The following is a 72,089-nucleotide window of genomic DNA, read 5'->3' as shown; positions in this document are numbered from 1 at the left end:
TAATATTTTGGTTCTGTAAAACTGTAACTGACTGGTAATTATGCATTCGAATTTTTCCAAAAGATGTCATGTTTAACTGGGTGTCACATAGAGCTCAGATCAGCCCTTATTCACTTAACAGAAGCAAGTCTGCTCTCTGCTCACTTACTCATGGCTATGGGTGTAAAAACTATTGCACCAAATTGTTTATGCCTAAGAGGTTATTAAAAATTAATCGTCATATCAACACAGCATCAGAGGGGAGGGTATCACGTATCGAAATTTAATCCGATTCCTCCATTGACCGTAAAATATAAGACTGTTTTTTTTTTTTACAAAAACGAAAAAAGTACACTCACAGACAGCGATGACTGTCCCACTCTGTTCCACATGGCTCTCAGGGTGGCCTAAGAATAGCAGCGTGTTTGTTTATTTGTTTGACTACCTTTCAGCTGAGTGAACAGAGCAGGACTGGGAGACGCAGAGGAAGCCTGAGGCAGCCTGAACGAACACAGCGTTCTATCATCATTAGAGTCCTCATAAAGCAGCTTCTGGACATACACACTGGCCAGGGGACGGAGGGAAGGAAGAGAGAGAGAGAGCTGGCTCAGGATGGAAAGAGTGCTGTTGAAAGATGGTCAGAGAAAGGAGAGGTGCCACTGATTTGATCAAGAGTATTACTGGATGTTGACTGACCAGAACACAGGGCTACAGATGATGCTGCATATTGATAAGACATTAGGAGCATTTGCTGTGGATACAGGCAGTGAAAGATATTCGTGTCAGTATAACATAGGTTTATTTTTGGTACTTGATTTTTTATATGTTAAGTGTACGGGAACTTAAAAATGTTTTGAGTTGCTTTATTGATTTGTTTTCAATTAAGTGTGTGCGTGTGTGTGTCTGTGTGTGTGTGTGTGTGGAGTTAATGGAACAGAAGTTAGGAGTTAATCAGTCCTCTCTGAGAGCTTCTGGGTGGGTGATGTCACAGATGGGCATCTGTCATTTGGATTCAACTCATCACTTTCTCTTCCATCATTAAACCCATTACCCCTACCAACACACACGCGCACGCACACACACACACACACACACACACACACACACACACACACACACACACACACACACACACACACACACATCAATTCTTGAGTGTGTGTGTGTGTGTGTGTGTGTGTGTGTGTGTGTGTGTGTGTTCATGAGTGTGTGTGTGTTCATGAGTCCACAGACATTCACAGACTACATATGCCTCTTTCCTGCCTAACTCTGTGTATTTAACAGTTGGTCAATTACTAACAAGTTGCAGCCCTACAGAGCAACTGTCTCATTTAACGACCACTGATCTGTCCCAAGCAGCACAGTGTTCAAAGCCTGTGTTTATCATAGTTCACTCTAAGCAATTACCTGTGTGCATTTCAACCACTTACAGAACCGAATTCCTCTAAATTGTTTCAGGCAACAAGTCATTCATTACACTATTTCACCAGTGCTTCCCTTTCTCTTATGACACATCAGCTAATTTATATCTCTTCTCCTCTTAAGAGCCACCTGGTGGGTTTATGAGGGTGTAAATCATTTGACTTCTCTCCTCTGTGCGTATAACAGAATGTCAGGGTTTTAGGGTTTGTCATGGGTTTAAGGCAGGCATTGTGAGGTGATTATGAAAATAATTTTTATTTTATTTATGGCATGCTTGCTGATATTGTGACAAGACAACATCTTCTCTGACCAACAAATTGCTTTTCTTCTTTTTCTTCTTCTTGAGTAACTTCAAGAGTAAGTCACAACATATTTTTTTAATGATTGGAAATGATTGGCATGTATAACATCTCTGTATACTGTGTGTGGTTTGCCCAGATTAATGTACAGCAACATTGGCCAGGATAATGCCCTGAAAGCAAAACATGCTTACAGTTAAATTCACTCATTTCCTGTCCCTTTACCTCCCCTCCAAGTTCTCTCCTGACAGAGTCACATGTAGATAAGTCAGAGAAAGTCCTCCTAATTAGAGCTTATGGAAATTTTACCCCAAGCAAAAAGAACATCTTTTTCCCTCAGTTACATCGGAGAACTAGCAAAGCCATTTGCAGAGAGTAACGTGCATCCATTGCTCCTGAAGGGCTTCTTCCAGGCAAATAAAGATCTGTCTTAACAGCGTCAGAAGAGGTCAGAATCGTTAGACAAATTTCTGGAGAGGGCATACGGTTCAACTACCTCCAATTCCACCAATTCTACAACCACCAAACCATTTGTGGATGTGAAAACCCTGTATCGCTATTTTAAAAAAAAAAAGCATACTCAGTTGGCCAACATTTGACATATGACAGAAACATTGCGCAAATATACTGAATTGTGACTTTAAATAGCAGTTCCTTTTCAACAGAACTGAGAACTGAGCTCAGATATTCTGTGCCCTGCATACCAAAACTGCAATGAGACGCGTTTAATTACCAAATTCAGGAACAGGAATTAGCTTACTGCGAATTATTAGAGGTACAAATGATCTAAAGAGGAGGCATAAATATATTTCATGGACAGACCTTTACGGCCTTTAGCCTCTAGTGTTTGTGTGTGTGAAATATATAGTGTGTTCTCGTGCCGGTCCAGTCACCCATTAATTATAATCGCAAAGCTGCACTGACTCGCAGTTAAACAAAATTATGCCGAGGAAAGTCAGATAAGCACCCATCTCAGTGCATACACTTGTCTATCTTCAAAAGCAGCCTCTCTCTTAAAGGGCATGACATTTTTACTCTCTGCGCAGTACCAACCTGGGGAAATATTTATGCCGTCCTTCCCCAAAAGTCCTCGGAAAATGGGTTAGGAAAACGAACACGTAGATGGGGAGTCGTAAATCAGAGTTGAGCTGAAATGACAGAGAGGACAGGTAGATTGTGTGCACTCCCCGGGGGTTGAAAAGCTAGCTTGTATCTCACGTCGGTCCAGAACAATGTTGCTGTTTTCCCCATTAGCAACACGTTTTCCGCGCATAATTGCCATCAGAAATCACACAGATCAAGCAGAATTAAGCATCGCAGCCGCCTGAGCGTTGTTAGGGAGCATCAGGGGGTCGGATGGGTAATTGTTTAGAGTGGGCTATTATAAACACAGGCTATGAATTAGAACCGCATGCTGCCTGGAACAGCTCAGCGGTTGTTAAATGAGGAGGGGTGGGAGATCTATAGGACGGCAGCTTCTTGGTAATTGATCAGTTGCTAAATATACACACTCAGGCGGGACAGACATATGTAGACTGCGAAAATTTGTGGACTTAGAAGCACATGCGCACACGCGCGCGCTTATCGTGTCATGGTAGTATCGTGACACAAACGTGTGGCCTGTATTCAAGTCTAATCTCGCACTCTCATTATCACGCTATTGTTTCAGAACCTTTGCTAAAGATAGTATGTTTCAAATAACTGAATTAGAGCGTAGATTATTGTACTTATTGTACACATGTAGGCCATGCATGCTTGTGGCAGCGTGACATCAGCTTGTACAGTAAGATAAGGAGACGTGAGTCACATAGGATTGACGAGAGGGGGTTGGAAGCTAAAACTCACTCATGGCTGTTTGTTCCATCAGGAGGTATTGACCTAAGCACATTAAGAACAAGACTGAGTCATACAGAGGAGCTCTCTGACAAATTGCCGTCACTTTACACTCACTAGGGTCAATGGTATCCTCACATAAGCAAAATGATATTCTTAATTACTGTGTTCTGGGTTTGAGCTGTAATCAAATATATATCAGTAATTATATCTCAGGGAGCGTACTGTTCTCTAAGAAGAATTTAACAGACTTGTCTGTTCATAGCATAGCATGTGTGTTAAGCATTTAGTTTTGCCTTGTTTAATTAGCATATGAGACATTAGCATGCCATGACTACTGTGTTATGCTGTTAGGTTGTGCATGCATGTGTGTGTGTGTACGTATCTGTCTGGTTTAAACTTTAGGCTGTGTATTGACAAAGACTGTTCTTTATCTCTAGAGGGAGCAAACTCAAGGGGAGATGAGGCCAGAACAGGACTCCAGGGACTTTCTATTATTTATGCTCTGCCTTCCTGTGGACTCAATGCAAGATGACAGGAACCATAGGAAGCTCATGAATAAAACAGTGTGGGCTTAAAAGCAAGGCAAAAGGCACAGATTGCTATGCACATGTCGCATTGGCCGGGGGCTGGGGTGGGGAGGCTCTGTGTGCGTGTGCGTGTGTGTGCGTGTGTGTGTGTAATTGTGTATCTTACCTATTTCCTGCCCAGACAGAGGGGACGAACTGTTAATATGCTTGAGAAGTGACGATGACATCATCACCCTTTTGTAGAAGGTGATGCTGTCTGTCTCTGTGCACACACTTGTTTGTTGCCTGCTTCTGATTGGTCGGCTGACAAGAGGGCATATGCGCTGAGCTAAACGGCGACGAAGCCTTCATAGATACAGCCTCATCTCATATTAAACACATACACTGACTAAGCTTCAGGCACTCCTCTGCTTTATGAACCTCACAGATCTTTAGATCAAGTGTTAATCTCTGATCTCAGAATTATCATCCTTTAGCAGATTCAATCATTGTTGAGTCAGATGAAGAATACATGAACTGTATGATACTAAGAGTTTATAAGACAGTGAAATGTCCATTCATATTTGGTTTGAATAAGCTGAAAACAATATAAATAATATTACTACACATATGGCATACATATTTAAGTGATGAGAAAGGGATAAGATCACATACGGTAACTAAATCAGTAAGACTCTATTCCGAAAGCTCTCAAGGCTTCACTAGTAGCACATGGTTCAACAGGAGGTGCATATTAATAGCTGATGATGTCAGTCATTGAGTTTTCAGGATGGTGTGCCAAAAAAAAAAAAAAGAAAGACAGAAAAAAACAGGCTCTTAGTCCAGGCTGCGCACACCATAGAACCATAGCCCGGAGGCAGGAGTCTCAAACGGCAATGCCTTGACTTCGTGTTTTTTTATCAGTCATTTGGAGGTTGAAATGGATGGTTAAAAGCCTACTCCAGAAAGCAGGCATGGTCAGCTAATGTCAGTCAGCTTATATTACAGTCAGAGAGAGAGAGCGAGAGAGAGGGAGAGAGAGAGGAAGAGAGAGAGAGAGAGAGAAAGAGGAGAAGAAAGCTTTCTCTGTCTCTCATCAATGCCTTTCAGCCTTATTATTGATATTTCTGGACTGTAGAAGTTTAGGAGAAAGAGCATATGGCGATATCCTCTTCTGATTGGCTCTTTTAAAGCCCCTGTCAGTCAAACCACAAGAACCCCAGGCGGAACTGATAGAGACAGATCTTCTCTTTGCTTCCAAGATAGAGTCTCCTGAAAAGCTAATGCCTCTGTCTCAAACTGTCTTTATGCATGTGTATGTGTGTTCTTTATTGCTATTTGCTATCGATCTTCCATTAGAAATTAAATTAAGCTGCAACAAGATATTAATAGGATTTGCAAAAACACTTGCTGGTCTTTAAGAGACTTATGGTTTGGTTCAGTGACAGAATCACAGATATAGAGGTTTTCCAGCAGTACAACTGCATTAAATTACAAATACTCACTTTAGAGAGCCTCATGACTCTCTAAGTACCATGAGACAGTGGAAATACTTGTTAAACTAATTATGAATGAACCACGCAGTGTCTTCAAAGACACTGCATTATGAATGCATGATTCTTGCTTTGCTGTGACATACCCAGTGCCGGGAAAAAACCTTTAAGGATCTCAAAACATGTTAACGCCCACATCTTTCAAAATGACTGTCACTCTGTGAAATTCAAAGCTCCTGGCACTGCCACTGCTGTGCACACACACATCTGTAATTTAGTGTGACAGTGCTTAGTGTTGGATAGTATCTCAGAGAATGCTATGCAAATGAAGTGGTATTACACACACACACAGACACGTCTTGTTTTTTTTTTTCTTTTTCTTTTTCACAGCTTTCAAAAGAGAGGAAAACACACCTTTAAAACCATAAAAACAGCTCCATTCACAAGCCTGCTTTGTAGGTCATTATGCTGCCTTTTCGATCTTTTATGTTTGAGTAATAAAACTGCTGTTTCTCACAAATAACCTTAATGTATCCTTTGGACCTCGCTTGCAGTTGCACACACACTGTTCCTACTGTTTGTTCATTACGCTGGAATGTGCTACTTAATTACAGATTTAATCAAGGAGCTACATGCAGCCATGTGCCTCCCTTGCAGTCTGTTGACCAATTATCATCAATCCTGAGTTGGTGTCTGGCCAATCAGCTGTCAGGTGCTGTCCATAGCATTGGCTGAGCTTCTAAAGGCAGCTACAGACTTCAGGACTTCTGTTTTTGGATGCTCTCTGAAAAATCCACCTCAACAGGATGGTATTAACTATTGACTCAAGACTACGATGAGAGAATTGGATTTAGGGGATGCATGGACCCTCACTAACCTCATTAAACAGCATCTGAAGTGGTATGTATTCCTCTCTATGCACTGTATGGACTCAACCCAAGGATGGTTTTCAACAATGTACACTGGGGCCCTCTTTGGAAAATCCTAGAATTTTATGGAATACCACTGAAAATCGTTTGAGTCATTCTTTGGCCAATGAGTGGTTTTCAGGACTCTGAAGCGAAACAAGGCTACATCCTCTCTCATGTCCTGTTCCTCTTTAACACCAACCAATCATGACAAATCAAAACCACACCAAAACAACCAAGTGGCACACAATGGTTCCCATTCTTCAGCTTGACAATCTTGGCTTTGCCAAATTTGACCTCACTGCCCTTTCTATTGAGCTGACCGGTCTGGGGAAGAAAATCGATCAACTGTAAATGTAGATGAAACAAACAAGTCATGTAAATAGCACAAAAAAATCCAATCAGCTTCACTCCATGTACATCTCCTCTCATATTCAGGCAACTCTCTTGAGTTTGCTTTACAAAGTTAGGCAGTGTTATCAGTAAGGATAATGAAGTCCAGAAGAACATCAAAACAAGGCTAAGAAAAACACAGGCGACATTTGTCCAACTTCCCTCCATTTAGATTCTAATCAGTACAGCCTGAAGACAAAATCAAATATATGCAACCACAACACACAATCTGTCTTGCTGTACGCAAATGAACACTGTTCTGCTGAATGAGAGTCCAACAAGACAAAAGCAACATATTTCCACAGGGGAGGCCCTCACAGAATTTTGTGGAAAACTCTGGAACAAACAGGAATGATGCTAAGACTCGCAAGAGATGGAGAAAAAGAGAGAGATGAAGTGACACAGACACTCTAAAATGCGATGTTAATGACCATTACTCTCAATTAGTCAAAATCTCATTTACTTTAACTGTTGAAACCTTGCACATAATTCATTTAAAAAAAAAAACCCCATAAAACTTTAATGAAGCATCTGTGATAAGTACGATGTATGATAGAGACGCAAGGTTCGTGACACGCTGCAGTAGTTTCCAGGTCAAAGGAATCATCTCGGTTAATTATCTCCCTTGGAGGTCATTCCTCCTCTCACAAATTGCTCCATGCGCCCAACCATACCCCAATCTTTCATGCGTCACTACAACTTCCTATAGAATTGATAAATGTTTTATGAAACAGATCTGACAATGGTGTTCTGTCAGCTCTGTGTGTAAGGCAGTGTAATCTGCCTTACACACAGGGCTGAAGAGGTGCACCCCCAACCCCCCACCCCACCTCTTGGCAGTGGGGAGCCAGTCGCCCTAGGTGACCCACTAACACAGCCTCACAACCACATAACCATCTGCCCTGCTCAAAACCCCCCAGGGAAGCCCACGGAAGTGAAATGTAGCAAACCTAAACCGTGCGATTTCTGACACGTTTAGAGGCAGGAATGCACAAGAAGGATGTGACGCAGATAAAACTGTGAGGTTGCTTCTGAAACTGTGAGGGTGAAACTATAAGGAGGACAGAGGAAACATGAGGCACACTCTGCCAGTGCAGGCGTGATATGGTCCATCCGTCATCATATGTTAGGTTACAAGAGGGGGAGATGAGGAAGAGTGTTTCTGTAAAACTCTTCATAAGTCAAGTGGAGTGGAGATGAAATATGTAGCCAGTGAAGATGTGGGGTCTACAAGGACAGAGTTTGTCCACAGATGATAACTTAGCAACTGCAAGCTGGGAAAAAAGGGTGGTTTTCAACTCTCTGTGATTATAAACCCTCTAAAAAACAAAAAGATGTAGCAAACCTCATTCAAAATAAAGCATTGTTACTATTTAAAATTGTGTTGAACATCTCTGTGGATCATTGGTGATCATAATGATGAGCCATCTAATTTTTTGTTTACATTTGTTTTTTTTGTTTACGTACCAGATTGTTCACAGACAGTGACAAAAATGTTACGCTTTATGAGATTATCCAAAATCTGATGCATGATGATTTGTGTGATGAGAACTGGACTTTATGGAGAAACGATTTAGATTATCTTTTAATGTTATATTTGAGAATGGGACTGGGCAACTGCGCAAATTTATAACCGTAAATCATATTAAGTATTATTTGTAATTATATTTGTGTGTATGATCTTGGGAAAATATTACTTCATTCTTTAAGTCTGAGTAAATGTGTGAGACACGCCCACACGGAGAAGGCACAATTGGTTTTTGAGTTTTTGCTGGGTAGACTGTTAAAAGTTTCATTGGTTTTTCCTCTTACAAAAAATTTAAAATTCACCACACATTTATTTTTTAGGAGTTTTTCTCTTTTTTTTTTCCCCTGCCTGTGGACAGTTGCAGGTTTTTAATATTCGCTAGACAGCAATGTAGTTTTTTTTTTTTTTTGAAGTCTTTCACTGGCTTTTGCAACTCACTCAAGCCCAGTTCAAGTTACACGGTCATAAAGAGGATTCATATGCTGTGTGAGATGATAAGAGCTTTGTGGGTCATGGAGAGGAAGGGAGGGGCTAAATGAACAGGCTAAATTCATGTGCAATATGCTGTAGCCTCAGCTAAAAATATATACATATGCTGTAAGTAACATGTGAATTTATGCAGTGTTTTAACAAATGCACTGCAATATTACCATCCATAATGGCATCTGCACGCAATGTGAGCATGTTTGCAAGTGTTTGTGCATGTGTGTGTGTGTGTGTGTGTGTGTGTGTGTGTGTGTGTATGTGTGTGTGTGTGTGTGTGTGTGTGTGTGTGTGTGTGTGTGTGTGAGTTTCATACAGAGAGAAATGGGAGGCTTGGTATGGTATTTCTCTGTCAGGAATTGAGGTTTGTGAAGCAAAAGGCAGTGGTGTGTACGAATGTAAACAAGTTCCACTCTCACTATCTTTCTCACACACTCTCGGGAAGCTCCACACAGACTCTTAGCCTGCAATTCATCACATCTTCGACAGAATATTCAATACAGCAGAGCCAAGCAGCGGAGGACTGAAACAAAGCTTCACCTCTGGTTTCAATGCCTTGCATATTGCCCTCTCACACACACACACACACACACACACACACACACACACTATGTCAGAGAGGGACAGTAGAGGCCTTCTCAGCAGGTGTAGCTCCATTCAGTCCCAAACAGCCGGGCTGAGCGATTAGGCATACCCAGCCACGAGTCTCATTAGACTGAATCTGGCAGACAGCAGGCAGCCGCACTACAGCAGGAGGACAAAAGATGATCCCTCTCCTCCACAAATCATCCCCACGGCAGACACCGACTTCCAGCAGAGAGGCAAAATCACTCCGGAGGGATGCAGACACCACTACACTCCTCCAGTCAAGAGTACTCTAGACTGAAATATGACAGAAACAAAATGTTGATACAGAATCTTGGAACTGTCGCTTCTTTTCCCCTTTTGGGTTCGTGTTTATTAGTAATTCTCTGGATTATTTGCTTACTATAGTTAGAAATGAAGAATTATTTAAGCGATAATGTAAGTAATTTTAGTGGAAAAAATACACGAATACTTATATTAAACTAAGAATACACAAACATAGACACACTCGTTTATATATATATTGGTATATATCCTATATAACTGGTAGGGACGTGTTTCTAACACTTTCTTTTTAAATATGACTTAACACTTATCTGTTTCATGCTGAATAACATTGACCTAATCAGCTGTTAGAGAAACCACAAAACACATTCCAACAGGTCTGACCTGAGGCCACACAGTTAACATATTCCTGAACATGCAAAATATGTGGATATATGCCAAAATGTTTTGCGTTACACAACATGGTGAGTCTGTTCTGTGCCACGAAGCACGCTAGATAACAAATAAAAATGCAAAAAGAAAAGGAAATTAGCAGTTTTATTGGTGGAGATCACCCTTACTCCCTGCCTAAAACTAATCTAGCCATTATGAAAATGAAACTAAATCCCAAACACATCATTTTATTATAAACTAACTACAGTCAGTCATCAGGTAACATACTGCAGTTGTACTGTGAGGACAGTCAACTGAGTGAGGTCAACTGTCGATGAATGAGATCACACACTAGTTTTAGTCATAAGACTCTGCATTCGATAGAGTATGAAATATAGGCAAAAGGCATACTGTCATATATGATAATATAGAAGAATATTTTGCATGTATCCCAATGTTGGTCATGTATGCATACATACCTACATACATGCATACTCAATTATTAGGATATACCATAATATTAAGTACAGCTATCCAGTACAGCCATCTAGTCCTCATTGTGTCCATGGTGGGAGGCTGGTTCATGCTAATGTAATGGCATCATACAGACAGCATGGTGTTATATTCACACTGTGAACAGCCAGTTCCATCTCATCCCAATTACACTCTGCTGGGCTAAAGTGCAGGACTGCACAGGCAAGTAAACAGAACTCACTGTCATGTTCGTGGAACAACCCTCAGACGGCACATGCTTTGTGACACAGTGCATTATCCTGCTGGGAGTGTCTATGTGTTGAAGGGTAAACCGTAACCATGAAAAGATGCACGTAGTCAGCAGCAGCGTTCAAATGCACTGTGGTGTTTAAATATTACTCAGCTGGGTGTGCCAGGGAAACATTCCATCCAACATTGCACTGCTCCCACCAGTCGACACAACTGATGTTAGCCAGGATGGGTCAGTGGATTCATTCTTACACCAAATCCTGACTATGCCAGCCGCACAATGTAACAGGAACCAGGATTTGTCAAACCACCTCACGGTCATCCTGTGTTGGCAGTCATCTGCTCACTGGTACCACTTCTTCTCTGTCAACTCCAGGCACTGCTGTATATGAAAAGACCAGAGGCATAACTGTTTCAGACACTGGAACCAGCGCACCACAACACTGAAGATCGCACCACACTCAAACTCACTGAGGTCACTCACTTTGCCCATACAAACATTCATTTGAACTGTAACTGAAACCCTTGATGCTCATACGTATGCTTTATATGGTAACCAGCAGTCATGAGACTCACTGTCTGTAAGAGTGATCCATTTCTGTGGTGGCATACCTAACAAACTGGACATTCATGACATGATCTATACATACACTAAGTATCACAATCTGAGAACTCCTTGGCCATATGAATTCATTGTCATGGTAACAGTGTAAGAGAATGTTTACTGTTTATAGTGAACGTTGCTGTTTATAGAGAATATTACTGTTTAGTGTTTATAGTGAATATTGCTAAGCTCAGACCTGTGAGTCAGTGCTGTTGTCTGAGGAAACAGCAGAGGAAAGATGAGTTCCCCTGTAGCATGGAATCTGTCACACACACTGATCGGAGCGACTGAAGGATTACACCTTTTTTGGCCTTTTTAACTTTACAGCAGCTTCACTGTAGGCGCCACGCATGCTGCTGGTGCTTCCATAAACATCACACTCCATCATGTGAGATGACTATGGGTCGATCTCCAGGGAACTGGGATGGCTGTCATTCTGTTATCTCCCCCCTGCTGCCTTAGCATGTATATAGCTGAGACTGTGTGTGTGTGTGTGTGTGTGTGTGTGTGTGTGTGTGTGTGTGTAGGGAGGTTTTTCAAACGGAGGCGGGGGGTTGAGCACGGAGGAGAAAGATGGTCACGTTAGATCAGAGTAAGATTGGCAGACAGCGTGAAGAGAGCCCAGGCCTGATGGGTCGACACAGATCTGGACTGACAGCAGATGTCAGCAGGCTCTGATACACACACACACACACACACACACACACACACTGGGCATGAGTGCTGAAGCCCTAACACACGCCTTTAAAAGGATGTGAAACCAGCTCCAAAAGAGCAGTGTGGTATCCCATCCTCTCACCTCTGACCCCACCACAGAGAGAGGGAGGGTTTTTTTGGTTTGTTTTTGTTAATGTTTTCTTTTGGGGGGGGGGGATACTTTAAAAGAGACATACGGAGAATTCATAAATCTCATCAATCCTTCTTCACATCATCCTGGGCTCACCTTCAAAACCAATTCTGACATCACAACTGTCATTAAACCCCAACAATCCAACAGTCACGTTAATGAGAAAAATGTCATTGCTAGAAATGAAGTTTAAACTCTCTATTTTTCTGGAGTCTTGAATTTAATATTTGGAAGTCACAGATGTGGTGTTTTGGAATAATCATACGACCTTTTGTCCTATGACACACCGCTCAAAAGCATATAAAGAGTATACAGCTTGGTCATTCATTTTAATTTCATACGGTTTATTCCTAAGTATTTGCAAATGTGTGGAGGAGACACGGACCGTAAGTGAGCAGAGGTGGCTCCACAGCTCTCTGTTTCCCATGGCAACCTAAAATTCACATATTTGATTATTCATCAACACTGTGATACTAGATGGACGACAGAGAATGGGAACTTATGATGAACAGCTGTATCCCTGCTTCATGTTAAAGCTTCATTGTTTATAATCAGTATGAATTATCACTCATGTGCTAAGGGTAAAAGATAAACAAATTAACATAAAACTGTTTATGTTTGTTTTATGTGCAGGCGTCGACGTGTGAGTGCTCGCTACCACATACATATCATGAATATGGTTCAAATAGTTCACGGGAACTGTTTTCACAACTGCTCTGTTTTTCTTATCTGTCAATCAGCATCAAAGTAAATGAGATGTCAGTCAGCTTCAGAGTGAATGACAAGACAGAGAGACAGTCGTCTGACAATGGGAAACAAAGAACGCCACAGCAGAGGCACCGCCACATTCTATAATGCAGGGGGGGGGGGGGTTTGTCCATCTGCGTGCGTGCGTAGTCAGAGGAAAAATTCCATTTCTTTCTTTCTTTCTTTCTTTTATTTTTTATTCACAAGCTGAGCCATTGTTTCATCTAAGAGATATGAGAGACTCAGCCTTTCTATAGAATCACAATCTTGTAAACTGTGAAAAGTTCCAAACTTTTTTTATATATAGAACAGTAAATTGTGTGGGCAGAAGAGCATAAAAGGAAGGGTGAGGAGGCTGAATCAGCATCCAGCTCAATTCATCTGAAAGGACAGAGTCAGCACTGAGTCCCTGTAACTTCACTTCTGTGGCTAGGACTCAAATACCATCTCTGTTAACAAGCTACACAACAACATCTGTAATATAGGTAGAAACATGACAATTATTTTTTCACAGTCCAGTTAGGTTAGGTATTCCTATATATGATTTATGTCATTTGCTTGTCTGTCTCATGTATTAATAAATATTTATAAATATTTACTACTTTAGCTGTTGGAGTTCGTTTTTCTTATGACTGGCAGGAGAAAACACGTGCTGAGGCCTGGGGTGTGCTGCTGTTGGTTTTTAATCAGCCATTCGAGGATTTCATGTGGTGCGTGGCTTCTAATTGCAGCCAATCAGTTTGAAAGGCAGCTAACACAGTGCGACGTGACTAAGCATGGTCCACTGACATGTCACTTTAATGAAACTGCTAAATATTTGTGTTAGGCGGACTGAGACAGCATCCACAGTTTGATGCTGAAGCTAAATGTACATACATACATAAACATATACAAACACACACACACACATAGAGTGTGTTTGTATATGTTTATATATTTCTATACTGTGTGTGTGTGTGTGTGTTGTCACCATACGCTCTTTATAAACAGTAGTCCTCCGTTATCTTCCAACAGTATGTCCTCTAACGCTTAAAAGAAACGTCATTTCTAGATGATGTGGACTGACGTAAGGTCTACCATAACTGGAGCTTTTTACTTGTTATAGGGTAGCATGCCAGCTGAGTTCAAATGGCTCGAATTGATTTTCAAAATCTTTGCAAAAGACATAAAATTTCACCTGAAACTTTGATCTGGCACGTTTCATATGGTGAATATAGAGTTCGTGGGTATGTTCACTGAAATTTTGTTTATATATTCTGACTTAACCGCTGCACTGTAAAAGAAATGACGACACATACACTAACCGTCAATAGCAGATAGCACGGATCGAAACTGTGTGACACTCTGTACTCGCCTAGTCAGGTCTGCGCGCGAGCGGGCACGAGCAGGCAAAGGAGTGGGTCTGGGAGCAGCTGTAGCAAATGTTCCACCAGTCCACTAATCTCGAAAGAAATACAAGTAACGCAAGGAAAAACACATTGTAATATTTTTTTCCGAGCGGGCGTGGAACAGAAGAAAAGCACTGGATAGAAATACAAACTGTGGACTAGTTGTGATTGCAGCGCTGGCTATTTTGGAACTAACTGGAAACAAAATAACAACCACAAAAAGCCTGGCGCACACTGACAATAAAACCACACATTCCCGACAAGTGGACTGCTACCAAGAACTGACATTACTAGAAGAAACAAGAGACGGACCGCGCTTGCTAGTCCTCTTTTTATACTGTTCTTTCAGTCGAGTCGTTTAGAAATCATTTTTTCCCGTCAAAATTTCAAACTCACGAAACAATGAAGACCTAACTCCTTAAGTGTGCCGTCAGCTAGCCTGGCTAGCATTTTGTAGTGTGGGACTAGCCAGCTAGCTACGTAAGATAGGCACTAAGCCAGTAGGACGTGCTTGTTTTCCAAGAAACTTTTGGCGTTGATTTTCTCACCTCGAAAGACAGCGAAAGTGTTTGAGACTATAGAGAAGAAGGGCAGGCTCCCTTCCTCACCGTCTCCGCCACATACTTCTCTCTAAAGTGATGTCAACCGAGGTCAGCAGCAAAGACAGGGGCTCAGTATCCTCCGGGACAGGGGTCACAGACAGCGGAGGCCCTGAGACCACCCAGTTTCCCTCGTATACGAAGTCAAGTAGAGTGCGGGTAACTGATTTGTGCCAGGGATCTGCGCAAAACCTTCGCTACATGTCTAACATCTCTCCACCGGACAGTCTGTCCGACATGATGATATATCCAGGAGATGTTGCTGGATCCGCATTGTCCACTATAGGGAGTGGCAGCCATTCCCTAACGCACGGAGCAAGCTCAGGGACCGGTGCCGTGTTTTGTTCACCCGGCTCAGAGGGTCCCGATAGCCGGATGTCACCCATTTCGGCGGGTCCGGACGGGCCATCAGTCTTCCCACCACTGCCACCCCCTCCCCCGCCTCCGCCAGGTTATGGGGCACAAGGGAGCGTGGATGAAAGCGACCAGCAGGATGGACCGGAGTATGAGGAAGAGGAGGTTGTTTTCTCCTTGTCAGCACCACCCACTAATCAGTAAGAGAACTTCTGTTTTCCCACCATGTCAACATATATTCCGCTGGCCTTAAGTTGCAGAACACGGTGTAAAATAAACTTAAGGGTTAAGTCTCTTAGTTCTTTACTACTCTCTCCTGCAAAAAGTTGCACAGTTGCTGCCACAGCCTCAAACTTGTTAGTTGCAGCTGAGCTCATTTAGATGCAAAACGGCGCGCGATTTCAATTGAAGTTAGTTTTGAGTAATGCCGTGTCACCAGTGGCGTTCAGTTAGTCATTTTTGCGAATTGTATGACTTTTGTACCTCTCTTGTTCCACACACAAGACTGAGATAAATGGCTCATAAAATATCAAAGCCAGCGCCTTTACACGTTTGATTTGAAGTGTGTTGGAACTGCTGATAAACGTGTACTTGAGAAACTGAACCGTGTCTGTGGACGAGCCTAATTTCTTCACGCGCGTCTCTGGATGGCTTCAGTGTTTTGGTTTTAGAAAACCTTGAAATTTCCTTGTCAGTTCTCACTGATTGATAACCCCTAAGTGTGACCGTTGACGTAACGTCTCAGTCCTATAGCACATCCAGTAGTATCTGAGAGTTGATTTGTAATCACTGGCGTTTCAACAGAGATTAAACCCGGGGTTTTGTTTCTGAATCAAAATGAAGGCTAGTAAGGAAAGCATTCAAGGTTCACTGAATGGTTGACATGTTGTTCTTGCAGTTATTGCTGCACTTCCTTACACCCTGATTCAGTACTGATAAGCACAATGTGAATGTAGCTTGAATGTCTGTTTTATTTTATTGCCCAATAAAATGATCATCGTCATACTCTGGCAAAACACAGCTCTTGTTGAATTGGTAGAGCTTACTTGAAACTGATGTTGCTGCAGTGTGACTGAGCCAGTTTAGATTCATATACATGTCTAATATGCATAAGACCACAAAGAACCAGATTTTTTTTTTTTTTTTTTGCAAGTGTCAGTGCTGGTTTGCGTAAAGGAGAAGGATTTGTCTGGTTTAGGCAAATCAAGTTGAAAGAAATCCAAAGGGAGAATCAGTGCATTTGAGTTTTTTACCAAGTTGCGTAATCCACATTTCTCTTGTTTTTCACACTTCCCCTTAGGTTTGTGTGACTCATACTTGGTTGTGATGATGACACTGCTTAGATTTATAATGAGTGGTCCACTGTGATGTGACTTCAGTTACAGCACAGGTTAGAACCAAACCGCTACAGACAAGATTACCCGTTCGGCCCAGTCTTTCTGTTTCCTAAGGTTCATACAAAGGCCATGTAAATGAGTTTCATCTGTTTTTAGAAATCAGATTTATTTATTTGTTGTCTCACTAATAATCCCATTCCCCCTTTGTAGTCTCTGAAGGAAAACTTGTTCAGAGGTGAAGCAGATAGCATACTTGCTAATCTACTGCGTTTCTTCTTTTCACTGCATATTGGCAAGAAGCCTCTCTCGATCATGGTGCCTAAGTCGTAACAGTATCTGAATTCTCAAAACGCTCTTTTGAGGGATGAGTCCGGCGACTCTGTTCTTGACTTGTCGACCCGTAACCCAGTTTAGCGGATGGTCTCCTCAGCGTTGCTGCTTACAAGCAGTGACAGACAAGGCTGGATCCACGGAGACGCTCCGTTATCTTACATTTCAGCAGGCCTGTCAGCACAGCACGTACTGCAACCTCCAACCAACCCTTAACCAACCAACGCTCAACCAATCCAACCATCCTCATGTCCGTTTCACGAACACACACATCAGGACTTTCATTCTGAAGGGAACATTTTGTCATGTCTGCCTAAAGTAGATAAAGAGTCACATAAGCAAAGTAGACTGAGCTTCATTATGAACCATTTTAAGGTTTGGAGACGATGCATGAAGACATAGGATAAAAGCCTCGCGAACTGCCGACACGTGTGACCACTTGCCACTGTGCCTTTGCATGTATTAATGGATAAAAGTTCTCTTGTCCTACGTCAGCAGTAGGTTCTAAATGACATTGTTATTTGACAGGCCTCCACTGTCTCTTATCTGTTCTTCGCGGTGAAGACTTGCGTTTTTGATGCTGCTGCACTGTTAGTCGGTCTGGTTTTTGTCCAAGTCAACGTGCTGTGAGTGGACACCTTATGTTGTGGTGTATTATTACCATTATGTGGTACCACATTGATTCTCTCCTATAGACTGAAAACACAGACAAGCTTCCACCGTTTTATGTATGGTATTGTGTCTTGGTCGCTCTACAAAGAGGCTCCAGTGTTGTGTTGGGATGTGGAGGTCGTTTCCAGGGTTGGCAGGAGTCTCGTGCTCACACCTTGTGGATCTAAACTTAGTTCTGCAGAAAGCACCGATGAAAGATGCCGTCGTTCACGCCTTCACGTTGATGAGTTCATTCATAAACAATGCTGCCAACACCAGGGCACGCGTTTCACAGAAGCTAGCCGCCGCTTAACAACGACCAGACATGGGAGATGCCTATAGACTCTGAGAATACTCTCAAAACGTCCCGAAAACATACAGAATGCTGGAAAACGAGGTGTTGGGTTTTTTTTTCTGAGTTGCCACAAAGATTAGAGAGGATTTGGAGTCATAAATGGTTTCTCCTGAGGGAGAAAGAAAAAAAAAACAGTTGGATTTAGAGGTCAGTAGTGCTATTTGCCAGATAAGCAGTAGTTCATGAAAGGCTCTTGAGTGAAGTGCTAATTGAGAGACTGCTCCGCTCGACTAGTCGTTGAACCTGCAGAGCTGCCTGAATTCTGATTGGCTCTGGGACCAGCCTATGGAACTGACTTGTTGCCTCATTCACATACAGTCCATTCTGATGTGCTTCTAAGGGCATGTGTGTCTTCAGATCAAAAGGTTAGACTTTGAATTACTTTGTTTTCTGATGCCCCGTGGGCCACATTAGTGCAGCTGGAAGGTTCTACGATGAAAAGGCTTTGTGTGTGTGTGCACAAAGGCTGCTGAGAGCACTTTCTGTCTAACCTGTTTCTTCAAGAGTGTTTAACCCTGATCTTCAACGCTCACTCTATGAACAAGAAAATGCTGCACACTTACGTTTAAGTGATGGATTTGAGCATGGTCTGCTTCCTTGATTCTGGGACTTAAAATGCCGCTAGAAGTTTGGAGATCAGTTGTCTTCTGCCATCATCACTAAATTAGTCAGTGGACAGACACAGTCGGAAATAGGTCGTGTCATCCTGGACCTAAAGCTGACATTCTGCTCTTCTATCTTTCCCCATGTGTCCTGGGTTTATACCCTACCATGTGTCCTGTCACAGAAGACATTTTAGTGTTCTCCATCTGTGAGCAGCGAGGTTGCCCTTAAGTGTGTGTGTGCGTGCGTGCGTGTGTGTGTGTGTGTGTGCATGCGCATATGTGTGTGTGCATGCAGTCTAAATCTAACGCACTCTGACACACTGTCATGTGTGAACACAAACAAAGCTGTTCCGCAGCTGCTCCCTGGACCCCTTTTTCACCTTTTTTTTTTCCAGTGTGGAAAAACTTTCAAAAAATGTCCTTGTTAGGGCTGCTCATTTGCATAATGCTGGGTTGTTGAATAAACCAGCAAGGTGCTGAAATTCCAACCTGCCTGGTTTGTACATTTACAGAGTACGTGACTTTTGTTTCTGATGTGTTTTGGTACTTGGGGAAGGGTGAGCCACCCCCCCCCCCCTCCCCACGTCAGTTTTTTTTTTTTTTTTTCCTTGGTTCAGCTCATTCACAAAGCCACAGGTGCACCATTATCACACAGAGGTTTCAGATGCCTTATAGGACAGTAGGACAAATCGCACGACCACTCCCCCCCCCCCCCCCCCCCCCCCCCCCCCGAGATATTGGTCGCCTGACTGTCTCTCTCTCTCTGCCCTCCCTGCCCACTCTCCTCTCTAAAGCTCAGACACACTCACTCAGGGCTTTATCTGAGTGGTCGTTCTCCCCACAGAGAACAGGCTCCAGGAGGGCTGCTGCAGGGACCTTTCACGCACGGTTTCCCCAAGGAAGGAGTCCGTCGTCCCTTCCTCCCGCCGAACCCTTCTCCCGTCTCTCAACACCTAAGATAGGGGGTCAGAAAACTCGGGTCTTCGATGCTGGCTCCTCTCTCTTTTTTTTTTTTTCCTGTCGGAAACCTGCGCCGAGCATGTGTGAGGTGTAACTCTGAGTCCAGGGGGTGAGAGTTTGGGCTCAGCGACCTGAAGAACAGAGATGAGTTCAGAGAAACAGCAGGTGGAGGAGAGAATGGCCCATCCCAGACCGGACCTGATCCGCTTCTGCCTGCAGAGACGAAGGAGACAGCAGCAGCGTAGCGTTTCAACCCTGTAAGAAAGAGAAAGAGGGAGAGAGAGACGGAGAGATGCAGCAAAGGATGAACGCAGCGTAAGTGGGGCACGGAACCAGCATGGCTTGGTCATCTCACACACACACACGGGAAATGGGAGACCTATTTTTTTTTTTTTTTCTCCCTCCCTTTTTTTCTTTTAAATTCCAATTACTCTGTTTTTGTGCATACATTTTGCCACTTTTAAGTGCTGTCAGGTGAAATGAGAACTAAGGTAACGGTTTTACCTTTGGATGCAAACATCGCTGGCATGTGCTACTTATCTGATTAGATTTTTTTCTTATGAGGGGAAGCAGTTCGGAAACAGAAGTGAAAGCAGATGTAAAGATTTCGTTAATCATCTCAGTTAAATTTTAGCGGTTTTTGGATGAAAATAAATTTGTTATTACACATCTTCTGTCGGCTTCCCTCAGAAATATGTCCCATGACACCTGGGTCCTATGTTTCGGGCAATAATCTTCTCTGTTTTCCAATATTTAGTTTGTAAGTACAAGTGTGCATGTGCGTGTTTTTAACTGCAGTTTACTGACGGGTGAACGTGACAACGTATGTGAGAAGACGATGATGACTGGAGATGTGTCGACTTGCCTGGGCTCAGTTGTAAAACTCATGGCCGTCAAACACGTGACTTGAGCTGTGATCAGTTTTACTGAAGCAGTTTTAACCTCTGAGCCCGGGCGCTTTAGATAGAATTAACTGGATAAAGTCGTCAAGTTGAAGCAACGTGGGCGTTGGCGTATTGGAGAAGTATCTTGAGGAGGAGGTTCCAGATGCAGGGAGCGCAGAGTCAGAGGATACGCGGTGACTGGGACTGGGAATCGGGCGGAGAGAGGATGGTTCATCTGGGCTGATGGCACTGGGCAGTGCTGGAGAGAGAGAGCCATCCCTAATGTAAAGTGGTGCAGTTTCATTACACACTGATGCTGATGAGCACTGACTGCATGTCTTCAGAGAGGGTTTTTTTAGACAGAGGCACAATCCATCAGGGGGAGAGAGAGAGAGAGAGAGAGAGAGCGCTCTCAATCAAGTCAGTGCAGGCTGGGGCTGCCGATGTGTCCTCTGTGAATATAGAGATCTCCTTCTCCTCCCTAATGGCTGTCCTGCACTCTCCACTAAAGGTCATGTTTTTTGCAGTTTTCCACACACTGACATAGACTAGTCCAGGACTGAATTTTATATTTCTGAATTTTCCTTCTCTAAGCTTAACTAGGCGAAAACGAGGCCTTGTTAAATTTAAATCTTTTTTTGTTTTAATTAGATATAAATGGTACAGATTCATTATTTGTCAACAATACACGCTCTCTTGAAAATATAATGTAGCCAACTGCATAAAAAAGTATAAAAACATGTATCTTCACCACAGGAAATTCAAAGTGACCAGCTTGTGGCATCTGCTGTCCTACTTACTATGGGTTCATTAGTAGTCAGTTGTGTAGGTGTAGCCAATGACAGAAATATTACCAAATGTAGAGATATTTTACTGCATGCCTAAGTAGGCCTGTGTATTCTGCACCTTTCGTTTCAATATCTGGGTAACAGGAAGCTTGGGGAAACTCTTCTGTGATGGGATGCATTCAAACAGTCAAAACAAAATTAACTTATGCACCCCTTGTGAGTCTTCCTGGATGAAGGCGTATGGTAAACGAACAAAGTTATAAAAGTGCAGTCGCTTCAAAGAGCCACACACACAGTTTCCTTACAGTTTAGAGACGTCTCTGAGACATGGGGGGTGTAGAGGTGTGTGTTTCTGTGGCTTTTCAGCATCGCAAATACAACTTGAGAGCGCTGCCTGTCCAACCTTACCAGTTTCCTCTTCCTGTCCTTTACTGTTTGCCTATGTGTTTGTGTGTGTGTTTCGTGCCTCTGTGTGTGTGTGTGTGTGTGTGTGAGACAGAGAGAGACACACATGCACAAAGGCAGGTCTGTGACACTGACAGGTCTTTGCACCTTTTTCTCACTTTTATAAGTCCAGTGTCAACGCACATACACACACACATACGCATGCACACACAACACCAGCTACCGCTTCTTCGCAGTCCGACACACGTGTTGTGTTTGCTAACTACACGACTATACTGTGAAGATTTGAATGAGGGGCTGTTAACTTTTTCACTCTCTGTGACTCTTTTCAGCCCTTGATCCTGTCTGTCTGTCTGTCTCTCTCTCTCAATACTTTTTTTTTTATTAAAGGAGAGCAGTCAAACCAAACATTAGGCTACATCATCCGGGAGTTCCTTCTAAAAAACACTGTATGTCCTTTGTTTTTTTGTAATGCGGCAGATAAGACGTTTTGGCACTTTGAAATGTTCTGGAACTGTCTCTGGTAGTGGAGATAATGAGGTGGTAATAGTGTCTGCTGATTGGTTGTCCTTTAATTATGGTAGAATTGAGTAGCTATGACAACAGCAGCTGGAATGCTGGGTGCAACAGCAAAGCGACGCTAGTCAGTTTGGTCTTATCAGTCCTTTCAGAGTAAGGCTATATAAAGGAATATTCAGCCATACTTAGCACAGAGACCAGCAGATAAGGTCTATTATTTCAAGTCCTAGTTATTGCGGCGGTCAGATTAAAAATAATCATAAAAGTGCAATAATGGTGCAAAATAGGCCCGTTCAGTAATGCATCTTAAGATAACGATTGTAATTGACTTTTGTGATGCAACAGTCTAGCACCGTTGATTTCAGTTTAAACATTAGTTTGGCATGTTCTTTTTCTGACCATATACGTCTCAGTATTTGTGCATAGGCCATGTTCACACAGGAAGCAGCTGTCAGGGCTCTCTCTCTCTCTCTCTCTCCCCCTCTCTCTCTCTCTCTCCCTCTCATCTGCTGTCTCTCTCTCTCACTCTCTCTCCCTCTCTATCGCTCTCTCTCTCTCTAGTTGTTGAATAAAGCTGTAGTTGGCTGTGTATGGCAGGCCAGATCTGTGTGTCTCTCCAAACTCTGTTCATGCGCAGACATGAATCCACATTCCTTTCTCGTGCATACGAAAGTGAGGTGGTGTGTGTGGGTGGGTGTTTGTGTGTGTGTGTGTGTGTGTGTGTGTCTTATCTCAATCAGAGAGGGGCACGTTTTATGAGCCCCCCCCCCCCCCCCCCCCACAACACTGATAAACACCCAAAATCATATCTGAGAATAGCTGAAGGCAAAAGTGGTATCATGAAGGTTAAGACTTTAGCTGACGTCTAGCCTTGTTAGCTTTGTGGTCTTAATTGACTATTGAGTTCATCTTTTGACACTTTCAAGGGGTTTTTTATATCACACAGGCAAGTGTCAAAAGGCGACCTTTTGAATGCTGTTGAACTCAATAAAAAAGCGCAGACTGTGTGGGTGTGCTAACGTCCATCCGTGCACATGCGCGCGTGTCTAACTGCAGCTCACTGATGGGTGATGTTGAGAGCACATGTGCGGTAATTAAGAGCCTGTTTGTGATGGAGAAGACGGTGTTGACTTGAAATATCGACATGCATGGACATCGCACACATGCCCTGAGCTTTGAGAATGTGGAGTTTATTGAGCAAGTTCAAGAGACCACAAACACTATCAGCTTTACCATGCACCGTTTGTATGGTCGGACTGCATTTGTGCTCTTCTACATTAGGACCATGTCTTTCTGAATGTAAAGCAGTTCTCTTTCAGACCTTTGTGTGTTTGTCGTCTGAACTTGTGGACATGTGGAGCAGAATTTGAGAATGTGGATTGGTGAATGAACTGACAAAGCTCCATAACTGATGTTTGTGTGTCTTGGAGTGGGCGATATTTCGAATATACTCAATGTATCGCGGCTTGTTCTACGTGCAATGTAGTAAATGACTATATCATGAACATCGGGCACAAATTGTCATGCAATTTTTTTAAGCCGCCGGCATGAGACTCACTTTGGCGTTTCGCTTCTCTCACTCTCTCCTATGGCTCTCTCCCTCTCACAGACACAAAAAGAAAAAAACCTCACACACATATGTCTCACACACTTGCCCGCCCATCCAGACCACTCTCCTGGGCATATATAGGTGAAAGGTGTGTTTCTGTATCTGGAGGGAACAGGGAAGGAGCCTGGAGAAAGCAAAAGAAGCGAAGCGCCAAAGTGAGTTTATACATGTTGAGTTTTGAAACGGTATTAGAAGATGAGGGCGGACGAATTGGTTCTGAAAAGAAACCGGATCCATCATCTCGCAGTGGTTTTGGGTATCACAAGGAAGATGCTGAATAAATACTGTTTTGTTAAATTTAACTTTGTTGTGATTTCCCGGTTTTCGCACGCAAGTTTAAAATTCCTCCAACAGAGACCACTAATGAATATAAACAAGAATGTTTTAATGCAGATGTATGTTGCAGGGACTACTAGAATCATCATAATGGTGTGATTTTATGCATCACAGGGTTAAATTGAGCAGTTATGAAGTGCTTTAGTGGAGATTTCAAAATATTGAGAGATACATCATGTATCGCGATATAGCCTGAAATATTGTGGTATTATTTATAGATCATATTGCCCAGCCCTAGTGTGTGTGTTTTCTTTAAGAATAGCCATGAAGTTTAGGCCTAGTGAAGGCTCTAGAGCTGTAGTGTGGAAACACCCACTGCTGTAGCTCCTGCCTCTGCTGCACTGTTTCTACTTAAAACAGAGCTGAGTTCAGTCTGATCTGAGGAATGCTCCTCTGTATGCACGGAGAAATGACTGCATTATAAAGGACATTCATCAGTATTACAGCTGTGCAGTAGACCCACAGAATACACACACACACACACACAGGCCCAGATTTCTTTCAAAAACATACATACAGGATTTGTTCCATGTCTCATTTTAATCTTTTTATTTATTTATTTATTTTTACTTTTCCACACAACACAGCTGTTCCAGAATGCTCTCTGGTGGAGTTCTCATGAAGACCCTCCATATTCTGTCTAGCAGTCTCACTCACAGATGGAGTGGAGTAAAACAACACACATCAAATAACTTGCATTTACCATATCAGTGTTCTCACAGAGCACAGATAGAACACAGCATTATGTATTCACCTCTTTATCTGTGACAGAGTGTTTCCATGCTAAATGTGTGAATGTATCACTTTCATTTGTATGTGTGTGTATGTTTGTGTGTGAGAGAGAGCTTTCTTGGTGTTTCAGTGTTTTTGTTTGTGTATGTTTATTCTTAGAACAGAGTTGACAAGAGCTATGTCATGTGGATGTGTGTGTGTTTGTGTGTGTGTGCGAGAGAGAGAGACTGTGCTATTACTGCAGATACAGATACACAAATACAGTGTCGTTACCAGAGTACCACACACTTATCTCACCTTTTTCAATCATTTGTATGCCGCTCCTCCGTTAATTAGTCATTCAGCTCACCCACTGTCACCACATGCTCTTGTGTGTCATCTGAAACAAACAAACGGAAGTACTCTGTTTAACAAGAACCTGTCTGCACTGCTTTTGTTAAGACTAAGAATACATCATTAGAAACTTCTTAGGCCATATGTCTCTTCACAAACTACCAGATGAGCTTTACTTTTATCACTCTGCTCTCTCTCTCTCTCTCTCTCTCTCTCACTCATACACACACTTTCACAGTGTTGGAAGAGTACTAAAACTTGGCAGGCTGTTAATTTTTCTCTCTCTGTCTCTCTACAGGGACTTGAATCCTCTTAAAGTTTAACCAGAGTGTGTTTCAGAAAAGCTACTATTTAATTTAGAGAGCAGAAGGTTTTTAATGTGTTTCTGCTCTGGTGTAAGAACGCTTGGTTTAACTGGCTCTTTTCTAGGTTGAGGGTTCTCCTTTGGTGTTTTGGGGAGTTTTATCTAGAGATGTGTTTCGAGGGTGCGGGTTAGCTCTTGACTTGTTTTCTGTAACCTATCAAACCAAGAAAGAGCTTCCTGCTCGTGTTGACATTTGAGCCATTTAAATCAGAATGCCTGCCTCTTTTTCTGTGTCCTTTTTTTTTTTTCATATAGCTCAGACTATTTGTCAGACCAAGTCTTTATGACAATGATGCTCTCAAGACCAGCTGGCAATATGCTTAAGCCTCATTTAGTGTAAACTCAAACACAGTCCTCATGTTTAGATGAAAAATCCAGAAAGTTTTTCACCACAGTGCTGTTCCACATTAAGGCACATTTTGAAAAGTTGACTTGAGTTGAGGTGGAGAGTGAATGAAGGCAGGAGGAAGATGTGAAATGGCAAACTGAACTGGATGTCATGGATAACTTCTCGATGGTCTCTCTGTCAGGTGGTACCATGGGAAACTGGACCGCACCATAGCAGAGGAGCGTCTACGGCAGGTCCGAACACCGGGCAGTTACCTCATCAGGGAGAGCGACCGGCGGCCCGGTTCTTTCGTCCTGTCCTTCCTCAGCATGACGGGCGTGGTCAACCACTTCAGGTGAGCCTAACCTGCACACCTAACTACCCTACTCATGTTTAAAAAAAAAAAGAAAAAAGAAAAATTATCGCTTGAGGAGCAATTTCGTTAAAGGCACTAAAACATCGGTTCCTCAAGCAAATGTGACATTAATAGCATTAATGCCATGCACTTAACAGAGAATCAGATTAATGTTGTATCAAATGTAGTGACGTGGTTTCTTTTCACTCCACGTTGACAGACTGGAGGACCAGTCCTTGTCTGTCAGGGATTTTGAGTTTGTGGCTCTTGTGGCATTGACCTACTTTTCTTAACTTAATTCTTGTTTTATTGAGTTGCTTAGCAGGTGCACTGAAGAAGGAAGCCAGAAAGCTGCTTTATGATAAATTAATATTGAAAATTAATGTTTGTGGCAGAGTAGTATTAATCATAGACCATTTGACCAAGGCTATGGAACCGCGACTACCCACTCTTGTATTAATAATTGAGTGTAAGGGCATCCTAGGCTTAACGTTTCTAGATCTACCTGTGACGGTACTGTATGAAGGTGTCAAAGGTGATGGACACAGAGACTTGTCCACTTTCTGAAGTTTTATTTTCTTTAGTGTTTTGTATCATTGAAGTTCACATTAGAATCAAAGCATCACCAGAAGCCTTTATTTTTTTTTTCTTGGTGACTGAAAATTCTTTTCGCATGTCTAATGTAGGCACTGATTGACTAACTGTTACAGAGACACATGATTTGACGTTATTAACAAAACTGGGAAATTGAGTACTCTGATTATCAATAAACCAGGCACAAACAACATACAACGACACAAAACAAGACAGGACTCATCCGAGAGCCTTGCAGTACTCCACGCATAGTATCTCTGAAACATTGTTTTACTAACTGCCAGAATCATCTGTTGGATTTCACCCTAGTAATGTGTGAGGTAAACAAACAGAGCTTTCCAGATAATAAAGAATAATGTATTAATGTTTCGTCTGAGAGGTCAAGTCCAGGGGCACCATTAGCAGCAGTGCCGTGTGCTATGTCATTGATCCTGGTAACTCAAACAGTCACAGCACTGTGGTTGACACTGAAACCTGAGCGAAACTAGTCTAGGATGTGGTTTGTGCTTAGTAAGTCATTTTGTTATTTAAAGACCACTTTTTCCAGTGCTTGGTTTAAATGTGGGAGGTTTCTAGAAAGATTTGAAATGGCCCAAAATACCCCTTCAAGATAAGTGTGAGATGAGGAAGAACACCATAATTTGCTTGATCTTACAAACCCCATTTTAAGAAACACTGCTCTTTTGTATTTGTGAGAGGTGGTTTTGTTTACGGGTATGATGGTGAATCAAAGTGTAAGTGAGCATAGCTATAATTCTTTGAAGGTTGATTTAATAAAGCTCTACTGGTCACAGGACATGCTCTGGTTACACCATGTGACATGAGCCCAATGCGTGGATGGAGATCTTCGTGACTCCACCGCCCACTCATATTAACCCAAAGAGGCTTGTAATATCACGCAGGCCCTCTAACATTTCCATCTTAGATTTTCAGATTAGACAAAGCCCTTTCACATCTGTTCTGCTTTCAATAACCTGATTACGAATGGGCCTAAATGTCAGTATGTATTTGTGGTGTAACCCTGCACATTTTGTTGTAGATATTTAATTTGATATTAACAATAGGTGAAGCCCCTTTTTTGTCAGTATACCACAATCTCATCTTTCCATCTCTAACTGACATTTACCTTTATGTTGTTTTTCAGACGTATGTCTTTCACATGGACTGTTTAACATATGGATGCAATCCTGCATCTCCTGTCTGCTGCTACTGTGTTTTTAATCCATTAAGAAATGCCCAAAGGCCCTGTAATTGCATGCAGACAGATTTTTGTGATGTCCATAGCAGACATTTTCATTTTGAATACATCTCAGAGAAAAAAAAGAACATTTGCAAATGAATAGGTTTCATTCATTTCAATATGAACTGGGTCATGTCATTCAGATGCAAAATTATATTGCTATGTATTGAAGCCTAGAAGACACTGATTAATTTGCTGTGTGTATGTATTTTTCTGTGTGTGTGTGTGTGTGTGTGTGTGTCTGTCTGTCTGTCTGTCTGTCTGTCTGTCTGTCTGTCTGTCTGTCTGTCTGTGTTGCAGGATCATTGCTATGTGCGGGGATTATTACATTGGTGGGCGGCGTTTCTCATCTCTGTCAGATCTCATTGGCTATTACAGCTATGTGTCCTGTCTGCTCAAAGGAGAAAAGCTCCTGTCACCAGTGGCTCCTCCAGAGGTAAGACATCCTAAAACAGCCCTTCTTAAACACCCTCATTCACTCTTTAACAGGCAAGGACACTCAATACTCAACATGCCGCTCTGTTTATTGGACAGATTATGGGAGACCCATTTATCATCCTTTAGAAAATGGAATGAATTGTCTGAGCATGTTGCCTCTCTTACACCCTCACCAGTGTTTTTAACCCCTTAATGCCTGGAACTCTCTGGAGAAGTGTAGAATTTGAGACACTAGTGCTGTGAATACATTTCTACGGTGCTGTTATATGATGTGAAACTGAGCTGTCATTCTCCTGTTCAGCCTGTGGAAGACAGGAGAAGAGTGAGGGCCATCCTCCCATACACCAAAGTGCCAGACACAGATGAGATCAGGTATGTTCAGCCAGCTTTACGACTGTAAAGCAGAATAATACTCAACCACTTAGTCTGCAAAGAAGCATCCCACCACTGTCATTATATATCATCTGCTTATGTTTTTTTTATTTGCTTAGGTATGTTCTTGTCAAATCAGATCACGTCATTGCTGGCCCTTGGTAAACAACTTAATGGACTGTAAATAAATTGAGGCTCGAGAATGTAGATGCTAACACTAGCCCATGCTCTGTGTGTGTGTGTGTGTTTCAGTTTCCTGAAAGGAGACATGTTTATAGTTCATAATGAACTGGATGACGGGTGGATGTGGGTGACCAATGTGCGGACGGAGGAGCAGGGTCTAATTGTGGAGGATTTGGTGGAGGAGGTGGTAAGTGTGCTATCCTCTTTTAGAAAAGAAAGGTGGACAGTATTTCTGTCTGTCTTACAGGCTCAGATTGGTCAGTCACTCTTCATCTCTGTTCAGTACTCCATAGCATGTGAGCGTCTCAAGGTCTCAAACTGAGAAAATAATCAAACCCAAGTCATTGTCAGCATTACCGAGGTAACACGAAATGGGCAAGGGGCGGGAGATATGAATTCAAGTCCCCCTGTGCGATGACAATGTCCTCATTATCACTGACTGCAACTTAATTTTTCAGGGACGTGAAGAAGATCCCCATGAAGGAAAAATGTAAGTTGATGTTTACACGTACATCCACTGACTGCAAATGTCCACATCCAGTCAAATGCTCGTGTTATCTCGGAGTTCAGTTTTCCTCTGTGGGGTGACATCATGTTTACTGTTACTGTGTCGACACTGAGCTGAAGTTTTGACTCTGTTGTGGGGAACCACTGGTGAATTGTGAAGACAATAAATGTCAGAAGCAATGTGTGTGCATGTTTATTATAGAATTTGCCTCAGGCTAGAGATATGACAGCAAGCTGTTACTTGTTAAAATGCGTTCACCACAAAGTGTCATTGGTTGGGATTGGACTGACGGAAGGCTGTCACTGGGGGAGTCATATTCACCGAGTCATGAGCTGAGCGCTCTGCTGTGACTTGATGCTGAGTCACCCCGCTGACGCTGACCCTTTAGTCGTACTTAACCATTTATCTCCCTTAATTCTCCTTTTCGTTCCTGTAGCTGGTACCACGGGAAGATCAGCAAACAAGAGGCTTACAACCTACTCATGACAGGTACACGCATCCTTGCCTGGAACTTGTGTACGAGACACGCAGAAACAGCGCAGAGCAGAAGAACGCTGTGTTAGTCAGTCAGTACTGTGGAGAAAAACAAGGCCAGATCTCGGCGGGAATCATCATATGTTTGGGCTGCATGTCTGACTGCCTTGACCTTTTACCTGACCTATTCAGGCAGAGCGTTCAGTCCTGACTTTACACTTAGACGTACCGGTGTAACAGCAGGAATGCCACGTTAACTTTTAGCTTCTTTAGCCTCATGTTTACCGTGATATCTAGTACTTAAGTTGTGCTCATTTAATATGCTACTTGCTTCCACTTTATTTCATTATTCTAATGTGTCAAAATTGGCCGTTGAGGCCCTTTGTGATGTCACAGTAATAGCGTGTGGCAAACATAAGAGCGATTTACCCATTTTTCTTCTTTCCCTCTTTCTGTTTTCTTCTCTCTGTCTCTCTTTCTCCCTCTCACTCTGGTTCTGCTCGCAGTGGGCCAGGTTTGCAGTTTCCTGGTGCGCCCGTCAGACAACACCCCAGGAGACTACTCCCTGTTCTTCCGCACCAGTGAGAACATCCAGAGGTTTAAAATCAGCCCCACACCCAATAACCAGTACACCATGGGCGGCCGATATTATAACAGGTCTGTGTTTCTATTCAAAGCTTCTTTACTGTCTACATTACAATCACAGGCATGGTTCAGTCTTTACTCTTCTCCACCAGAAAACACGCCAGCATTTCAGCTCCGTCGGCAGTTCTGAAAACCCCCTCCAAGTCTTTTTTTTTTTCCGGAGTATTCCACACACGTACACGTGACAAATGAATGGACTCCCGTGGTGTTTTGAGTGGAGCTGTAGAGTGTGTCGTAAACTAATGTCCTTGACAGTCTTGTGGAATGAAAAAGAGTAATCTTAATGTAAGGGCACTCTGAGTGAACAGGCAGAGAGAAAAATGCTCTCTAGGCTATTTCGTGTTTCTACAATGTATTCACTTACTTATTTTATTTCATTTCATTTGCAGTGTGGATGAGATCATAGAGCATTATAGAAAAGAACAAATTGTGGAGGGATACAACCTGAAAGATCCTGTTTCAGTGCAGGTATGTGAAAATAACCTTGACGTTTTCAAAATATCAACAGGGACAATAACCTTAGATAACCTGTCTCTCTCTCTCTCACTCTCTCTCTCTCTCTGTCTCCCTCTGTTTTTCCTCTCTCTGCCTCCCACAGCAACAGGAACAAGTCTTATCTGAAATGGTTGAAGGCAAAGAAATTTATAACACTATACGACGGAAAACTAAAGACGCTTTCTACAAAAATATTGTAAAGAAAGGATACCTTCAGTTCAATAAAGGTAAATTTCCCCGCAACTCCGACAGCGGAGCAGAGAAGAGTTACCAGGAACCGGACGCTTGAACAAGAACATTCACAGTCTTGTCATGCTCGTACAACTTTTTAAAATTTACCACACATTTAATATTAGACATTGCCCGTCAGCGGAGCCTGCCGAGTTGTTGGCTGTTTTTGGAGCGTGCACATCCAAATAAACCTTTTTAATATGGGCTGAGCCCTAGAAGACATTTATGTCTAATAAACAGTTCCACAATAAATCAGTTTAATAAAGCAAACAGGATTTTAGCACCATCTGACATACACACACACACACACACACCACTTATTTTAATACAACCACGTATTCTTGCACCTAAAATGATTGAGGCATCCACAGTTGGCAAGGTTATCAGCCCAGACATGGTACAGATTGATACTTTCCCATTTACACTGGGAAAAAAAACAAAACAAAAAACAAAGCAAAAAACATTGCAGCATTGATTTGAACGAGTGTCTCCCTCTGAATGCCAAGTGTGTGGCCCCCAGGTAAAGGGAAGCGCTGGAAGAACCTCTACTTCATCCTGGAGGGAAACGACGCACAGCTCATTTACTTTGAGAGCGAGAAACGAGCCACGAAACCCAAAGGCCTGATCGACCTGAGCGTGTGTTCGGTGTACAGCGTGCACGACAGCTTGTTTGACAAGTACGTCCAACCAATCCCCTCTGCTTTTGGGTCGCAAACAGAGGCGCACATACCATGAAGTCAGTGAAACGTTAGCCCACAAAGAAACAGTTTGATCTGTATGTGGTGAACGAAGAGGAAATGAGAGTGCCACTACAGACAGTAGACTCTTCCTACCTGAAGAGCAAAACTGTCCTTTCTTTTCTTTTCACTGGTGAGATTAACCACTTCTCTCTCTGTCTTTTTTTTTTTTTTATTCTCACACCAGGGCAAACTGTTTCCAGATTGTGGTTCAGCACTTCAGTGAGGAGCAATACATTTTTTATTTTGCTGGTGAGACCCCCGAGCAGGCACTGGTGAGCGAGCTTCTCTCTGTCCCCATCTCACATTACGCCCCCCCCCCCCTCTCACGTCCTCAACCTCGCTCAAAACCCCCTCTCCCATTTCCACAGGACTGGATGAAATGCCTCCAGACCTTCTGCAGTAACCTAAGAAAACCAGTACAGGCCACTTCAAACAAACGCCTACGTCAGGTAACACACACACACATCCCAACCCCTCACACACGTTTACCTCCCTCTCCCTCGTTCTCTCTCTCTCTCTGGCCTTCTCGGCCAACGCTAATTGCCTACCGTTCTCCTGTTCTTCAGGTCAGCAGCTTAGTGCTGAATGTGGAAGAAGCCCACAAACTACCCATCAAGCATTTCACCAACCCATTCTGCAACATATACCTGAACAGTGTGCAGGTGGCCAAGACCCATCCCAGAGAGGGTCAAAACCCAGTCTTCACTGAGGAGTTCACCTTCGAGTGAGCATTTCCCACACTGGGCTTCATTTTGCCTAATGTTTTTTTTTTTTTGGGTGGGGGGGTGGTGGTGTTCGGAGTTGTGTGCGTGTTTCTGTGTGTGTATGCATGTCTGTGTGCGTGTGCATGTGTGTCTTTGTGTGCTCTGTGTCTGTCTGTGTGTGTGTGTGTCTGCATGTGTGTTTTTGTGTGCGTGTGCATTTCTTTATGTTCATGTCTGTCTGTGCGTGTGTGCGCTCTGTGTCTGCCTGTGTGTATGCATGTCTGTGTGCGTGTGCATGTGTGTCTTTGTGTGCTCTGTGTCTGTCTGTGTGTGTGTCTGCATGTGCGTTTTTGTGTGCGTGTGCATTTCTTTATGTTCATGTCTGTCTGTGTGTCTGTGCGTGTGTGCGCTCTGTGTCTGCCTGTGTGTGCGTGGGTATGTGTTAACCAGACTGGCTGACCTGTTTCTGTTGTTTTGTGGTTCCTCAGTGATCTATCCAGTGAGATTAACAGGTTTGAGATCAGCCTCAGTAATAAAACCAAGAAGAGCAAAGAAAGTGACATATGTAAGTACCTCTTATCCTGAATATCAACACAACATTAAGTATAAAACCATCAGAGCTTCACTCTCAACTTCACTGCTCTCAGGAACATAAGCATGTCAAATAAGCAGTAAAATAAGTTCTCCTGGCACAAGAGCGCCCCCTAGTGTCAAAGAGATGATTGGACGAGTTTTTATCACAGTCTAAGTTATAGATATGTGCTCATGCTTATGGCATTGTGTGTGACTGCCTGCGTGTCTGTGTGTGTGTGTGTGTGCGTGCAGTGTTCATGCGGTGCCAGTTGAGCAAGTTACAGAGGGGACAGGTGATGGATGAGTGGTTTCCTCTCAGCTCTCATGTGCCTCTTAAGGGCATTGACCCCGGCACCCTCAGAGTCCGTGCCCGCTACTCCATGGAGAAGATCATGCCCGAGGAAGAGTACAGCGAGTTCAAAGAGGTAATGCCAACACAGCACAGCTATGACCTGAACTTCAGGACAGAAAAGGGGACAGTTTTTTTTTTTTACATATATTCTGATCGTTGTTACCGTTTGGGTTTTCAGTATTTATACATTGCACCAACAACACTCTCTTTCTGTAAAGAAAGTATTTTACCCCAAACTACAGTGATTTACCATGCCTTTAACAGCAGTGGCTGAATCAACAGTGAGTTTCCACAAAAACGATTTCTTCAATATCACAGGGGAAATAAAGAACAAAGCCCTATTTCTTATCAACACAGGGTTTTCTGATAACTAATCCTGTTGATATAGCTCTCATAGGCTCCCAGGGAAGGCGGGACTCTTACTATTGGTCCTGAACACCATCTGTCAAAAACTTAATTACAAGGAGGCAGCTGTCACAATGGGCCCATATGGCAATACAACCGAACTAATAAACCATTACTGATAGTATTGACAATAGGCTTCATTTTATTGAAGCACTGACTAAAAGTTACATCATCAGTACCCATGGATACAGAGATTATAATTGAATTTTTCTCTTCGTGATAATTGTTTTAGATAGACGGACATGGTTGGAGTAAACTATCCAACTGTGGCATGTCCTTCAAATAATCTTAGCTTTACTGATATCTGTGATTATGAGCAGAGTCATCCTGTTCTCTCTCTAGCTGATCCTGCAGAAAGACTTCCACGTCATCTACTCTCTGGCCCACGTGTGTGGGCATGACCGCACGCTGCTGGCCAGCCTCCTGCTCCGCATCTTCAGACACGAACGGGCCGAGGCCTCCCTACTCAGGACGCTCAACGACCGCGAGATCAGCATGGAAGGTACAAGACTTTGAAACATGCCTCTTTCGCCGGCGTCGACTAACACCGAGCGTATGGAGAGTCACGTGCCTGATTTCTCTCTGTGTGAACAGCATCCAACATATGCAGAGAGCGATGTCTTTCTTTTGTGGATGTGTTCATTTGTTTTTCATTCGCTCACAGATTAAACTGTAACGGAGAGCGGTCTCTGTGCTTGTTTCAGATGAGGCTACGACTCTTTTCCGCGCCACCACCCTCGCCAGCACGTTGATGGAGCAGTACATGAAAGCCACAGCCACACCCTTCGTCCACCATGCCCTCAAAGACACCATCCTCAAGATCATGGAGAGCAAGCAGTCCTGTGAGGTAACGGGCCAATCACAGCCTTTGTCATATTCTCTAAGCCCCCCCCCCCCCCAACGGTTACTACACTATCCCACGGTGTGTCAGCCAGTCCTGGACCAGCTTTGCTATTGGAAACTTGAGTGAGGTGCCCTGTCAATAGCATGCCTTCTCAACACTAACGTAATTTGTGGGTTAGGTCTGCTTCAGCTACACGGAATCAAATGTTAATCTGGTTTAATACGACGTGGTTTTGCTGATATCAAGATAGTTATCAGTGATGACTGATTTGATTTCAATGAGAATGTAAATACATTCATTTTGTAGGAAAATTTCAGTTTTAACCGTAGCCTGTATAAAGGCTAGAAAGCTAAAGATGTTTTTGTAACAAGTTGACTACTCCCTTTGGCGCTTTGATACCATGTTTCTGTCAAGTTTAGTTCAGTTGCCAAGAGCAAAGTGTAATCTTGTGACATTTTGTCCTATGGTTCCGCTTACCTCTTTGTCTCAGTAAAGAGAGACATTCTGACTAGTAACGTGATGAGAAATGTTACAATTGAGTGTACCTCTCACAGCTGCATGTCATAGTAGAGAAATATCTCTTGTAGGTAGACCTTTCTCTTGTAGGTTACAGTGTCATTGTAAGGTGACTCTCAGCAGTAACCAGTTTCTGTGGCTGTGCTGCTGTAAATATGTAGTTGTTTGACGAGTTGAAATCACTGTAATTGTATATTTGTTTATGATTGGTTATAATGACTGTAAATGTGTAGTTGTTTATGATTGGTTATAATGACTGTAAATGTGTTGTTTATGATTGGTTGAATCTCTGTAGCTAAACCCATCTAAACTGGAGAAGAATGAGGATGTGAATATGAATCTTGCTCACCTACTCAACCTACTGTCTGAATTAGTGGAGAAAATCTTCATGGCTGCAGAGATTCTGCCACCGTGAGTTCACCACAGCACTGCATGTGACTGCAATTACACATACACACACCTTATGCCATATGCCATGACCACTGTACACAGAGCAGAGTTTTAATGCTCTCTCACACACACACACACACATACACACATACACAGGGACATATGCCATGCCTACTGCACATAGATGGACACCCATATGTTTCTAAACATGCAGCCATATTTATGTGGAAGTAAATGTCCTCTCTCTCTGTCTCTACACTTTCTCTCTGGTCAGAACTCTGAGGTTCATATACGGATGTTTGCAGAAGTCAGTCCAGCAGAAGTGGCCCACTAACACTACGATGAGGACCAGAGTTGTGAGGTAAACACCCTACCCCTCTCTCTCTGGTTTATTTAGACAGCTGAGTGTGTTGTAGGCTTGGTGTGTCTGGTGTGAGAAATGCTCTCAGTATGAACTCAGTGTGTCTGTGTTCTCTGTATGAACTGACTCGCTGTGTCTGTGTTCTCTGTATGAACTGACTCGCTGTGTCTGTGTTCTCTGTATGAACTGACTCACTGTGTCTGCGCTCTCAGTATAAACTGTCTCGCTGTGCCTGTGCTCTCATTATAAACTGACTCAGTGTGTCTGTGTTCTCTGCTCCTCAGTGGCTTCGTGTTCCTCAGACTGATCTGTCCTGCCATCCTCAACCCCCGAATGTTCAACATCATCGCAGGTTAGAATAACATGCCCAAACTTCTGTCCAACACTTTCCGTATCCCATGCTGACTCGACCCTCTCGTTTTGGCAAGAGAACGTGGCTTATTGACATTTGAAAATACTGTGAAAATCAGCACTAATCTTTGATTTCACACACTATCTCCCTCTCCTCTCCTCTCTTCTCCGTCTTTGTTGCCATGGTTTTTTCCTCGCAGATCCTCCGTCCTCCACTGCCATTCGGACTCTCACTCTGGTTGCTAAGTCAGTTCAGAACTTGGCCAACCTTGTGGAATTTGGTGCTAAGGTACAGCAGGAAACTCTGCTCTCAAACATCACACCAATACAAGACAAATAATCCATCCTTTTTCACGTCTGTGACACTGAGTCTCTTGTCATCCTGTGTGTGTGTGTGTGTCCCAGGAGCCCTACATGGAGGGGGTGAATCCTTTTATCAAGAACAACAAGCAGCGGATGATTATGTTTCTGGATGAGCTGGGGGTACGTCCCGTTCAAACGGGTTTATAGAAATAAGCTGTGCAGACTTTGACGGACTCTCACTGTATTTAAAGAAATTGCATTTGGGAAGGTTTTATTGATTGCCTGACCTTTTCCAGAACGTTCCTGACCTCCCCGACCCCACGGAGCACTTTAGGACCGACCTTTCCCGTGACCTTGCCGCCCTGCATGAGATGTGCGCCACTCACTCAGATGGACTCCGTACACTCAGCAACGAAAGAGGAGCACAGCAGGTGTGTGTGTGTGTGTGTGTGTGTGAGTGACAGATAAGGAGACATATCTTATGAGCTGAGATTTCTCGGTTTGCAAGCTAACTTCGGTAAATGGGCTGCAGAGGTCAGGAGTGTGCAGCGGGAGAAGTGATGTGTTTTTCCTGTTGGGCCTATGCAGGTTTTGACAGCATATTGTTTTAAATGAACTGCCTGACTGCATATTCTTGCTTTGAGAAAGACCTCACCACTGGCACTCATGTCTTGCAAATGCTCTCTAAAACTTCGGTCAGAAATTTTCCAAAGGATACAAACCTCTTTTCTAAATACCGCTGCCTGTAAAGAGCATGTAAAATGTAGCAAAATGGTTTATGTCCCCTGTTTCTCTCTCTCTGTAGCATGTGCTGAAAAAGCTGCTGGCTATAACAGAACTCCTCCAACAGAAGCAGGTGCAATACGCCATGTCCAACAGCAACAGGTAGCTCTCGTTCCCTCCACCCCCGTGTCTGTCTATCTGTCTCCGTCTCCATGGAGTAGCCAGTGGGACCTTAGCATGTTTCACCTTCCTCCCACCCATCATCACCATGGCAACCCTTCCCTCACCACCTCTGTCATCCCACCGTTCCATTCTGTGTCTACGGAACCCTATGCAAGAGCAACAGCCGAAGCAGCAGAAACCAAGTCAGGACTCTCCACATCCTCAGAGACTCTTTAAAGTCTGTTAACATGGGAGTCTTACCCTTTTAACTGTGCTCTACAACATGGGTACAACATTTTGTTTTTCCCTTCATTTTTCAATGGATCGAAAAAGATCCACCTCTATGCGCGTGCGTGCGTGTGTGTGTGTGAGTGAGAGTGAGAGTGAGAAACTGTTTGTGTCCAAACACAAGCTGCCAAAGTGTGTGTGTTTGTCTGCTTGAGACAAGCTGGTAATGACGAGACCACAGCCTCCGCTCTCTGTAACTGGACCTCTGAGCTCTTACTTTCTTTTTTTCAATATTGTAATTAGTCACTGATTTACACAGTGGTCTTGACAATACATGCAAATGTGCCCCCCCAGAAATGTGTGTTCTCTCATCTTATCTTATTATATTTTTGTTCAGTTCTAATTGCTGTAAACTGGATTTGTTTTTCTCTCTCTCCTTCTCTCTCAGAGAATGATATTTTATATCAGAACAATAAATTCTCTTGCTGGAAACATGAGTACATAATTGGAGGTAATCAGATAACAGATATACAGTGCAGATTGGACTGAACCAGTTATCTGTGTAGCGATTTCTAGGCCTGTAATGTACTCAGGGGAGACACACACGTTTACAGCAGAATGCTTTTGAGTCACGCTGTACCAAACGCATGAGCGCATTAAACTTGTTCTCTACAATTATAATTATGACTGGTTGATTCTAAAAACGAAAAATAATTTCATTTTCACAGCAGCCTTTAAATTATCTTGATGCCGTTTGAATCTGCATTAAAAACAATTATCTGGATGTCACTGAAGATGTGTTTACACTCCTGACCGAGAGTTAATTACATGTGGAAAGAGTGATTTTACCATACCTCACAGCAAGTGAAGTACTTAAGACATACAAAAGTACAAAAAAAAGATTTATTTTCACTAAAACAAACAAACAAAAAAAAACAACCAAAGAAAGGTCTTCAAGACTCGTGGAAAAAAATGTCAATATTCAGAAATATTTACAAAGAGTTTGCCTTTTCTGTCAGCAGGGCTTCCACTGTGCTGGAGCTCACGGGAAAAACGTATGGCCGTAACTGTTGTACCTGCACACTGTGCACAGCGGCAGAAAACTGTCTGTGGCTCCAAAGACTGTGTGTGTGTGTGCGTGTGTGTGTGTGTGTGTGCGTCTGTAAGAGAGGGGGTCTCTCACAAAAACTCCAGATCTTCATCTGTCCATTCAGCCTGTAAATATCAGTCACCAAATCAACCAGTTACTTATGATAAAAAAAAAACAACCAAAACTCACAATACACAAAAAAAGATTTTCAACAGGAGGAGATCCAAATGTGAACTGTTCTTTCTCACCTCTTCAGTCACAAGCGGCTTCTTCACAACATGGTCGTCATCCTCGTACCCCCGTTTTCTTTTCCTGGGAGACACAGATGGAAGAAAACCTCTTAGAAAACCGTTCTGTTTTATATAAAGCAGTATTAGCGTAACATGCAGCTGCTCTGGTAGTTTTCTAGCATAAATGCTCTCCACCCATCTTCCCTACACATCTCTTAGCATTAGCACCAAGACAACCCTGGTGAACCCATTTCACTTTGCATTCATGTTCATTCCTGTGTTCCAGTAGAATTTTAGAACATAAATGTCTAGATGTGTGTGTGTGTGTGTTATTGAACTGAAAGATTATATTGACTGAAAGGCTTGTACATGGATAATTCTAAGCAAACTAAATTGAGGAGCTGCCCTTTTCACTGGTGCCTAATTTATTAGCAGTCATAGCGTTAGAGGTTGTTCTTCTACCCGACGTGTTGAACTTGACAGCAGAGCTGTCTAGACAACAGGCAGTGTAATATTACAGTGAACAAAAGTCAAGTCAGTGTCTCAGTTCAGTTTTTTCAAGATCTCTTTCACCTCTTTAAAAAGAACCATGGATATGCACCTTGAATCTCAGCTGGCTAATACTGAAATAAAGCAAAATGTTTCCCAAGGTAATTTTAACACACATCTTTAAAATAAGATAGACTGAACGCATTGTCCTGGACTAACTTCATATGTTGTTTTCCAGAAATGAATGTACCATTGTAGCAATGGCCACCACTATCCAGGTGCTGTGATGGGATTGGCTCCTGAGAAAGACGGACAGGCTGCTCATCCAATCCAGGACCAGCAAACACAGGACTAGCTTTGAGCTGTGAACTGTTGGCTTTACAACTTTCCAATAAAGCTCGTTCTTCAGCTCTTTTTTCTGCTCAAAGTTTACAAAAATTCTCACATGGGAAAACTGAGGACCTACTGATGTACCTGAAGGACCTTGTATCAACCACGTTTCCCCTAAAACTTATCAACTCTTTATTTATTTATTTTTTTTCAGAAGATCTCCTGTCCTGCTTCTTAACCCAAACACAAGAGTGAGCCTTTCCCCACTGGTGGTTCTCTCCACCATCACCAAAGCCCATGTTAGACAACTCCAACACTACCGTTCCATATGAAAGCTGCAATTGTTCTTCTGAGTGTGGATGTTTCGTCAAAAGGAAAACCACTTTTTAGGGGGTAAAAAAAGTGGTTTTAAGATACTGTAGTACAGCGGGATAAGAGAAAGAACCTCGTGTGCACTCACAACTAGCAATGGAGATGGAGGAGAACTTAAGCATGGTAGCAATCGCTAATAGCAGGGAAACCAAGATGCACCTCTTCTCTGAAACACAAGCCTTAAAAACAACGACAACAACAACAAAAAAAACGACCTTCTACACTCAAACGTTTACCAAATCTCTTCTCTCTTCAACAGCGTAATCCAATTACAGAAAATCAAAATTGATTCTCTTCATAACTTCTATAAGCTGCTTGGCTGAAGAACATGCTGCACCTCTGATTGACTTTTGATCTCCAAACCTGGGTTTCTGTGTATGATACCTTTATGAGACTTTTTTGGAGGATTAGATAAAGAGTTTGTAGCCACCCCTGTGCTTTCTGCATGTGTTTACATACAATAAACTGGCTCAGGCGTGTATTCTTAGCCTGTTGCAAATCTGATAAACTTCTCTCAGACAGAGGGTATTAAAACATGATACAGTGCCCTTTCTTACAAAGCTGATCGTTGATCAATATTGTATCTAATCCTCAGTTTGTCATTGAGTTTTGTTTTATCACGTGAAACCGGTTACGTTGGCAGCTCTAGAGTAGGACTATGTGATTTGTTTTGGTTATCGCTCGTGCAAAGATGAAATTCTTTCCTTTGGCTTTCCGACATGTTAATCAGTCATGTGGTGACTGCTTTGTGACAACAGATTGAAACCGTTTCCTCCTTTAAGTCTTTTGATTTTTTCTTTTTTTTTAAGAGTTGTATCACAGTATGAATCTATAACTGCTCCTTATAGATGCACTGATTCTACCCTAAACTTGAAAAAAATATCTCCCTTGACCAAATCCGCCTGGCGGTTGTGTGTGGATGCAGTCAGAGGACTCTCTGGACAGGAACCGATCCGACCCGTTTATTCCCACAGATGCTGATATATGTACTCCTCTGTATTCCAGACTGCTGATGTATTTTTATTTTTCTATAAGCATAGCCACGACTTTTTTGCATCTTAGGTATAAAATGCCAAGTGATCAACCGAGCTGAATAAAAACTGTTAGTAAACACTGATGAAATCCTGCCTTATTTCTTCAAGTAACACCCACCCCCATTACCAAACTATATTTTACATAAAAAAGTTAGTTTGTTATTCTCTCCTCAGCTGAACCATGAAACATATCAGTACAAAATCACACTCCAAATTTTCTGTAAACATTTAAGGTTGTGTTTGCTTACCACACTACATACTTACAGGTTTGTGTTGGTCACAAATTCAGCATGAATCCTGTCCAGTTTCTGTTTACACACATTGACCTCCTCTTGTTTGGGCATCTCATACTCTTTAATAAGGCTGGTTATTCCTACAATGTAAAACAGCAACACTCACACACCTCTGTGTCCACCATGGATAACAGGACTTTTCAGCTACTGTATGGAGATATCTTAATTATACATTGAATCATTCATATGTATAATAGTCATTAGTTTAGCAGAAGTTTAATGTTACATATATCGTAAGGTTCAAAGTATCTGGTTGCAGCAACATCAAAAGTCAATGTTGGCATATTAAACTTGGGGTTCAATTGTGTGTACAGCGTGTTGATAATAATAATGCTGGAACACATATCGTGGGGAAAATGTTTTATAAGGTTTCTGGTGTACTTACTTCTCATAGAGTCATACATCTTTGATAGAGTCTCTTTGTCATCCTTTAGTCCCATGCATTCTGTTAAATAGCTATAAAAACACAAGGAAATCCAGCCATTTAGCCTTAAATCTCCATCAAACACAGTATCCTGCCCCTTCGGTCAATATGACTGGAATTTCTACTCACAGGAGACTTAGTAACCTTTGACGAAGTACCAGTTAGAAGTTGGTTTAGCATTGGCTCACGCTAATTCAATCAAGAAACTGCTGTCATTTAAGCAATTATCTCTTGAGAACTCCAAGTAGCACTCTCAACTCTTTCTTTAAAGGTCAGGGCTTAAATTTTTATTTAAGGCTTCATTCTCTGAAATTCGTTGACACATGTTAGCTCTCTGGCCTTCTTAGTAAAGAGTTATCTGTGCACAATTCTGAGTGAAGAGTTAGCCGTCTGTGATTCTTTGTGAGGACATGGCTGTCTGTAATTCATAGTGAAGAGTTACCTAGCCGAAATTCTTAATGAATAGTTAGCTGTCTGTAATTCTTAGTCAAGAATTAGCTGTCTGTAATACATAGTGAGGAGTTAAGTAGCTGTAATTCTTAATAAATGGTTAGCTGACTGTAATTCATAGAGAAGAGTTAACTAGCTGTAATTCTTAATAATTAGTTCGCTGTCTGCAATTCATAGTGAAGAGTTAACTAGCTATAATTCTTAACAAATAGTTAGCTGTCTGCAATGAAGAGTTAAAAAGCTGTAAAAGGTTATCTCTGTAATTTTGGGTGAAGTGTTGGTTAAAAGTTGACTCACGTCTCCATGTTGAGTCCAGCTCGAGCAGCACTGTTAAGCACAGCGGTCAGAGCGATCTGGGACGGCGAGAACAACAGCCCAGCATCCGTCATGGCGGCTCTGTTCAGGAAATCGTCCGCGCTCTTCCGTAGCATCTCTGGGTTCTCCAGCAGAGGGTAACGAGTCTGAGGAGAGACCACAGTTTCCATCCATCTCCATTCCAAGCCCACTGCCTCAACAGGAAACATCGTCTATACTGACAGTAATGCTTCAACTGAGTGTAGAACAAACTGTGAAAGTCCTGACGTCCTGATAATATTTAACAGACGTTACAATTACCTTTATAGCCTTTGCAGTTGACAATTTATTCAGATCTGGAAGAGCACGTAAACCCTGAACACTGCATTACTCTATATTCTAAACTACTGTCTTTCTAACTCTGTTGGAGTGTATTGTATTTCTGATGAGAGGATTCATAATGAGTCATGATGAGGAGGTTTTTTTGAGAGACGGTAACCCAATCTGCCCAGTCAAAGTCTCTTCTACCTTCAGGTCGATGAGAAAGCCCTCCATGGGTCGGTAGGGGGTGTGCACCACGAGGTGGAAGTTGAGCTGTTGAATGAGAAGTAACTCGTACTCCAGGATCTGCTCCAGGACTCGCTCCTGCCCTGCTGAACTCTCCTGAAGGTTCCCCACGAACTGACCGCTTGACACGTTGAACTCATCCGTCTTACAGGCCAGGTATGCACAGGTCAACCTACACAAAAGTGAAGCAAATTCAGTGACCCATAGCACAGCCAGCAGCAAGACAACACATTTAATATAATCCCAATACACATAATAACAGTGCATGTTTATGGAAAAATTACTGTGTGACAGTCTCAGAATTATACCAAGATCCCACTCTTAACTTTGAATTATGAAGAGTTAACAGTTCAGATCGTCCAAAATGAACTTAAAACTGTCAGTAATCATAAGCTGTCGGTTAAGTTCTGTAATGCGGTTTGTAATCATTGCACAGATGTACACTGTTACGATCCACTTACATAATTATCCTCGGGTGATACTCCATCAGTGAATTATTCATGTAAAACCTTCTAAAATACATGCAGGCTGTACCCTATATGGACAAAACCGCAAGTTAAAAGTGTCCTTATGAAGTCTAACATCCAATGTATAGTTTCAATGTATAATTTTAGAACTAACTTTACACATGTGAGTTAAACATGCATTTGATTTAAAAGCCTTAATTTAAAAGCCTTCCGTGCATCTCGAACATTCTTGTCAAATCATCTGAGAAAACTGAATTAACTTGAACACAAAGACATTATCTGTTTTTATAAGGGCCACAAAATCTCTCTAAACATAGTTAGGGACTGGAAAAACTTCACTAACAATACAGCATGTCATTTACACAGGCCCATCTAAACACATGAATGCCTTTTATCATGTCTCTCCTTGATCATAAAGGGGAATCAGTATTTACCACGACAGACTTAGGCATGGCAGGTTTGAAAATAGTGCAGAAATCCAATAGTCTCTTTTCATAGTGTCTGAAGAGGACTTTCTCTTCGCGAGGGTCCAGAAAGATGGACTCGTTCACCCCAGGCTGCATATACAAAGAGAAATTGTAAAGGAAGGAGCAGTTACTCATTCTTATCTACAGTAACGCTAACAGGTAAACATTAGATAACCATGAACGTAAGAAAGCACATATTTGGGGACAGTGCTAGTATTACAAGCGTAACGGCACCGATTACTAGTCTCAGAGTGAAATGGAGTGCTTTTTTTTAACATTAACGTCATTTAGAAAATCTGTGAGTGGTATTTAGCCTTACTTTTCCACTTGTTAAGATCTTGGAGCGAAACGTCGTGTTTGCCTCATATCTCATCTGTTCTAGAGTTGCTTCTTTATCGAAGGTCCAGAATTTTTTCTGGGAGCTATTGTGGTACATGCTTATTCGTTGCTATTTATGGGGAAACCATAAAACACGAAGTTAGATCTGTGCACATCAAGTACCGGTGTTCTGAGCTTTAACAACTAAAGTACGGCTACAACACGAATCAAGTCGTATTCTATCAATAAAACGTGGCCAAGAAATGCCAGTCTCATTAGCTTCAAAAACTACTGAGACGATTAAATGTGTTTGTGTAATATTCTATCAAAATGTAAACTACACACTGATATATATCTTATTAAGCGAAATTACTAACTACAGACCGATCCAGTTAAAAAAGAAATATACTATTTGCCAGGCAAGTTTTATCGCCCACTCAAAGGTCTTCGTGCAAACGTCTGTGGTCTTGCACCTCTTGATGACGTTATTGACGTAGGGTAAGCGGGAGTTGTGCTGTTGTCAATGGAAGCGCGTTGTCACGTTGCCATACAGCGACCATAACCAATGCTTTTACCGAGAAAATGACATTATGTTGTATGGTAATACTACGACAACATTAAAATTATCATAGTATTTTGCCATTTTGATAAAGACACAATGCATGTCGACCAGTTGGACTTTTGTAAAAACAAACAACAGCATTCTGATATTCTCAAGCACATATGGACTCAAATAGAAATCATCCCATACCATTCCCATTACACCAAATACAACAACGATGTTGTTCTTCTCTTTTTGAAAATACTTCTTTTGAATTTTCCAGGTAAACACAATTCTAATAATTCCATATTCAGAGGAGTGAGTTACAGCAATTTGTTGAAGAGGTCATTTGTTTTTATTAAAGTAGTATAGGCTGTATGAATTCAAGGTATTGGGCAGTGGTGGAATCTGTTGAGCATAACCGTACTCTGATACAGACGGAAGACTTTGAAAAGGCTGCAGGGATTGTGAGAAATGTGGATGGTTCTACATTATGAGTCATTTCACAGAGCCAGCCCAAACGGAGCTGCGACAATAGCCACACATGCAATAATTTATTTATGTATGTATTTATTTATTTATTAAATAAAACTATACAAAACGTTTTTTTCTTGGAAAGAGTTCTCAAAAATAAAATAAATAAATAAAGAACATAAACATCCGTTCAGTCAAATCTATTTAGCAGAGTATGCAGAAAAGCCTGGTTTTCCATGATCTCAAGTTTAATGGATAATATCGTTCAATACAGTATTCAGTTATGACATTATACTATTAGACACGAAGTGGCAGCACGCTAGGTCTGTTTTACATGTGTATATGAAAACTCCTGTTCCATCAGTCTCTCCATCTTGGAGTTAACTTAACATAATGTCTGGGTTGCACTTCAACAGGAAATATTCTCATAGCCATCAAATTTCAGACCGACGATATCATTTTTTTTTTTTTTTTTTTTGAGGGAAACTGTACTGTCTCAACTGACCACAAGAGGTCGCTTAGTGCCATTCGGCGTCATGTCACAGTCTGAGGGTGATTAGTGAGTGAAAAAAAAAATCATTTGTCTTACTGTCAATACGGACAGTGTGGGGTCTGGTTCATCAGTAATTTTCACTTATGTTCAATGTCAGTGACATTCTTAGCAGATTTATTTATTTATGGTATTCCACAAGGTATTACCTAGCATTCAGCTTTCATGTTCATTACCCCCTTATTGAGAGAATGCTGTTTTTCTGTTATGAATTGTATTATATGTAATTCATGTCACTGCTGGCGCATGATATCAAATTAAAGGAAAACCGGGGAACAATTTCACACTGTGGACCACTGTAATGATCTTAAATAGAGAGAGAGGGAGAAAAACACAGCAAGTACTATTCTATATAACCCCATTACAACAGAGGAAAACACATGTTTTTACATGCATGGTGCAGATTAACACATTTACTTTTGAGAATAGATTCTGTTTTTCAATATGATTTGTGGAAATGTTATTTGATATAATAGACACCAATATCAGAACAGTTATTCTTTCTTTCTTTCTTTCTTTCTCTCTTTCTTTCTTTCTTTCAGAGGTTGAGTAGTGCCATTTTTCACAGGTGTATGTTGTGAGAGATGAAGAGCTGATAGCTGTTGAAGCCAGTGTTGACTGTATCAGCAAGACACAGGGATGAATTACCAACCCCCATCTGAGTGGCTCTACTGAGTCTCATTTGCATAAACATGAGTAATTTATGAATAATAAATGTCCTTGTATTTGGCGTGATCCATTCATTTGCATATCACTGTGGCACTACAGTTATTTTTTTTCTCTGTGTGCCGGCTATCATGAAGCGCTAAGAACCTGAATAAAGCAGAATCAAAAGAAGTGATAAAAAAGAGGTAAGTATTTCTTTCTTTTTTTTCCCTCTGTTTTCATGCCTCTCTTCTCTTTTCTCTAAAACAATGATGCGTATTTCAGTTACAGCATGGCCGTTTTATTATTTCATTTTTCACCCCCTCAAACTGAGATTCAGGGATATGGTTTGAGGATAGACTGCTGTGTGTGTGTGCGTGTGTGTGTGTGTGTGCGTGTGTGTGTGTTGAGGTCCTGTCAGTATTTACAATGCCGATCGTGCGTTTGTGCCCGTCTTTGTGTAAATTGCATAAACATGAAGATGCACTGCATTATTGATGAGACTCTAGCTCTGCTCTATAGATAGCCGAGTAGACACACACACACACATGGACAGACAGATAGTTATGGAGGTAAAATGGTTCACTGTATGAGTGTGTCTTGACTAGAGACAATGTCAAATGTTTTTTTTTTTTTCTTCTTCTTTCTTTTCCCCTATTTTCTTTCCTTTTGCTGTTTATGGCATAAATCAGCTCAATGTGGTCATGGGTGTCTGGGTGTCCAAGTGCTAAGTTTGCAATCATTAAAGCAGGGAATAGGAACAGGGCAAGATCACACATACACACACACACAAACAGACACGCCGGCTGAATGCTATTCTAGAACAGATCTCTGTGCATTGATGCTGTTTACCGTGTATAATGTCTCTCTCTCTCTCTCTCTCTCTCTCTCTCTCTCTCTCTCTCTCTCTCTCTCGTCTCCTCCAGAGAGAGAATTTGCATTATCTGTCTGTCATGTTGTCAGTGCTGTCCTCCAGTCAGCAATCTCTTCAGTCCAGTCATACTGGTTTTGTTACCTTGGAGTTTTGGACTTTGATTTAAAACTGTGTTTGTGTTGAGACCAGATGAAAAGGTACTGCCTGTTTATGGATTTTAAGAGAATCTCTTTTTTATGAGATGTTAGTGATCACTTCTGTGTGATCAGAATCTGTCTGAATGAATTAGATTTGATTTAGCTGTGGATTTTTGTGAAAAGTCTGTATTCAGGTTCTTTTTGGGATCTTTTGTTTGTCACAGCAAATTTATACAAATCCATATCGGTCCAGCAAGGATTATAATATCATTTATCAAAGCCCATTTCTTCTGTCTTTAAACTGTGAGTAGTTAATACACTCACATCAACACTTCACCAGCAGGTTAGGCGCATACGTCACGCTAATTTTGATTGATCATAAAAATGAAAGATTTAGATTTGCTTTATGTATGGGAGAGTCTTATTGTGTGAGTGAGAGTGAGTGTGTATGGGTTTTTTATCAGAATGCTGTAGGGGAATGAGAAAGAGAGAGAGAGAGAGAGAGAGAGAGAGAGAGAAAGCTCCATAGATAGATTACTGTCAGAGTGATGAAGAGCTGTGAGTATACGCTTTGACATACTGCAGTCAAACCAAACCCAGTCACTCTACATCTCTGGCATGTCTAACAAATCTACCCTGATCACATCAGCATTCCCTCTCTAATAAACATAATCTCATTGCGGGGTGTGTGTGTGTGTGTGTGTGTGTAAAATGTGTGGTAGTGAGAACGAGCAACGTCTGCAGGGTGGGTTCGATATCCAGACGCATGTGCAGACCTGTGTCTGACTGATGTATTTCGACTGGCTCTTGATTTTTCAGATTGTCTGATTCAAACGAAGCTTTTTAGGTGCGACATATTCCCATTTGGCTTAGCTGTCTGTGCTCTTCAAAAATCAGCATTGTGCCTCCTCAGACCTGAGGAAAAAAATGATTTCAACAATGTCTTACTGTTCTATACTAGGGATTGGGCCACAAACTGCTTTCTGCCTGTTGACATCTAGTTTTCTATCAGAAGAGGAGAGAGAGAGAGAAGGGAAAAACAGAATGACCCATAGAGATGGTCACATAAAATGACTATATCAATCAATATATAAAGACATAAAACAATATAAAAGACATAAAAATAAATAAGGTCAGAAAAGACCAGCCATGATGGGATGTATGTTTGGATACAGTCCATTGTTGGGAATGAGAAGCACTAGTTTTGTTGTAATGGTTATGAGCTCAGCGTACGTTAAACCTGGGTGACCCCGGGAAACTCCTGCTGTCCAAATGGCAGTCACACACACACACACACACACACACAACTGGTGCGTACACACATGTTAGCCCGTACCAAAATCAGGAAGGGTAACTGAAGATAATGTCAGACCTGCCAACTTGCTTGCTGCTGAAAGACTGAGTGATTTTCTTTCTCTTAATATTAACATATATCAGGAACATTTGTGGAACGCACATGTGTGGGTTGCAGAGGAGAAGGTAAAGGGGTACAGCCCTCTGTCCAAAAGGAACTGCCTAGCGGTTCCCAGTATGACAAACATGATATGATGCATATGCTGGCACAGGATGTGACAATGGTGAAATATGGTACCTGTAAAAGAGATGTATGCCTACTGGGTGGGTGTGGCTAAGCACCAAAGAGGACAACCCAAAGTCTCTATAGTCATTTCAGTTCCAGTATACTGTTCTATTCCCTCAACAGGGTTGAGGGATTTAAGGTCTCAGCGAACATGGTCCTGGGATCCAGTCAAAGTGAACATGTTTACCATGTTATGGAGCTATAGCCCAACCCCCCCCCCCCCCCCCCCCCCCCCCATTACCACCAACAACCACTACCCACAACATCTAAAGCCCCTGCGTTTCCGAGGTAGGCCTTAACTGTTTTGGGTCATGTTTATTCAGCCATGATGCCGAGGAAACCACAGCGTGTTGCTCATTGAAAGCTTAAGCAGCCACACTACATGAATTTCACAGCAAATGCTGTCCTCTCAGGAACCCATCTTCAAACCTTCACCAGCCACGAGAGACATAGCTTCTCCTGGTACCAGACACTGAGCTTCAAACAGATTGTGAATCTTTCTAAAGAGGTGGATGGAGATTTTAGAGAATCCTTAAGAGGTCCCTAAACACTGTGCTTCTTTACTCTCCTGGAGCTAGTGTCAAACGCAGTGCTTCTTTTGGCAAGTACCGAGGTTTGGACCAAAAACGACAACAGCGAGTTTCCTTAAACGTGATCGGGTGATTACTGAGCGTGTCTCGTTAATATGTTAGTGTCAAAACTTTTGATTATTAAAAAAAACCGAACATTTTATACTGAAACATTTTGTTAAACGTATCATTTTTCCAAAATATATAAATAAATGAATAAAAATAAAACTGTAGCTCTCATAATCACAAGCTCGCGCTGGAATATATGCACTGGCACTATTGTTCACAACAAAGCCACGTGCATGTGCCTGTTACAGCTTCTCTTTATGCAAATTACTAATGCATGCCTGCTATCTCTGTGTGATTTAATTTGCCCCTTTCATTTTCTGTCGGGGTTGCCTTGGAAACCAAAGGGAGTCTCTCTCTCTCTCTCTCTCTCTCTTTCTTTTTTACAATTTTGTGACTCCACACAAGGACAAGTGCAGCTCACTGAGTCATGTGATTACATGAAATACCCACACAAATACACCATGGTTCAAAATAACAATAACATTTTTAAAAAGCCAATTTTCTTAACAATGAATGTCACATATATCATATTAAATATATTGTATATAACAGTATGAAAACACAAACATTAACACACACACACACACACACACAGAAACTAGTGACAGAAAAGCAATAGGATGGAGGTGCTTGCCACAGATTGCGATTGGTTTGACGTTTCTGTTGCTACTAAAGGGGATTGTCTGAAATAGAGACGGCGTCACAGTCAAGGCACTGCACCAGTCATGTTGCCACCCAGATCCTCCTTGTTCTGCGTGCGTGCGTGCGTGCGTGTGTGTGTGTGGCTGGCTGTTTTTGTCTGGGAGGGAGATGTTTGTCTTTGAAAGGAGGTGAGGTGACTGTAACGTATCAAGCTGGCACAGGTTCAACCCCCCTCTTTTCCCTATCTCTCTCTCTCTCTCTCTGTCTCTCTCCGTCTCTCTGTCTCTCTCTCTCACTCTCACTCTCACTCTCTCTCTCTCTCTCTCTCTCTCTCTCTCTCCTTTCCTCTCTCTGTGTGTCTGTAGGCACATGCCCAGTGTTAGACCGCTCTCTAATTGCGCTTTGTGTCTGTATCTGAATAGTTCATTTGCATAGCAGGGTGGTTGGCAGGATCCCCAGCTGTAGCGTGTGGCTCTAAATGAGGAACATAGACCCATTTTACGTGCCATGCATTCTAAACACCCACACTACCAGCTCCCTCTGCTTTTTCAATCCCTCTCACATATTTATGTCAAGGAAATTAACATACTAGAGGTCTCATGGAGCCAGAGCCCAGGTTAAAGTACTTCCTGTATCAAATACTTCCTTATCCTCCTTTAAATAAAATGAAGTGAAGGGGAGTGATTATCAAGTTTTTACCCCTCCAGTTTTCTCCACATCGTCCCTTAGCCTTCTGTGGGGTGACTTTTGTAAGTGGATTTGAAAAATAGTGATGATAAAAAAAACATTTACTGTTTGTTTGACAAATTCAAAATGCAGTATAAAGATGCTGTGCATCGTCCATCTATAGCCACTGTGTTGATGTGCTTGTGTGTGTGCGTGTGTGTGTGTGTGTGTGTCTGTTATTAGACTACCATCAGAAAGTGATCTGTGCCATTCAAAGTGTGTGTGTGTGTGTGTGTGTGTGTGTGCATGCGTGCATTATTAGACTCCCGGTATGTGAGTTAAAATGTATGTGCGTATATGTGTGTGTGTGTAAGGGATGGATGGTAGGCTAGTGTGGGAGAGGTTGTGCAGGCGTTCATGTGAGAATCCAATCCTTCACAGTACACAGCCTTCGTCCCTGCTCCACAATGACCCCTTATATCAATGTCCCATGGCCACATCTCTCAAGACATTCACTGCCTATTTTACAGCACCACATCCTCACATTCACTGTGACTGATGTGTAACCTGCCTGCCCCATGATGCAGGCCTCTAATCATCTCTCTCCCTCTCTCTCTCTCTGTGAAGTGGTCACAATGTCTGTGGTCATTCCAAAAAAAAAAAAACTTTTTTATGACTGCATTTTGCTAATGCGGTGTCATTCAGTCAAATCAACTTTTAGATATCAAACCGGATATGAAAGTTTGAAGGCAATGTTACTTTAGTTCGCAAAGCTGCCAGACCGTTTCATAGACCCGTTAAATGACCGACGATGGTCAGACCGGAGAAGAAGACTGATGCTATGTGGTGGGAAATGTGATATTTCTTGGAGTCCTCTGAGCAGTAATTAGACTACAACACCATTAATCGGCAGATACTTCATGGAGCACGACAGTGACAACACCGTTTTATTCGATCTTCATTGACGTAGTGTTGCGTTTGATAACGTTCGATTTACAAATTCAGCTATTTAGTTGTAGAACTGAACTATTCGTAAATCGAGATTTCACGGTACAAATTACTCACTTAATCCGTATTCCTATTAGCAAGGAAATTAGAAGCTACAACAGTTAAAAGACAGAGGCCTTCCGTTACATCTAGCGTAGTTTAGTCTACCTACAACATTCACTAACTTCATATTTGTAACAGCCTAGCTCTAAACAGGCTTAAAGAGTGTCAACACAAAGCTTAACTATTGATTGGAGACTACCAGGCCAAGTGACAGTGGTTAAGATGAAGCAGGTCTTGGACAAAAAGCTTTGATCAAAGCTGATGCAGAAAGTAATTAGCGCATCCATGGTCGCTCTTTCACTGTCTACCTTGTTTTGGGCCTACGACGTTTTTCCAGCTCAGCAAAATTTCACAAATATAGCAAATCCTCTATAATTCTCTCTGATTTTAAATAACCAGATTTTTATATCTTTGCATATTCGGGTGTATTCATTTGATTTTCTTCCATTAAAATATCGGTACGCCCACCTTGATAAAATGAAATATATTTATTTTTCCCTTAGACGTGTTTGCTTCCAAGAATAAATTATGTGGAGCAAAATGATTAATCTCTGTGCAGATGGTTATTTTTAAAACATATCAGGATAAGTTCGATATATGTCCATCGCTCTTCCTGTATATTTACTTCTAAAGATCCGAGCAATTTGTTCTTGAACATGTAACTTCCAAAAGCTTCGTTCCTCCGAGTCCACTTTTCCGTATCATTCATGCATGGACATTTGAAAATAACGAAGATCTGATGTTTATATTACACACAATCTTGTCCAACTTACAAGACAGAAAAAAAGGTGTTGTTGCTTTTAGCTGGTCTGATTAAACCGCGTTCCATATTTTTCTTTTCGTAGCGCATCTGAACCACCTATACGAAACAAGATACAAAACTTATTGAAGTATTAATTGAAGTATTTCACATGATGAAATTGTAAATGATAATTGATAAAATCCTAGGTATTTCAGAGAATTAACTTTGAAAATGCGATCGAGGGTTAATTTGGTTCACTAGTTAATCGAGCGATAAAGCACAACCTTGCCTTTATTTGAGTCATATAAACCTGAGAAGAAACAAGCAGGTGGTTTGGTTCACACAGAAAACTGGTCAATTATTTAAAAGCAATCCAAGTCTAGCAATAAAATATCCAGGTTGCATTATTTCCTAGGAAAGGAGAATAATGTTACAATACACTCTATTGTAGTTCCATTATGTTTTATTTAAATCCTTTTAAAGTAATTGCGCGCTCTCTCTCTCTCGCTCTCTCTCTCTCACACACACACACACACACACACACACACACACGCACACACACACACACAGCGTGATCATACAGCAAAAATTTCAGCATAATTCTTTGTTCATTCAGCCAACAATAACAACAAAGAACAGAGGGAATTAAACTATGGATTTTGATTGTGAGTGATTTTCACCCTCTATATAGACCTATATTCCTGACGGAATAATATCGTTATGTATTGTGTTGCTGCTTCTTACTCTTGAAGTAATGATGCTGTATTAATTTCCCGCCCCCCTGATGTTTAATTAAATAATCAGACAGCAGTTTGCCCCCGTGTGGTTGGAAAGAAGAAATGTGATATTGTATTACTGATTCTAAGTACAATAATTTAGGGATAATACAGTGACCAAAATAATATGATGGTCTATCTGTTTCCTTTTTTCTTTTGATTTACTGATGTTTATGATGAAAAGTAGCTAACTCAAAACAACAAATATTTTATTTTTGGATTGAATCATTCAAATAACGAAAGATGGTCTTTGAATTAAGGTATAATTTTGTGTGTATGTATGTATCTGTATGTGCGCGCTATCACACATGTTGTAAAAAGGAGGTAAGAGAAATACATGGCTTTGTCAAGCCGTCCACGCTTGTGTCCATTAGATGGCGCCATTATCTCACTGATCGTATAAAGAGGTGACCCTTACTGCATAGGTATGTCTACAAACAACAAAATAAATTTGTCAGCACGCCTGAATCTTATGTTTGACTGGTGCACACTGACATATGGAAAAAAGACAAAAGGAAAAAAAACAACGAACTATTAGATAAGTAAACTAAGATATTAATTCACAGTCGATAGCGTTGTGTGGCTCGTGAATGAGACGCTGGACTGCCGCGGCACAGAGAGGAAGCTTTAATTGTGTTTCACACCGCAGGCAGCGCGAGGCACTCGGGTGATTAAAAGTGTGTGCTGATGAGGCTGTCGGTTTGTACAGGCTACTCTAGTGTCTGTGTCTTTTTATTCATTTTCCCTGCTCCTTTTCTCTCTGAAAGAGACCAAATGGATCCCAGCAGGTGAAAGTAAAGAGATGTGAGAGAACGGCCCCTCGGCTTGCCTTTCAGTTCGGCACAAAGCCCCCCGGCCTTCCTCTTTTAGTTCCCTCCATCCTGTCTGATTAAAACTCTCCTGTCAGGTATTGATGGAGGGTGCAAAACCAAAACCAACAAAGACTGCATGAAAACCCCTTCAAATTACAAGCCTTTTAAAGGCAGAATGCCAATAGCAAAGTGGGGGCTTTTGTTTTGAGTGTGTGTGTGTGTGTGTGTGTGTGTTCGTGTGTGCGCGCGCGTGTTTGTGTGTGTGTGTGTGTGTGTGTGCGCTTGCGCGCGCGCGCGTGTGAAAGAGAGGGAGAGAGACAGACAGAGAGTTTGAGATTTTGTGCTAATTTTAAATATACTGGGGGGGGGTGGGGGATTAATTTTCAGCTTCTCATGAAATGTTTTTGTCTGATTTTTTAATTCTTGGTTTAAGACACAAGAATGACATAAATGTTGTTTCATTTATGAACGTAAAATATGTCATATGGGCAGCCGTAATGTTTCTCTCTGAAAATTAGACTTGGGGGAAAAAAACATATGTCGAATCTTTTGATATTTGTATCTCTAAGACATAACATGTGATATTGATTTGTTTAAACAACTTTCAGTATATCTCAATATATTTACAAAGCATGTAGGTTATTTTAATGTTTAGAAAATAACATTTTAGTGGAATAACTATAAAAACTAAAAAATATATGTTTCTCGTACAGACAGGAAAATAATGTAAACAACAACAAAAAAAATGAGTGTATCTGTGAGTGTTTATTAGCAAATATAATGCATTCCCTTTATTATGTAGTTTTGCTCAGAGAAGAATGCATTTTATTTTTATTTACATTCCTTTTTTCAATCCCACCACTTCAGGTAAACAAAATATAGAAGCACATCCAAGCACATACAGTTATTTAAGTGCTGACGTTTTTGTCAGTTATCTGCCAGGAACCACATCCCTTTATACTGACCCTCTCATTCAAGTTTGTCTGAAAGACTGTATTATGGGAGTACAGAACTGACGTTACACAAAAGATGATAATTCAGAATTTAGTGAAGTAGCTTCGTGCGTTTATAGTTATGAAAACTTTAAGTATTTGATCAAATGCAGGTGGTCTATTCACACACATTTCTATACCATATCTCTATGGTCATGTCTACTTCTCAGACTGCAGCTGCTAGTCTTACTTTAGTTCAAATCAAAGCACAGAGTGGACTAAAGAGGGGAATATTGGACTGAAGAATATGCAGATAGTGGACAACATGCTATGTGTACAGAACAGACCTAGATGTGCAAGTGTGGGGTCAGGAGCAGGTTATTACTGGACTGAATAAGATTTGAGTCTTGAGCAAGAAACACAATGATGAAATCTATCAAGGGTTTTTTATTTATATATATATATATATATATATATATATATATATATATATATGTTACCGTGTGTGTGTGTGTGTGTGCGCTTACATAAGTGAGTGAATAAGTGAATTTATCTGGGTGAGTGAATGAATGAGTATGTGTATTTAAGTCTTTGTATGAGTGGATGAGTGTATGTCTGTGCCAGCGTGTGCAGGTGTGTATGTGAGTGTGTGAGTGATACTGTATGCGTGTATGGTAGAGTGTTTGTAGGACTGAATGCATCAGTGAGTGAGTGTGTTTATGTGCATGTTTATGTGTGTATGAGTGTTTGGCTGTGTGTGTACGTGTGCGTACAGATGTGTATGTGTACGTGTATGTGTATGTGTATACATATGTGTGTGTATGTGTGAGTACGAGTATGAACATGTATGTGTGTATGTATGGGTGTGTGAGTGTGTATATGTGTGTGTGTATGAGTGCGCGTGTATGTGTATATGTATGTATGCAGTTATGTGAGTGTGTGTGTGTGATTGAGCAGTGAAGGCAGAGGCGGTCTCAGTGTTGGCCTGCAGTCACCCTGAGGCCACAGGTACCATCCAGTGACAGACAGGCAGGACATGACAGACTGGAACAGCACCCTGACCCCCCTGACAGTCAAGAGATGGGTTTCTGTACCCCACCCACCCCCCACCCCCCGACACACACACACCTCACAGCTTCCTCCACAGCCCCCTCACCAAAACACAGACCACAACACAGACCTGCACGCTCCACTGGACGTGGTTCTGTGCATGTCTGCAGCACCAGATTGCTGGTGGCATGCTAAAGCATTTCTGTACGACTGTGTATGGTATGAAGGGCAATATTAAAAGGGCAGATGACAGTAAAGAGAGTCTAACCTAATTATCCAGAGTAGATTTAGCTGGAGCTGCTGTTTGCAGAGGAATGGAGATGGCTGTTGGCCAGGTTAGCATCTCATACCATCATCGTACATTAACATAGAGACCTCATTGCCAGTGATGAGACAGTAACACATTAACTGTCAAATACATAATACGTAAAGACTCCTTTTTCTTGTTTGCTTTATTTTACCCCCATCGTGACAACCTTGCAGAATAAATGAAAAATAATTATAGAGTTAGATTAATAGTCTCTACAACAAGTTGAAATCTCTGACTATAACCAAAACTGGTAGTCGCTCTCTTAATGAACATATTGTTTAGATAAGTAAAAGGTGAAACTGAGCCTTGTTTGCGTAGATAAATGTATGTAACAGATACAAACTCTAATAGAGGCTAAGGGGACAGACATGCCTGACACAGTGATGGAGTGACAACCTTCCCCCTGAAGAGGGATTTTTTTTATATCTATGAATTTGAAATGTCAGGCTGTTTGTTTTATGTCTCGTATTTTGGTATAAGTGGGAAGAAATTACTTTGTCTCTATACAGTATACGGAAAGACAGAGAGAAGGAAAGAGAGACAGAGAAAGAGAGAAGGAGAGAAAGAGAAAGGATGCGCTCAACAATTCTGCTTGAAGTTCAGAGAGACGATCAGAAAGACGGAGCTCTCTGATGTAGGTAAGGTGCTTGTGTGTGAGTATGTGTGTGTGTGTGTGTGTGTGTGTATGTGTGTGTGTGTGTGTGTGTCATATGACAGGCCTGGGAGACAGAGTGTGATTTCTGAGACGTGAAGATGAAGTGAACATTGTGGAGGAGATCCCTTTCATTACACAATATCCTCGTAGTTCTGTTTTAATGAATCCCCACACAGACATACACACAGAACTTGCCTCTGGAAGACAGATCTTAAAAAAAAAAACTCAAAGAAAGAATGGTAGGACCTGGCAGTGAATTATTAAATTATTATTATTATTATTATTATTATTATTATTGTTGTTATTATTATTATTATTATTAAGCCCAATATGTCAGTTAAAATGAAAGCTTATTGCACTTTATTGATTTAGAGAAGGGAGGAGGAGAAAAGAGGATGAAGATGAGAAAAAAAGTAGAAGAGACAGAGAGTGCAGTGAGGTTGGTCTGGTTAGTTCTGCCATCTATGTCCTCTGTTGGTGATCTAAGGTTGTTGTGTGGCCTCCCACTGGCTCATAAGCTGATCTTAAGCTCCAGGAGGCTGGTCGTGGTCTTGCCTTTGGGCATTCTCTGTGTGGGGTCCGGATTACTCGGGCACGCTCAGTCCATCTCTGATCACATGGAAGAGGTGACCTTGTAGACCTCACATTGACACGCGGAGAATCCTAGAGAAGATCTACCTTATTTAGGCACCAGAGACGGCATCAGAGCCTCCGTATGCATCAAAGCGGAGCCTGTTGACAGACACTAGGTAAGGGAAAAGGTCGCCGGGGTCACGGATCCTTGCTGACAGAGATGAAAGGGGATGGAGGATCACCTGTCACTCTCCGTCTCACATGAAAGTCGTCAGGAAGGCTTTAACCCTTGTGAGGACTCCACTCATGAATACTCCGGCTGGGTGACCGCGCCACCCTCCTCACACCCTCCTCCTTCTCTCTCCTTACAAACTGCCCCTCCTCCAAAACCCCACATCTCAACAGCCCCAGATCTTAATACCACATCAGAGTCCATTGGTGGGGATAATCAGAGTCATTATTAGAGTCCAGGTCTCCTAAGAGCTTTCCTGTGGATACACACTCTCATGTGGACTCATCGAAAACACAAGAAAGATCACGGTACATACTGAGATCACAGACGACCTGCTCTCTGCTCTACTGCCCGAACCAAGACCAAATGAATACTTATGATCCACAAGTCTCAATTTTGTAATGGCTATATATATAAATATATACATATATATATATATATATATATATGTATAATACTGATTGTTGTTAGGCGAGTTCTGGGTATTAGTGAATGCAAACGTGCTATGGCAAACCCCCCCTTTTTCTGAGAGCAACCCGAAGATCTAAGCTCCTTTAATGAAGCAGCGTCGTGTCATTAAATGCGAATAGGAAGGTGTCCCTGCACACACTGAGGTGTTGGGGGTCCATGGCATGGCTCCTCTAGTCCCTGTGTATGGTCTTAATCCGCTGGCTAATAAGTTCATAGCAGGGCCATATGCTCTGGTGCTGGTCTGTGTGGTGGTGGTGGTGGTGAGGGGGGTGGAGATGGGTGGGGGGTGGGGCCGGCCCATTCGGCAGGTACCTCCCCCGCAGCCGGGTCCTTTTGTGGTGGAGGATCAGCCCTCTTCACACTGTGAATGGCCTGAGCTGATTAGCTTGCACCGTATAATTGTCAGCAAATCCCTCGGAATCATTTCCCATCCATTTGAAGAGGACAATGTTCGTTTTCTTTCTCTCCGTTCTTCCCTCTTCAGACTCACCCTCCCCCCTCTTTTCAGGCTACTTTGGTTTGTCCCCCTAACCCCCCCCACCCCAACCCCCCATCCTCAGCTCCGCGTCAGTGAGAGGAGAAGGTGAAGAGAAAAGCAGGCGAGAGACAGTAAGAGAGAGACTGAGAGATACAGAGTGAGAGAGAGAGAGAGAGAAGAGACAGAGAGAGGTAGAGAGAGAGAGAGAAAAAAAGGGTGAGTCCGTCTGGTCTGTCGCCTGCCAGATAGCTGGCCGTGGATGAAAGCAGACGGTGGGTGAGCGTGTTCTAATCCGCCACCCTGGAGTGTGAGGCACGGTCTGGCCAAAGCGCTTACCTGGCCCTGCACAGGGGGCATTAGGGACAGAGAGAGAGGGAGTGAGACAGAGACAGAGAGAGAGAGAGACAGAGACACAGAGAGGAGGGGAGTCGTGAGTGTAAGCTGTTGGGGCCACGGAGGAACTCGGAGGTGCGGCGCCAGCCCTCCTCACACCCCTGTGCTCCTGCTGGACAGGAGACTACTTTTCCTTTAGAAAATCAAAAAATTAAGCTAGCTAAGAGTCTCACAGACACTGTTCATTATTCTATGGGCAAAAAAATTGTATATCAACTGCACACCCTACATTAGAAAATCATACATAACATTGATCATGAGTTTGGAATCACCAACTAGGCTTTTCAATTCTCTGCCGAGACTTGGTCCTGGTCTAGATCTGGATTTTGACCTTTATCTTTGTTCTTGGTCGTGAATTTGATCTGTGTCTGGATTAATCTCTCTGATGATTATTATAGTCCTTCCATCTTGTCTTAACCCACAGTGTTCTGGTCCCAGTTCCTCTCCAAGTGCTTCAAATCAAAACTTCAAAGGCACTGTTTGCCAGGTCATCCTTGATAAAAGGCCCAGGATAAATCAATTATACGATGAACCTTCCATAAACCACGTTTTATATAGGGATGTGGGTAAATGAAGCTATGCAGTGATTTGACCTTATTTTGAGGTGTCCTTGTGATGTTTTATGATGGTACACTCGGGTTTATTACGTCATTCCGAAGTCTGCCGACATGCCGATGCAGATTCCAATGAAATGTATGGGAGAGTAAAGAAACATACCAGTCAGAAGCGTTTGTATAAAAATAAATGAGACAGAGAAGAGGTCAGAGGGTAAGGAGGTCTCCAGATGATCACAGTCCTTCACTAAATGAGTCAAATAACGAGACCAGATCAGGTTTGAGGAGAGCTCTCTTCTGATTATATGATTTGATTATATGATTTAGCTCTACGTGTTATCCTGTGTAAATATGGTTTGTCTGGCGTTTTTTTCCCTCTCTCATTCCTCCTCTCATCTCTTCCTTAACAGCCTCCATTTTTTACCGCCCTCGTATCTGACAGGGACTGCTTCCTTGGGGATGTGTTCATGACCTAGGGTTCAACGGGACAGCAACCTTTGACCTTCTGTCCCTTGACCAGGAGTGAGTGTGTTTGTTTGTGTGTTTCCTGTGTGTGTTAAGATGAACTTGCCGATTGGGAATCCTCCGGGGTCTTGAACCTTAGAGCTTTTGTTAGTGCAAAGGGTTGGTCAAAAACACACAATGTTCTGACCCCATGTCCCCAGACTGGTGTCCACATGTCAAACCAGCGCTCCATCCTTTAGGTCCCAGTGTTCAGTTCTGAACAGGCCAGTGAATCTGACACAGATTAAAACCCAGATACAGTGAAAAATTAGGTCTTTAAGAAAGATTTGCAGCAGCTTGTCCGGATAGTTAACACAGAAGTCATTAGAGTGAATAAATGATGAGAGACATAAAAGAAATGAGGGGGTCAGGATTTGATCATATCTCCCTGATGAATTTTCAGTCCTTGTAAATTTCTCTTGTGGCAAAAAAAAAGAAAAGAAAAGAAAAGAAAAAAGAAGTTTAAATGGCAAATCACGAGGATGTACAATGGATATTAAAACTCTGTGCTACAGAAACACCAGTCACTGACTGAACGACCATCGTGTTAGTGGAACACTCTGGTCTTATTGAATTGATAAGCAATGCTCTGAGGAATTGTAAATGCATTTCAAAATCTGTCCCATATTAATATTGGAGTCTGAGTCTGGGAGACCATACAATTGACTGGTCTTTCCTGCTACGACAGTTCATGACATTAACAAGACTCCGGGTCAAAGGTTGCATTGGTGATGACCGTTAAAGTGGTCATGAACAGACTGGTCAAGCTTGCCACGCCTTAGGGAATTCCCTCTCTTTTCCCTCTCTTCCCGACCCCCCCCCAAAAAAAGGCATCTGACCGCACCACAACCCGCTCTGGGCCCGTGCTGTCCATATGGACCATGTCTCATTGGCCAAAGGTTAAATGACCAGGAGTGTTTACGAAAAGACGAGCTTATAATCAAAGAGGAGCTTTGACAAGACTGTCACTGCCCTCCGCTCAACATTTCATCAATCTGTTTTAGTGACAATGTTCTTAAAACTGCCATTTTACCCATGACACACATTGTAACTATTAGAACATTAGAATATAGATAACGCGTTTAACAGGCGCTAATTAAAATTAATAATATTATTTATTTTTGTTTCACCCTTTCTTTCTTTTGTTCGTTCTGGCATGATGATTTTAGAAATGAAAACATCTTGAGCATCCGTCTGTACATCAGTCCAAAGTATTTTAAAAGCAATATTTTACCAAAATATTTTTCCATTTTTTTATCTATTTATTTATTTTGTACTTCAAATGACCTGTCATTGTGGCAATTATATCTTTCTGAAAATATGGTCTACTTTGTGAAGAGCTGTCCAACTCAAAAAGTGTTTAGATTAAGAAGATCGGGTGAATTTCTACTAAGAAAACAACTGTGGATCATAATGAAGCTTCAGAATCCTCTAATGAACACTTTTTTGTGTGTGATGAATGTGATTAGCTATAGGGACTCTTTTGTTTGGTCACTCTGCACTGACAATAAGGGCCCTCATGGGATAGATCCTAAAGGTCGCGACCCTGGGGCACTTTGTCAAATGGGGGGTGTGACATTTCTGTACCCATGTCCCTCCGCTGCATTGTCAGACAGAATGGGGGCTCCGTCCGTCTCCCACCCAATAAGAGGAGCCTGAGGTGAAAGGCAGCACTGGGCCCTCTCGCCCTGTCATTGGCGAGTAAGCTTCTCAATGCCTTTCCCTGGAAAACAGGCGTAACAGGGAGTGGCCGAGCGGGCCGGGACAGCGTGAGGTCATTTTCCGGCTTGCTGCCCCTCTAAAGGGCTCCAGAGGACAGGGTCCACCACAAGAAGCCTCAGGAGTGAAATCTATGAGTGTGTGTGTGTGTGTGTGTGTGTGTGTGTGTGTGTGTGGGACATAACTGTCAAGCCTGAGAGTAGTCAGATGAATAGCATGATGTCACTGCAGAGATGATGTCATCGCTGTCACTGAATAATTGTTTTGGATTGGTCCATCTTCTCACCTCATCTCGTTTTTGTTTGTGCATTTACATTTTTTGTTGTTTGTTTGTTTGTTTCTCCTTTAGTGACAAGCACTCTGTCATAGTCCCATCTTAACATTTGGGTCTTGTATCCTGTTACACTCCTTAGTCCAGTCATACCCTTTCATCAGCTGTCAGTTTATTCTCTGTTCTTTATCCACACATTACCGTCTTTTTCTCTATCCAGAGAGTCTTAGATTTCTACTCCTTGTCTCTTAATGGTAGCACGGAGAATTTTCATATAGAGATCCAAGGTTACTCATCATTATGGAGTCCTCTCTTTGTGTGCGTTGTTGGAAAAATACTCAATGGTGCTGTTTGTTGAGATTAATGGAGTCAAACATTGAAGGGCACCCTAGCATTCCTCAACAAAACTGCCTCAGATCACCTTGACAAAAAAAAGAGAAAAACAGCCAATTTCATCGCTATTTACACCAATGTCATCTTTTCTTTGGATTAATATCATCTATATTCGGCATCCTCTTGCAAATATTAAGGCGATAGGGAAAATCTTAATCCAACATTAAAAGATACCACAAGAGGTAAAAAAAAAAAAAAAAAATGATATGTGCCAATCGGAAATATTCCTAAATATCTAACTCAGATGTGTGGGATTGGTCACATCTCTGTTTTTGAGCACATTCAAAAACATTTAAGTCTCTCTGGGATCTAAGATGTATTTTTACTGGTCTAGACGGCACTCTACCAAAATGTATTTTTGAATATATCTTTCCTGAGCAAAAAAAACAAAACAAAATCATAATATTATATTGGTTTTAGAGAGACACTTTCATAAGAAATGCATTTTTTTGTGTGTGTAGGCTTGTGTCTTTAAAATTAAAGAAAGACAACTGATGAATATATTTGACTTTTTTTTTTATACCTTTCCTCCCACGTAAACACACACATGCTGATGTGGAAGCTCCAGTCACGTATGTCAAGATACTCAAAACTCTTTCCCAGAGGAAAATCAAACTGTGTTTCTTAACCCCCAAGACTGTAATAACAGAAATATTGCATACTGAGAATGCGCAGTGAAAAAAAGTTGCTTACCCAAATTAAACAAAAATACAACTTATGACTCAAATATGTCGTGAAATAAAACCAGATCCTGAAATGTATTGGGGATGTATTGGTGGGACTTAGCATTGCTTAAAAATAAAAATTTCCATCTTTATTTCCTTGACTATTCACATGTCGTTGTTTATATCGTCTGTCAGCGTTGAAAGTGAAGGCCTTAAAAAAGAGAGTGGAAACTGTGAACTGGACTATGATTCTGATAGAAATGATAGAAATGACAAAACAATGTGATTGTAACCTTTTGTCGCACCAGGGACACATGTGGCATTTGTATGTACGTGTGTGTCTGTGCGTGTGTGTGTGTGTGTGTGTGCGTGTCCTGAGTCAAAGGGAAGACTGCATCTCAGTGCCACAGTTGAACACCAGTGCTGGTACACTCCCAGTAGCTTTTATCTCTGTAGGCCTGCAGCAGGGGGCTCTTCAGCCTGCTCTGCTATTCATCAGAAACACAGCACACGGGTAACAGAGACACTCTCATCCACATGACACTCTCCCTGATATGGAGAAAAGACATTACAGTAACGTTATATGAATGATTCACACAGGCCCCTCTAGAATCACTGTACTCAGCAGACGGAGTCCACATATTTTACACATGAGAGAAACATCTGCATTCAATCAGGTCTTACAGAGTGTATTTGAGTCAGTCATCCACAGCGACTTCCCACAGTTCCCTGTGTGTGTGTGTGTGTGTGTGTGTGTGTGTGTGTGTGTGTCTATGGGGAACCATGCGTGTAAGCGACCACACGTGAATCTCAGTGGTTGCCTGCGGTGACAGAGTGGGGTGCTAATCCGTGATATCCCTTGGATTCTGCTTTCACTTGGCCTGAATGTTTTTGCTCCTGTGGTGTGCGTAGGGAGGCAGGAGCATAAACCCTGGAACTGGAGCCCACACACCTCACTTACTCCACTCCTCACATGCATTTCATCTCTTCTCTTCATGTTAATCCTAAAATACTGTAGTCTCACAGTCACAAAACCGAAAATGAATCATGTCGACTCACACTGGGGTGGCTATGTAGCATGTTGCAAAGTGTAGAGCATGGTGCACAGAGGAGTAATTTTGATCACTGACATCAGATATGCAATGAAGAAACAATATGGTTGAGCGTGAAAATACAGGAGAGTGGCCTTTCAGGACCTGTGCAAATGCAAAGTTTACTCTGAGGCATTGTTACTCAAGCAAATGTTTTTTGGAGAAAAGCAAGATCAGTGATAGGACAATAAAAGTGCTCATTAAGGTATCTTCCAATCAGGTGTGCGGCTCTTGAGAGAAGGCCCTGCAGCCTCAGGCCACTCAGGTCCTATTTAAAAAAAAAAAGAACAAAAAAACATTGCTGGCTATGGCTGCCTTTTGGGCTCTCTTGTCTCTTCAGCACAGACTAATCCGGGTTATTAGGCGACTGTGAGTGGTGAAAGAAGTCTCTCTGTAGTCTTTCTGTGAAGGCTGCGTCCCTTTCCTGCCTTTTCCCTCCACCCTTGCTCCGAGCCTATCCTCATTAGCCTCCTGCTCCAGTCTTCGGGCTCTCCCAGAGAGGGGCAGTCTACATCATTAGCCGTGGAGGGAAAATGACTACACTGTAGCTTGCTCTCAGAGTCAAGCTGTGCTGGTGTGAGAGAGAGAGAGAGAGCTCAGCCCATACCCTCAGGCTCAATTAATAAGCATGGCGAATTTCAAACGCTTTACTCAAAGGCCGAGTCCGTAGAATGCTAACGCCGTGTGGTGGCATCGAAGAAATCTTGACGATTCTTCTCCAGATCAAAAATGCAGTTGTGTCACCCGATCAAGAGGTTCAAGCCAAGCCAAAAGCTGAGAGGAGCAGATTTTTGATAATGATGATGATGATAATGATGATGATGATTTCAGCCAGTCAGCAATCTGGGAAACGATCCTTGGTTACCAGGGAGACGTTACATTTGCAGTGCTGTAGTTTCGTACAACAGCACTAAGTGACTGAAGGTTAGATGCAGAAGGTGTGACTCTGTCTTTAAGACCATGCCACTCTTGGCTTTGTCCCTTTTGTTATATTAACACTTCAATGTCAAAAGACATTCCAGCTCTAAAGAAAATCGGTACACAGGGACAGAACAGGCCAAAGAACATCAGACTTTCTCAGCTCCATGCTGACAGACCTGTTTTTGCTTAATCTTGAAAGCTGTTGGTGATCACCAATTTTTTGAAGCGTCAAACAGAACAAGTACCAGTTATATGAAAAAAGGATAATACTGCCTGTGTGGAAATTATGTGGAAAAATTAGATTTAGCCAAACTAGGTAATGCAGAGATAGGGAACCGACAATATGACCGACAGTAAAAAGCAATTATTCCATAGAGCTCTCTTACAAAATGGAATATACCATAGAAAATCTCTGGTGCCAAGCAGGTACACTTTTTTTTTAATCAAAGCTTTTAAATATAAGTCATGCCAAAATGCCATTTGGATATAACTGTAGTGTAAGGTAGTAATGAATGCATGAAATTACCAAAGCTACGCTAGGACCTTCCATCCTCTTTCAGGTAGTATAGGAACAGCCCCTAGCCCCCTAGCTCTCTCTCTCTCTCTCTCACTCTCTCTCTCTCACTCTTTCTCTCTCTCGCTCTCTCTCTCTCTGTCTGTGTCTCCTCAAAGGGAATGTGTAACGGAATATGAGATGGAGTAGGCGTCTTTCAAGGGTAAAAGCTAATGAGACACTTTACCCTGGAATCAGAGTAAAACAGGAGGAAACCCTGTAGGACCAGGACTGGGAGAGAGGATCACAAATGGGAACATAGGAATAGATCATTCACACATGAATACAGAGAGAAAGAAAGACATAGAGAGAGAGAAGAGATAGAGAGTGAGAGGAGTAAAACCCTGTAAGAGAGTGGATTATGATAGGGTGGCCATTTCAAAAATCCTGATATGACCTAACAAAGAAACCTGGTGTGTTCTTCTCTAAGACTGACCTATTTTCCCAGTCCTTTTTACACATCCATACATAAGATTTACCATTATGCGCCTTAAGGGTCCGGCTGGAGTGGGGTTTTGGAGTAAAGTAAGGAGAGAAGAAAGGCTAGAGGAGGCAGAAAAAGGGGGCTAGTGACAGTTAGCCGTCTCATTGTCGATCACAGAGCAGGGCCACATTGGGCCAGTGATAAAAGGCGGTTGAAGATTTGCGACGAAGGGGTCCTGTTTTTCATCTCGGTCTCCGGGAGTGTGTATCGGAGGCAGGCAGACCCTCGGCCTGTGCCATCCACTGTTATGTTAATGAGAAAGCTGAGTGTAAGTGGGGAGGAAGCTAATTAATGCAAGCGCTAGGGGTAAGAGGGTTATATGCATTGTAATGAGGGAGAGGTGTGTGTGTGTGCGTGTGTGTTGGAGGAGAAGATAAGGTCGCTGTACCCAGACACTCACACCTTCACCCAAAAACATGGCCACTCAAATCAAAGCCTAATACACCAATATGTAATCCATACATTTCAATCACTCTTGTCAGCCACATTCAAACACATAGCTCTCTTTATTTATATCACCGCTGAATGATTTTTTGGAATCTTACCACAAATACCATTGTTAGAACTCAGTGGAACAAAACCAGCAGATGTAAGAAAAAAAAGACAGGTTTTGGTAATAGTTTTATCATCGTCAAAAACAGAATACAAATGTATTCATCATTGTCTCCAAATTGATCCCACAAATTTTCTTTGTCTATTTAAATCGAGATACACCCATGAAAAATCTCCCTCACATTGTTAGCAGCCAATGCTCCAGCAGACTCCACAATACCAACCTACACACTTTGGTCCATTCTCTCACAGTTTGCAGGGTCTGTTGCTCCATTCCCTTATTGAGGCATTTTGTCTGGGTCCCAGGGACATTACCTGGTTCTGGAGACCCTGACGACCCTGCGTGTCTAGCCCAGAGAGAAGACCCTCTTTTCCCACAGACCGGTCCTTGTGTAGAGCAGCATTCAAATAGAGAGGTTAAGAGGCCTAGCATATGGCCCAGGCCCTGCCCACTGTCTGGGGCAGCTAGAGGCAGCACGAGTCTGCATTATTGTCATTCTCCCAGACAGGAGTGTGCGTGTGTGTGTGTGTGTGTGTGTGTCTGGAGGAACATCAGACAGTCTCGAGTTTGAAAGATCTGAAACGAGACAGGAGGAACTGGACTCTCCAGACTAGACCTAACCATTCCCACAGTTACCCAGACCCTCAACAAAAAATGTGTCTACAGTTCATTCTAATCAATGTCCTCTGATCCCAGCACCCATAATCATAGAGATTCTCCCTTAAAATCAAAATTCAAAAGGCGATGGCCACTGATAGGCCAATTGAAGGGTCATCATTTAGACGATGTGGGAAAACCTTTAGAGCAGTTTGGTTAACGCGCGTGTCTCGGGAACCAACCCGAAATAGGTTAAAAGCTCCGCTCCTCTGACCCAGCTACGATGATCTACTTCAGAAACATCTAGAACTTCATATAACATATTAAATTTGAAGACTTCATTTAAAGAAAAAAAAAACAGTCTTCTTAATTGACATGAATGACAGTCATTTCTGTTCCATTAAACGTTTTTTTTTTTTTTTTTTTTAGGTACCTGAAATTAAGTGCCGTTTTGAAGGATGTTAACCACTCAGACCACTCAGACAGGATACTTTTCAAAATGCTTTCTTAAGTTATGAAATTAAACAAAACAATCAGCCTTAGACAAATTGCTTTGAACCAATATGAGAACGAGGTATCTGGAGAATTAGTTAAAATCAGGTTCTATCAATTGCAAAGTCCTGCTCTAAAATTTTTTCCCCACGTAACCTTTTTTTTAGGACAGTTTGTTGCCGATGGCAGAATATATTAATTTCCATCTGTTGAAAGTGACACTCTATGAGTAATTTTCAAAAGCGGAGACATTGCAATTACCGAATTAGATTATTTCCCTCATGTCAAAAAAAAAAAAAGGGACACACTCTCCCGTTTAGCTTTATGAAATAATCTGAATATACAGTGAAAATAGGAATAGGGACATGTTTTTGAGGTCACAGGATTTTTTCACTGTGACCCATTTGAAGCATCACATCTTTTTTTCTTTTTTTTTTTTTAATTTCATGTACTTCCTCATTTACATTTTATTCACCTCCAAAGTGCAGTCATTAAATGTTCTGAAATATACAGTTCTATATGTTTCGTTATATGTCCAGTATTCTGTCAATTTTATCCCATAAACCTTAGCGACGTCTTTGGATTCACATAGAGCCAGCAATGTCCATGGTCATTATTAAAACGCTTTAGTGATTATTCTAGATTATTCCTGATTATTCTGGGTAGACATTTACATGTAGTGGAGAGTATTTTTCTGCGTGTAATCAGCCGCTGGCTTGTCATGCATGGATTTCTATGCTTGTTTTTTACACCTGCAATTTTACTGCAATATTGTCAATATTGGTGCTCTGACTTTAAGAGCAAAATCTGTGTCTGTCATACATTGTGCTTGTATGGGATTACACAATTAAAATATGGAACAAATCATTACAGATGTTCAAAATCATAATCAGCTTAGAGAGGAAAAAAAAACATCTTCTTTTATTGTTAGGCATTTTCTATTTTCATTACGGCTCACTCATAATCCAAGCTGACATTAAGAGTGAGAGTACTATATATTTAAATTACGATAAACTGGAATTTATCTATTGTGGCCAGAATGAAGAGACACTGAACAATATCAGCAGAAATTCAAAAATATCAAATGTAAAGAAAAGAAAGAAAAACAGAGCGGAAAATATACTTGTACGACGGACAGCAATTGTGGTGCCTCGTCAATTGAAAAATAATGACAAAATTTCACATGAAGAGAATCCCCCTGTATTTGAAGAATAGGTTTCCATCTTGCTTATGCCATTTTAATTAAACTGTTGCTAGGTAACCGTGACAGAGTGTTGGTAAATGGGACGGAGCAGGTTTGGAAAAAGGAGGGGCCTTGAAAAGAATTAATGCATATCTTTCCCCCTTTGCCTAATCTGAAATAAAAGCCCCACACAGAGAGAGAGACCCTGACATCAAATACTCTCAGCGATTTCTCTTCCATCAGGTTTAGAAGCAAAAGGAAAAAAAAAAAGAAAAAGAAAAAAAAAGGAACGCCTCATTTTGCGCCTCTGTTTTTTCACCTTATCTGCTGACTTATGGGGGTACACTGTTTGAATGTGGCATGCTGGGATACGTTGCGACAGAGCATGCCACCGGCCACTGTACCCTGGCAACTGTTTCTAGAGGCAACGGGTTCCCCAGGGCCAAAAAGCTTGGTCAGAGCCCAGACCACACGTAGACCAGAGCAAGGCTGGCATGAATGAGGCCAGGAAGAACGGTCAAAGCCGTCGACTGTGGTGGAGAGTTGTGCTTACCATGGTTCCACAGGAAAGCTATTCAGCCGCAGACACTGAGGTTCCCTTGTCTTTGTTCAACACACATTGTGCCTGTAATATATTACAGCATTCTGCAATGTGCCTTCTCAGTGTAACGACCATGAAACAGGCTGAAAAGCCATGTCTGTCTCTCTCTCACCTCTCTCTCTTTTTGTTTTACAGGAGAGAGGGAGATTTTCTTTTTTCATAAAACTGCTTAGAATGAAATTTGAAGAAAGAAAAGTTCATTTTGTACTTTTGTTCGCTACATTTAAAAAGAAAAAAAAAACCCCACTTCTGTCTATGCTGTAGAAGTGATGAATTGTCGTGTTGATGTGAAGTGATGAATTTGATGAATTTGAATTACCGGTGATGCTATGAAATTTGATTCAGATTAACAGATAATAATCATAATAATAATAAAATAAAGGGAATCATGACGCTTAATCACACACAAACACACACACAGACACGTACACACATGCACAAAGACACAGGGCTGTGGACCGCAGTGCAGGAATCCAAGCACTCACAGTCCCCAGAGACGTGTAATTGAGAGGCTGCTGACCTGCTGACCTGAGAGTGCTGCCCACAGCTCTGACACACACACACACACACACACACTCACACACACTAATGCACACAAACACACAGTTCAAACCAGCATGGCTAAAACACACACACACACACTCACACACACCAAAGATAAACACAGATGCTCATAGCCTGTTAGCTTTTTTGAGCATTATATGTTGACTAATAAGAATGTGATTTTAAATAAATGAAATCCTGAAAATGTTATTATCTGGAGTTGTTTTGTTTAAACACAAATGTTGTCATTTAAACCTCATTAAATAAATGTTCACGACTGATGATAACTGGTTGGTTATTTGTGGTAATTTAAATGTACAGTACACTGTGAAGTGTCTAAAATGAATCTGAAAAAATGCAGTTATCAAACTGAAAAGCATTGTTTCTTGTTTTCGTGTTGGGTATGTCAATTTGTATTCTAGCTGTATATTTTATCGTTTAATACATGCATAACGCATGCAGACTATTTTTAATAAGGAATTCATGTACATGTTAAATTAAAATTTATTCAGTAAAAAATATTTAACTGCAGTCAAAATCGGGAAAACACAATCCATTCCTCTCACTATGGCTGTAACCTACACAGATAAAAACTTATTTTTTCTCACAAGGAGAAATTTTCAATGGACTGAACTTAATTTGATATCTATCATATGTCTAAGCTTACCAGTTGTCTAAGACATGTATTGTAGAAGCACTTCATGTATATCATTACCATTTCAACCACTAGGGGGCAGTCACTTCTTCTTTTCAACCCCTTTATGAGATGATTCAACATGGAACACAATCCAAATAGTAAAAAAAAATAAAATAAAATATATATCTATAGATGTTTATCAGCTAACA

General features: G+C 41.8%; 2 protein-coding genes across 3 annotated transcripts; one reads left to right on the top strand and one right to left on the bottom strand.

Annotated features, from left to right (window-relative positions):
* The first annotated feature begins 14,755 nt into the window (after positions 1-14,755).
* rasa1a (RAS p21 protein activator (GTPase activating protein) 1a) lies at positions 14,756-40,170 on the top strand. Of its 2 annotated transcripts, XM_030769009.1 has the most exons (26): positions 14,756-15,551; positions 26,090-26,242; positions 28,377-28,512; positions 28,816-28,886; positions 29,139-29,256; positions 29,528-29,559; positions 30,014-30,066; positions 30,558-30,708; positions 31,086-31,164; positions 31,295-31,418; positions 31,943-32,099; positions 32,347-32,434; positions 32,531-32,611; positions 32,729-32,886; positions 33,355-33,431; positions 33,692-33,864; positions 34,539-34,698; positions 34,901-35,043; positions 35,852-35,967; positions 36,221-36,307; positions 36,592-36,659; positions 36,859-36,947; positions 37,064-37,141; positions 37,258-37,392; positions 37,767-37,846; positions 40,122-40,170. In XM_030769009.1, exons 1-26 carry the CDS (start codon positions 15,037-15,039, stop codon positions 40,168-40,170), a joined length of 3,171 nt encoding a protein of 1,056 aa, XP_030624869.1. In that variant the 5' UTR covers positions 14,756-15,036. The 2 variants fall into 2 exon arrangements, with proteins under 2 accessions (XP_030624869.1, XP_030624876.1); XM_030769016.1 differs by lacking the exon at positions 40,122-40,170 and having other exon boundaries at positions 37,767-38,223.
* On the bottom strand, positions 39,213-45,020 carry ccnh (cyclin H). The gene is made up of 9 exons (XM_030769028.1): positions 44,901-45,020; positions 44,549-44,671; positions 44,109-44,182; positions 43,609-43,819; positions 43,084-43,247; positions 42,298-42,368; positions 41,884-41,992; positions 39,413-39,476; positions 39,213-39,289 (listed from the first exon to the last, which is right to left on the bottom strand). Exons 1-9 carry the CDS (start codon positions 45,015-45,017, stop codon positions 39,254-39,256), a joined length of 969 nt encoding a protein of 322 aa, XP_030624888.1. The 5' UTR covers positions 45,018-45,020; the 3' UTR covers positions 39,213-39,253.
* Positions 45,021-72,089: the final 27,069 nt, after the last annotated feature.

Source organism: Chanos chanos, chromosome 1 (genome assembly GCF_902362185.1).
Source record: "Chanos chanos chromosome 1, fChaCha1.1, whole genome shotgun sequence".
Classification (NCBI taxonomy): domain Eukaryota; kingdom Metazoa; phylum Chordata; class Actinopteri; order Gonorynchiformes; family Chanidae; genus Chanos; species Chanos chanos.
The sequence above is the reverse complement of the archived record's forward strand: the minus strand, read 5'-3'. Positions and strand labels throughout refer to the sequence as shown.

Excerpts from the sequence above, each read along its gene's own strand:
- rasa1a (XM_030769009.1), top strand. The coding sequence starts at position 15,037 with ATGTCAACCGAGGTCAGCAGCAAAGACAGGGGCTCAGTATCCTCCGGG. Across the intron at positions 29,560-30,013 it reads GATCCCCATGAAGGAAAAAT|CTGGTACCACGGGAAGATCA; the intron begins GTAAGTTGATGT and ends TCGTTCCTGTAG. Across the intron at positions 36,660-36,858 it reads AATGTTCAACATCATCGCAG|ATCCTCCGTCCTCCACTGCC; the intron begins GTTAGAATAACA and ends TTTTCCTCGCAG.
- ccnh (XM_030769028.1), bottom strand. The coding sequence starts at position 45,017 with ATGTACCACAATAGCTCCCAGAAAAAATTCTGGACCTTCGATAAAGAA. Across the intron at positions 44,672-44,900 it reads AGATCTTAACAAGTGGAAAA|CCTGGGGTGAACGAGTCCAT; the intron begins GTAAGGCTAAAT and ends TTGTATATGCAG. Across the intron at positions 43,820-44,108 it reads TATCACCCGAGGATAATTAT|GTTGACCTGTGCATACCTGG; the intron begins GTAAGTGGATCG and ends ACTTTTGTGTAG.